Here is a 72089-nt window from a genome sequence, read left to right on the forward strand (position 1 = left end):
TCTGCCTACCGCAAGCATGTTTCTGGCAAATAAGGCATAGTTTGCACGCAAGCCGGACCAAATTGAGTTGCAGTTGGACCGGTCCTAACTTCCTTACCCAGAGAACTTGGGCCTAGTGCAGCAGGAAGCAGCCCAACACTATTAACAAAACCCACCACCTTACAAACAACAACAATCAAATCCATCGCCCCCACGACCCATGACCTCATCAAAGCACCAAAATCAGAGCATTAGATCCACAACCATTGACCCATAACCCCATCAGACCCACGACCAACTACCTAACCACCCAAATTGGACCAACAAACCACCACATCGTGACCCAAGAACCAATCAGTCCACAAGAGAGAGGGAGAGTGAGAAAGAGGACATGGAATGAGAGGAAGAGTTTGAGAAAGAGAAAAATCAAAGAGAATGAGAGTGAGAGTGAGTTTGAGGAGAGAGAATTAAAAATATTAAAACATGATAACATGTTGCTACAATGAGCTCTCATTTTTTTAGAGCTCACTATAGCAAGATGTCAAATTCTTTAGCATATAGCATCTTTGATGGAGTAGATTTTTGTGGTTTCAATTAATAAAAATAGCATTTTAGCATTTATACCACCCTTAATGTGAATGCCCTAACACCAAAAACACTAAAAAAACTCACTACATCAAAGTTGCTACATCTTAAAGCATCTAGCTATAGTAAACTTTCATCTTTGGCAGCTTACTGTAGCAACAAAGTTATAGATAAAATATTTTTTTAATTGGTTCTCTCTTCTTCTTCTATTATTTTATAATTTATCTATCTCTCTTTTCTCTTTCTTCATAAACATATACATATACATATACATACATATATATATATATATATCCCTTTTTTGCTTTGGCTGAACCACCCTGCTCCTCCCTTCTCTTCAACTATTTTTTTTTTCTTTTGGCAAGGCTATTCAAGCTTCTACTGCAATTGAAGAAATCGACTATCATAGATCTAACCGCACTGTTCAAGCTTCCTCATCTTTGCCTTTCTTTGATGTTGGGTGTCTTTAAAAATGAGTTATTAAAATAGATAAAGTGGATTTTTAAGTTATTAAAAGCTATATTTTTTGACATCTTTGCTGTGAATGCTCTTATAATTTTAATAATTCAATAGTAAGGGGTTTATTGGTAATTTAACACCTATTAAAAATGGATAATGCTTTTGTGGGGGCCGGTTAATTAATAAATTATTAAAATCGTGTTAACTGGGCCTGTGACCCATCCGAGGACGTAAAACTGTCCGAGGAGGCCCATATCAAGTTATAAGGGTAACCAAATGAAAAGGAGAGTAGATATCACGTGAGGTGAGTTCAGTATTCGTCTGAGGACAAAATCCTTCTCGACAGTATGAGTCCGAGGACGACCTGAACGCCACATTGTTGCAAACACACCTCAGAGCTACATTACCACTGAAGGTGGGACATGGGACCAAGGATAAGAAAGAAAAGGTAAACAAATATCTTTGACAACAGTTACCTCCGTATTAATTGCCTCTCAACCAACTTTCTGGCCACATTAATGTGGAGGTGATGCCTGAACAGTGATGAGGCAGCCTTACAACTGCTGGTTGGAGGTTCCAGGAGCTGTTGGATGGGACAGGAAGGGATCTCCCGAATCCAACCTACACGTGTGTGGTGAAGATGACACCAAGAGGGCAGTATATAACATGGAAGAATGCATTGAGAAAAGGAGATCGGAACTTCTAAACAAGGAGTACTTAGAAGAAAACCTTATGAAATAAAGAACTAAACTTGTTTCAAGGAGAAATTGATCGTTATATTAGTGTTAATTCATCTATAAACGTTAAGTTTAATCGTTTTTCTTTTGGAGTTAACCTAGTTCTTTGACATCTACGCTCTACAAATTTATTGTTTGGGCCTTTAACGTTCGAACCCAATACGAATTTGGGATCGTTACAAATTGAGTCCTTACAGCTTTAAATAGAAGTACATGACCTAAATACTAAAATAGGTAGATAGGAATATCTATACTACTATTTAAGGGGTTTCCCCTGTTTGGATTCCTCATTTTTTTAATTCAAAAATGTCCCTACACTTCTATATTTAAGTATAGACAAAACTAAAGGACAATCAAGTAAAAATACAACTCTAACTCCCACTAAAACATTACCTAAAAAATAGGGCCACTCTTTTGTTGATTTTCAAATTGCTTGATCCACTTATAAATTAGATTCTCAAAATAAAAATTATATATCATATCTTATTATATATAATAAAAGTTGGGCTTAGAAGTCGTAGTTGCGCCAATTGGATTCACCAAATTGCAAAAACATTTTAAAATTTTAAAATTCAAAATTTTTTTTTTCTTCTCCTATAATTTCTAAGTTAATAAAAATCTTAATTTGATTACAATCCAAATTCTTAATCAAATCCTTTTATTAAATAATTTAGAAGTTGATAAAAAATCTTAATTGATAAAAAAACTGGATACTTATCAATTTGCCATACGTACTACTTTAATTCTTCTTTTCAATTAATTCATTTCTTTTTCCATCCACCAAGGCACCAACACTACGTTTAGTAAGTTTATATATATTATTATATACACAGTTTTTCATTTATTTATTATCAATAAGTTTATATATTACTCCTATTATATACACAGCTTTTCATTTATTTATTATCAATAATTTTTTTATTTTGTTTTCTAATTAGTACACTATACACACTTATGTTTTTACTCCATTAGTATTTTTCTAGCCTTAGGTTTCTCTTCACTTCCAAAATCTTAATTTACATACATTCTCTTTATCTTATTATTTTTAAATTAATTAAAAATCTTAATCTCATTATAATTTAAAATCCTACATTAGTTAGACCTCTCTTAAGTTGATATATCATCTATGGAGTATTTTTTATTTTTTTGGAGAAGAGAAACTCACACCAATATATAAATCCATGAATCCCCTGGACATGGTTGATTGAAGTTTGATTTTTTTTTTGGGCTTACCATTATGTTTTGTTTTGGACGATTTGCACAATTACATCCTATCTTTGTGGTTTGTTTAAAAGCTTTTTGTTGCTTGCTTTTGTAAATATTGTATTATGATCAAAGTTTTTGCTAAATATGCAGTTGCAGGTTAGATGAAATATTGTATTAATGCTACAGGTATGTCTTATAAATAGAAATAGATTAATTTATTAATAAAGTATATTCCTAAAAATGAATTTCTTGATTATTTCTAAATACTTTGTTAAATTATTGTTGCAACATCGCATGATTATCTTGATACTTTGTTAAATGATTGTTGTTGTTGACCTCACATGAATAACTATAGAATTATTTAGATTAAACTCTTCACGATTTACATATTTATTGCTAATATATCCGTACATCTCACGTTTAATTAAAAATTATATGTTCTATGCTTCTACTTCTATTATATGAGAACATTTTACTTTTTAAAAATTTTGGTATGCATCAAGTGATTAGGTCTTCCCTTTTTTTTTTTTTTTTTTTTTTTTTTTTTTTTTTTCGTATATTATTTTTTGCCAATATCATGAAAACATGCAAGTCTATAAGGACTTTCCCATTATATTTTGAATCTTAAATTTTAATGTCTTGCAAATTTAGAGCCCATTTGGATAGACTGTTCTAAAACTCTCAACGCACATTTTTATCAAAAACGCAAATATGTGTGTGTTTGGTACTGTGATTTTACTAGAAACTGCGTTCTTTCAAATGCCATATATCACGTTTTGAAACTGAAGTATCAACCAACTTTTTGAAAAACACCACTTAAAACGCAGATTTGTAATACTTTTTAAGGTTTGAATACCTAAAACACCCTCAAGCATTTGCTAAATGACAAAATCATCAGCCAACAAATAAACTCACCTCCCTAACTTTCCAGCGATAGCACTGCTCAAGGCTTCAGGTGGAATTTGTAGTAGCGGTGGAGAATGTTGTCAGAACAAGAACGAGTTCAACTGTATCACTATCGTAAATGGAAACAAGAAGGCACTACTTGTAGGAACAACTTGCATGTCCACTTGCTCTCCGTCCATGTTTACAAGAAGAAGTTTGCATGTCCATGTGAATGAAATCTCTGTCTCTCTCTCTCTCTCTCTCTTATCACTGCTATCTCTTTTTCACTTTCTTTATTTGAGGTTGATATTAGCATTGGGAAGGAAAAGTAATTGGGGGTTATTTTAATTTAGTTTTTGCTTTTAATAATATTTACCTTTTTTTTAAAGAAAGGCTAGTGGGGATTGGTGAATATTGTTATTATTATTATTATCATTATTGTTTTCATGAGCTACTTAAAAAATGATAGAATAACATCAATATCAAAATTAAGTCTTTTTTGGTAATTTGCACTGAATCGCAATTTTAAACTAATATTATACATAAGTTTTACCAAAAATTTTATTGTGGTTTTCAAAATTGTGTTTTCCAAACGCACATTTTAAAAACGCTATTTTTCAAACAGCTTACCCAAGCAAACCCTTAGTATATGTTAGTTATGATTTAAGTTGATTCATATTGGTGGGTATGGATGCCCTAATATATATATATATATATATATATATATATTTGGGCATGCATAACCTTACCTAAAAGTATCACATCTTAATTTTCATCATATCTGATAGGGATGAGAAATAAGTATAGCTCGTCCTTGAGTTGTTGTCCAGATCATATGAGAAATTACAAAAATTGGGCCATCTACAGTTCGTCCATAGTGTCGTCCAAGTCCAGAAAGGTTGTCCTAATATAAAAAGGTCGTCCAACATGAGGAGGTTGTCCAAACTAAAGAAGGTCGTCTAGCATGGAAACATCTGGACAACCCCTCAACACTTGGAAAATCTTCATGATGAATTTATGCACAAAAACTTATAATTTGAACCACGTTTTACTATTTTGAAGTATGAGCAAAATCCTTGTTCATCGCTTTAACTTCCCACTAAGCTCTTAACTTCTAATGGCAGTTGTAGAAGATAAGATTAAATCTTCTAACTTCTATAGCAGTTGTGAAAGTTAAGTCTGAACTTTCTAACTTCCATACATGTTGAGGAAGTTGCCAAACAAGTAACCACTCTAAAACTCACTGTATAAAGACTTATCCATATCAAATGAAAGTAAGTTTTCCACCACTTCTAAAGTTGGAATTCTTGAGTTCTAAAGAGAAAAACTAACTTAAGCAGCGGAGGATTCTTGACCGGTTCACCCTGGTCACATTTGATTTTGTGTTTCTTTCTTTTCAGGCCTTTCAAACAACCTCTAACTTATTGAAGTCCAGAGCATTCAGCCTACTGATTTTATATATATCATCAATATCTAAAGGACAAAATTTAGCTACAAAATTGATGGTAGCTTAAGGCTACAAACTCACTCAATAAAATATATATTACAACATATTTTAAAAATCTAACCATTGAATTGCATGTTCTTTATGCTCTTAATACACATGTCAAATTTATGTCAATAAGATATTATTTACTATATGATCTATAAGCTTATATTTTGTACACAATTTTAAATTACAAAAACAAGCAATTTAAAAATTTTATTGAACATAGCTATTGATTTTTAATTCTTTTGAAATTTTGCAAACATGAAAAATATAAGAAGAATATGTAATCTAATGGTGGATTTGTCAAAATTTATCTTCAATAAAAAGATATTGAGTGAGTTTGATATTTTCTTTTATATTAGTTATATAATTATCTACCATCTTCTATTCAATTAATTTTGAACTTATATATGATTTTTTTAATAGAAAAACTTTACTTTAGTTTTACTATCTATTTTAATTTAATTTTTATTAAATTAATAAAATATTTCCTTTAATATACGTATGATTCTTGACTTTTCTTGATTAAGTCGTGAATCAGGCATAATATTAGTATAAAATAAAAACACAAATTTGTGTTTTGCTACAAAATAGGACACTAAAATAATTTTTTATTTTTTATTTTTTAAAGTGCGTGCGTGTACAGTGCTTAAGCCACGCAGTTCAAAAAAATCCCTCTAATCTCTGTCTCTTACCACACAATTTATTATCACACAATTTTGGTAGCAAAATTTGAGAGCAAACTTTGTCTGGTTTTTGAAGGGGGGAAAAAATGCAATCTTTATTAAACATTAAGGTTTTCACTGATTTTAATACTGGTACGAGGCGGTTGGTTGTTGGCCGAGGAAGCTGTGGAGGAGGGTTGTTCGGAGAATCCGAGGTCGGAGTAATAAGGAGACAACACCACCAATGGTTCAATTCCAGATATTCATCCAAGAATTCTAGAATTTTAGCTTGTGCTAATAATGGTAATGGTAATGGGCCGGGTCAGACTCCGAGTTCAACTCCGAGTCCGATTCCGAGTTCCAGTTCCAGTTCCAGTTCTAGTTCGTTCTTTTCTCGTAGCCAAACCTATGCTTTGTTAAAGCAGCGATTGGAGGTTGCCGCCAAATCCGAGGTACACAACACAGTTTAGAACGTTCTTGGCAATTTTTGTTTTTGTTTTTAATTATGGAATTTCAGTTGGGTATGTTTGAAACTTGTTCAATTATTGAGATGAAGTAAAAGTAAAGCAAAGTTGCAACTCAAAATACTTGTTTTTTTTTGGTTGTGTTCAATTGTTGATGAGTGATTGTAGTTGAAAATGTTTTGTTTTTTATTTAACAGGATTATGAAGAAGCTGCAAGGATACGTGATTCGTTGAAATCATTCGAGGAAGAAGAGCCGGTTTTACGTCTAAGGAGATTGATGAAGGAGGCAATTGCTGAGGAGAGGTTTGAGGTATTCAGTTTTTGCATTTCTCCGAATGTGGATTGCGAATTTCTTGGTCTTATTTTAGACTTCAAATTTGGTAAACTTGAATTTTAGGATTGTTACTATTGTCTCCACAAGTTTAAAATCAAGTTGGTGTTGGTTTGGTTTACAATAAGCAACAATTATAGTGAGTTTAGAACCTATGGAATTCGCCCCATGATCATTCCTCTTTAACATCAAGCAAAGACGCCAATGAGTGCCTCTTTGGTGAGGTCAGGATTCAATCCCAAGTCCCTTATTCCACGATACGAGGCTTTTCAAGTTGAGCTATCTAAAATCCACTGTAGGTGTCAATGGCTACTAAGCAGTGTTAGTTTTGTTATAAACCTTATCTAGCAGCAAATTGTTGTGCTGTTGGCTTTCATCTTCTTCTTCGTCAATTTATTTTGAAGTAGTATCTTGCCATAGCTTTATGATATAAGAATCCAAAATTTTTTCCTACCCATTGTCCTCTTGGACAAGAGAAGCAAACTGAAAAACTTATCCTAAGTAGGCATGTTGTCATGCTGTAGTTATGTTCTAACATTCCAGTGAATATTCTTTTAGTCTCAAGCCTAAAAGTAACATTAGGGCAAATTGCATGACTTTCCAAATTGTAACTAGTATCTCCTAAAGCCTTTCCTGAAGTTAGGGCAACTTTCACCTTTCCCCCTTTAACTAGGACATTGCAAAGTCCCCCACGTAGTTTAAAATATAGCAATGTCCCCCCTTATCTTTTTGTAATTAGCACTTTACTTACTCCCTTAGTTTTTTTACATCAAATTAACAGTAATTTCACACTTTTTTTGTAAAAATGTGTCCAGACTCATATATTAATGACCTTAATACCTTCCAATAACAAACACATCATATTCACGACTTGAAGGTTCATCATTGTGTATGTGATGTGTTTCTTGTTGGAGGGTATTAAAGTCATCATTGTGCATGTGATGTGTTTCTTATTAGAGAGTATTAAGGTCATTCACATGTAGGTCTGGACATATTTCCATACACACACACACACCAAAAAAAAAAAAAAAAACCATTAATTTGACAGAAAATACTAACGGAATGGGTAAAGGGCTCAATCTCATTATGGAAAGATAATGAGGGACATTGCTATGTTTTAAACTAAAAGGGGGACATTGCAACTGCCCTATTTTTAAGGGTGGGAAAGTCCACTCTTCCCTTACAATTATGTGAATCTGTCTCTTATATTATAAAGGTTGGTGAAATAGTGTACTACATGCAATTCTTGAATTATCAATTAGAAAGGAATTAGAAGGATATGGAAGCTTATTATAATATAGACACGTCTTGTTTCTGCCCTATGTTTAGTTTGGCCCTTCATTGAATATGGACAATTCTACAGTCTACACTATTGATCTTTGGTTTCAAGCTTAGATTTTTAGCCTTTATTTCTGAAGTATGACACAGATCCATCTTAAGCTCTCCCATCTATGAATTTCGCAATGATTTTTTTTCTTTCTTTTTTGAGAACTTCTTTATTGCAGGATGCAGCTAAATTTCGTGATGAGCTAAAGGAAATTGCACCACACGCTCTTTTAAAATGTTCAAGTGATGCAACAACCTTGGTATGTTAAGAGCTTGATTTATTTTATTTTATTTTAATTTCTTTTTGCTCAAAGTTTAGTTAGTCAATTTCAATTTTGCCTATATATATATATATATATATATTTTTTTTTTTTTCAGTTTTCATATGGTTTCTCTTTGGTCTTTTCTTTATGTCCATTTAATATTCTGTAAGAAAGTTAATTTTGTAACTACATATTTATATTTTTCAAGCCCTCCTCCATTTTGGTGTTTTGATAGATATGTGCCCCTGAATGCTGGCAGAAAAAGAAAAGGAATGGACTTTGGTGTTTGGACATTCAAGTGTTCCTAGATTTTCTTTCTGATTGGTATAGAATAGACTAATATAACAAAGTCTTTTTAAAAACTGTACAATTATTGGTAGATCTAAAATTAAATCTCTCTTTTTCAGGGGATCAGGGTTCAAGTCAGGAGTGTTTACATAGAGGGCCGTAGTCAACCTTCAAGGGGCCAATACTTCTTTGCATATAGAATAAGAATTACCAATAATTCAGACCGCCCCGTTCAACTTCTCAGAAGACATTGGATTATTACTGATGCCAATGAAAAAATTGAGAATGTCTGGTGAGTAAATTATTCTAATCTTTACTGTCCATCTCTAAAGTCTTCCTAGATAATTTTTTATTTTATTTTTCAACTGGTCCTATTACTTCATATGGGTTGCATTCCTTAGAGAGAAAAAAAGTACTAAATTTTGATCCTTCTCCCTTTATTTCAGGGGGATAGGAGTTATTGGAGAACAGCCTGTTATACTTCCTCATACTGGTTTTGAATACTCATCTGCATGCCCATTAAGCACTCCCAATGGCAGAATGGTAAGATAGTATTGTTTTGCTTTCTCTTTTATTACTTACATGGAAATTTATGAAGTTAGATTCATGGGTATTGTATCAATTGAAAAAAATCAGGGAAAGAAGCATTTTCAGTTTCTTACCTTAGGTTTGTACCATTATGATCAGTAATCAATTGAATGTCAAAATGATACATGGCTTGAGAATTTTGCTTGTAAGCTGCACTATTACATGACAAGAACTTCCAGAAATGAATCGCTAAAATATTTCATATTCATCATCTTGAATACTTAATTTATTTTTCCCAACATTAGGGTCCAAAAGGACAAACTAGAGTTTAAAACCTTCCATCAACACTATATTTCACATCATTGAAAATTGTGTAAATTAATCATCTTTCCTTGGGCATCATGACATGGAGTTTGCATTTAATGCCTTTCATTCACCTAGTATTTGCCCCATCAAAAATAAGTTGCATGTCTTGCAGACAAGCATACTCCATTCTAGTGGGGCATGTGGTTTTCCCTTGCCTTGCCTTGCCTTTTTTCTCCCCTGATATGGTATTCATTTCATTGTTCGGTAATAGAGCTCTGGTGCCAAAATACTGTATGCAAGGTCTATGAGAGATGTTTGCAGCTTGGAGAAAGGCTCATTGAGTTAAAATATGTGTAGTACTGTTACATGTACTGATGTACTTTCATGCTAATTATCTGTTACAAGATCTGTTTACGTTTATGATGATGCTGTCTTATGTTTAACGTACCTAGAAAATCAAAGTTTCTTTGGTTTTGCTCAAATGCAGGAAGGTGACTTTGAGATGAAACACATTGATAGAGTAGGCTCTCAGTCTTTTAATGTGGCCATTGCCCCATTTTCTCTCTCAATACTAGGAGATGACACTGATAGTTTATGAGACATCATAAGCAGCTTCACTTTGGAGAGGTGGAATTGCGTCAATAAGATGCATAAGCGGTTATCAAATTGAGGGTTCGGAAAACAGTTTTACCCGTATCATGCAATGTAAGTTTGACGTGCATTCTGCATTGTAAGCTTTGAAAGGCCTCTCCATTCTGGGTGAATAAAAGTTCATATTCTCATCATTGTTTGTCTTGATGGATATGAGTAATTGAAATTATGTATAGCAAACTTATAAAGAAATCAATTTGTAGAGATGAATATATAGGACAGTGTGCTGACAGTTTTTGGTCCAACAGCATGGAATTCAGGGTGGATTCGGTACTGTCTTCAAATTTGGACAAGCCATATAAATTATGGTTATTTATAGATGTAATGGTACTAAATCAATGTCAATTATATTTTATGATCCTGATTCTTAAGGCAGTGATTAAATATTATTGATCAATGGCCTTTGATCTCATCGTTAAAGGTATGGCCTTTTGATCTAGTGATATAATTATGGTCAAGGAGTTTTTAAAAATGCAGAATCAATTCTTTAAATGGAGTCTTTTGCAAGTAACATTTTTCTTATTGATGCTCTCTCTCTAATGAATAGGAAATTAAAAATTCTTACTTTACAAATCATGGCCTAATTTTATTAGGAAAGTACTGCGAGGTTGAATTATTGAATAAATAATGCCTTTTGCAAATAACATTTTGTTATTCATTGAAAAGAAAAAAGGTTATTTTAATTTTGTTATTTATTATTTTTAAAGAAAACTGGCTTTAGGACAAGCTTTTGGTTTTTGTTTTCCCATAAATTCTATTTTTTACTTGATAATGGAATTTATTGAACCGAAACAGGAGAAGAGGAACATTCTCCATTTTTCGTCTATTCTCAGGATAGAGCAAGGAATATCTATCAAAATGAAACAAAAACATAGAATTAGCTTTCCAAAAAGAGAACTATTTCTATGACCACTCCATTGCGTGTTAGGCAAAGAGGAACATTCTCCATCTTTCATCTATTCTCAGAATAGAGGAGATGGAAAGCCATCTTTCTTTGGTTACAACAAGAGGCCCAACGGGCAATGAAGTGGTCATAGAATTAGCTCTCCAAAGAGAGATTTTTTCTTTTCTTTTTTTCTTTTTTTGAGTTACAAAAAGAGAACTTTAAACAACCAAAATATGCACAATAATAGATTAGAGAGGCCAGTGAGCTGCAGTAGAGGAAGAACGAATAAGATCTATAACATTAAAGTGCATCCCCCTCCAACATGATTTCAGAGATACCATTCTCTTTTAACGCTAATATTCCTGGTTCTGTTTTTAACCCTGCTGATGGAGAGGGTGCTTCTTCTAGCTCTGCAATCTCTTTAAACAAACAAACAAAAAAAAATGAAACGCCAACAGTGTTGCCAAAGCTTCTGCCCATTGAGGGTCACCAGGATCAGGGGTGTTTGACCGAATTTGGAGGATCTCTGCTATTTATTCTCTCGTTATCACATTAAATTTAACCTTCACCATGTGCGGTAAGAAAAAGTATCTTATGTATTAGTTATACGCAACATCTTTCTCACGTTGTGTGTGGACTCTACTCACTTAATGGACCATACAATATGAAAGAAATGTTATGTGTAGCTAATACATGAGATATTACCTTGTCTAGTAAAGGAGTTCCAAAATCAAAATATCCTTAATAACTTTGTTGAGAACTTTATAAAGTTTCCTAGGCTTGTTTATTGTAGTTGTTGACTTCTAGTTCTTTTTTATTTTTTTATGTACAAGCTTGTTTATCGTTTATGTATGTTTTGTTCACTTTGATATACCTTGCAATTTTTAAAGGACCTATAGCCCCTGGATTTTATTTTTTTTGGGGCTTATTTCTACACATCCAAAATTAAATCACTACACACAATAGCAAAAGGCAAGAAATTCTCAGCCTCCTCCAAAGGAATATTATGATTTATGATAGTGGCTTGGATTTAGCAAAATCTTCACCCATTCACTATTATTTTAACTATTAACAAAAGATGAACAAGTGATAAAATGATTCAGATGCATTATGGCAAAATGGACTGCTAATATCTTCAATAGCAAACCTAGACCTCATCATATCTCTAGGTATGCCAAATAAACAGTTTAAATTGCTCGTGAATCCTTGACCTCCATAACTTATTCCACTCCAATTTCAGTAATGGGCCTTGTTGTGGAGAATTGTGATCTTGATAAGCTTTTTATGGTGATTTTGTAAAAAAACTCTCCACTTATACTTGGGGTCCAATGTAACCATCTTTTTCTGCAACTTGAGGAAGATGGATTCTAAGGACATGCTTAGTCGTTTCATTATCGAAAGCTTGGATTACTGTTTTTTTTTTTTTTTGTTCCATTGCACTAAACTCTAATTGATAAGTCCTAAAGTCAAAACCCAACTTACATGAATCAAAACATAAGTGATTTCAATTTAAAGACAATTTATACATGTAACTTTTTTACCACAGTTTTTATTGTTTTACCACAATCTTTACGTGACTGATTATGAGTAATGGAAAAAAAAGTACGAGAATGAAATCAAGAAAGGAGTGGATCCAAAGTATAAACCTCATCCCAAATGCTACTCCAAAGTCCAAATTCCCTTATTGATTCCCTTTTTGTAGTGGGTCTCTTCCATTCAAAATTGATTTCCATTACAACGAAGGCATGAACCATCTTTAGGAGTCTTTGCCGTAGGAAATTTTTTCTCTCAACTACTACTTTACCTTGAGGAGATTAGTCTCGCTTTATTTATTTTGGCAATAATGTTTTCTACAAACTGAGTCATTTTTTCAAAAAGTATTTTTTATAAAACTATCTTATTTTTCTTTGTTTAGTAGCAACATTAAATAAGTTAAAAAACAGTCCCCTAACTTCTCTTATTTAGCTTGCTATGATGTAGAATTGTTTTTCAAAAAAAAATTTAGTGGAAAAAAATTTCTAAAAATAAGTCATACTTTTTCTATTGACCAAAGATAGTTTTTCTTTGACTTATTTTTTATGATACTATCAAACACTGGAAAATATGAAAAACTATATTTACATAAGATTTTCCATCGAAACAAACAGAGCGTCCATATGTTTTATTGAGAAGTTTCTAGTAAATAAATAAAAAAAACTTCTAAGATCATCTTTATCCTAACACTTGTGTCCATTTAGCTTGAGTTTATTTGCTTAGCTTTTAACTATTAGTTTTTACATATAACTTTTTAAAATTTCACTTTTTCTTATTTTATTGATGTACAAATATAGTTTAGAACATTTTCAACAACAACAACAAAAAAAAAAATGATAAATTATTCCCAAACAAACCGTGGTCTCTTTTTAGCGAGAAATTTCTGGTTGAGTTTAGCCTTCAAGGCTTTGTTCATATCTTCCATTCTTCTCTATCCCAACCCTCTAAAATACTTTGTTTTTCATTGTGCTCCCATGTCAACTTCTTATCTTTCTCTATGTTTTTAACCAATGGAACTTCATTTTGCATGTAAACAATTAGATCTTGGAGCTCTTTCAACTTACTCTGAACTATTATTCCAAAGGTTTGCTAATTCCACCATTCAACGATGAAGAAAAAGGCCTCCCTGCCCCTTTTTTCACGTTAGCAAATTGAAGTCCCCAAAATAGAGCTAGTGAGTAGAGAAGGAGCTTCCAATAAGGTTAAGAGATTAGAGGGTGTTTGGTACATACACTTAAAAACTGAAAACATGTGTGGAATATGTGTGGGTCTATAAACAAAATATTCTTTGTATCTGCAAAGGGCATGGCTAACTAGTTTTTTTTTTTTTTTTAATAGATAATATAGATAGAAGACACAGAGGATGGGAAAGAGGGAGTTGAAAGACAAGACTTGTAACACTAGCACTTACAAAAGGGCCTGAAATGCTAGTTAAAACAGTCTGAAATATAGAAGTAATAAATTCTAACTTTATGTTAACCTTGTCTATAAATTAATCATACCCTCTTGCATTCACACATGCACATTTCATAATAATTCAATTAGATACATATAAAATTTATGTACCCCTAAGTTAAGTATTATCATTGTTTAGTTTTTTAATTTTTGTTGGCTCTTGAAAAAATCTTGTAATAAGGATATCATTTGTTAAGGATGCAAATTATTAGTATTTTTTTATTACTCAATTTAATTAAAACTAAAAATATATGTACTTTGTTGTCCTATTGATATATTTATTTATTTTTATTTCTTGAAGTAGTTATTGTTATTGTAATGCACTGAGTTTAGGCAATGTTTATGTTTTCAACTAATTTTTAAAAATTGAGTTATTATGAAAGATATTAAAAAGGAACAGTCAATTTTTTTATAATAACATGGTAAATTTTTTTTATTAATTTTATTTTTAAATTAATAATAATTTTTGGTTAGAAAGTGTGGATAATTTCCAATGGATTGTAAAGTTTTAAATGGGATTTAAGTAGAATGATTTAGAAATAATTTTAAAGCAATTTAAATGAAAAATGTTAAAAGTGATACAAATTTTACTACATAAAACTTACAAATTGATGTGACAATGAATGTGATTGGTGTGATTCAACCACCTTATAAATGAATATTTGAATTATCTCTCTATGATTTGTGACACATTAGTTTGTAAGCATATTATAATAAAACTTGTAGTACCTATAATAGTTATCATTAAATTTATAAATCTAATTACAATGATGATTGACACAACATTATTATTTAAAATCTAATTTGAATATTTTTTTTGAGAGTCAATTTAAATGTTTAATTGATCTTGCAATATAGTATATAGATACATATACATAAAGATTGAGATCATGTGGGTTCAAAAGTCCTTTTTTTGGTTCAAAAGTCTGAATGTGCAATTTACGAAATAAAAGAAAGATGATGGTTTTTGGGTTAAATGAATTTTGAGCCTGCCATTTGTAATTTACTAATAAAAGGAAGATATTGATATTTGGGTTAAATGAATTTTGTCTTGAGTGATGTCTCATGTTTGGGATGTACTGGTTTGGTGTATTTAGGCAAGGCAGTGTTAAGTGTACTTTGGCAAGGGCAACTTATCCCAATTGTTAAAGATGCATGACTAGGTGAAAATGTGAGGTCCAATTATCAGAATTATAACCGTATGATCTAATGACTAATGAGAAACCATTTACGATGATTTGATAGGTCATGTTAACGAGCGCTCTTTGGACAATTATTAATAAACTATTTTAGGAAAGTTTTAATACCACTTTGATGAAAAATTTTAAAAACAATCAAAAAAATTTATTGATTTTTCATTTCTCTATAAAATAAAAATAATTTTTAAATCAATATTCTTGGAATATCCATTAATTTTTCCCTACTAAAATTATTACAAAACCAAGTTAATGGAAAAACTAAATTTGAAATTAACTGGATCATGTGCCCATATACCAACAATGACCATAAATATGATCTTTATTGGCCAAATGGGTTAGGCACAAGGCCGACCCTTCCACTAGGCCAATTAGGCAATTGCCTAAGGCCCCCAAGTGGAAGGGGGCTCCAAAATTTTAGAAAAGTAGAGGTAGTAGGGAAAAAAAAAATTAGATTCAGATGAATCTAAAATATCCGGCACATCCTTTTGACCAAACGACAAAAAATTTGGTATATCCGGTTAAACATTGGTAGCACAAAAAAAAATCTTTGCTCTAAACAAAATCAATTGTCTCAAAAATAACATCATTATCCTCCAGACAAACCAAAATTCAACAAGATAAACTTCAAATCCGGTCTAAGAAATTAACCACAAAACAATCGCAACTCAAAACAAATAAAAAAGCTCAAATTCCTAAAATTTTTACCATTTCTCTTTCTCATTCTTGCTCTACTTCTTTCTCTCAGCTCTTACTCTCCGCCTCTCTCATTCTTTCTCTCCACTGTTGCTGGCTACCTGGCTTAAACTTCCTCCGATCTGAATCATCTGATCACATCTAATTTGAAAACTCTTAACTAAGGACTGAGGGCTGCTAACTGCCTCTTTATTTTTTCTTTTTCTTTTTTTTCTTTTTTTCTTGCAAATGTGTTTTGATTCTACAGGTTTTGACTTTTAAGGTATAAAGGCTTGGCTTTCTCTACTTTTTATTTGTTAAGACTGGGCCTGTTTATACTGAGTTATGGCTGGACATTGGGGCCTTCAAGTTTGTTTTATTATTATTATTATTATTATTATTATTTTTATTTTATTTTTAAGGTTATATGTGTAATATGATTTGTTTTGTGTTTTTTGTGGGTGGGTCTTATTAATAAGCCTTGTGTGGCCATCTTGGCATCTTCTTTGCTAGGCTTGTACTTTTGTTATGGTTGTGTTTAATTTATTTTTTTAATTTTAATCTTGTGTGTGTGTATATATATTTTTTAGTTATTGGTAATATAATGAATAAGTCTTTATTTATACAGGTTGAAATTGCTAAAGACTTGTTATTGTTCGGTGAAATTACAACAATACTTTTTATATAAATCAGGTTCTATTTTCATTTACTCTACAATTGATTTTTTTTTTTTAATTTTATTTTAGTCTTTATAAATATATTGTTGATTAGAAATGTCTACTAAAAAAATATGCATCTGGATATGAAAAAATTTTAAAAAAATAATAATAATAATTGAGTCTCAAAAAGGATCAATGGATAAATTTGTTATTAGTAATAAATAAAATATAACACAAAATTTAGATGAAAATATCACAAATGAGGAAGAAATTCACCAAAAAGAGTTAGAAGATAATGAAATGATACAATTACAAGATAACAATGATGTTCAATTTTGCAATACAACAAATCTTGATAATGAACTTCAAAAGAATTTAGAAGAAAATGAAAATACTGATGAAAATGTCACAAATGAACAAGTTCACCATAATGATGTTCAACTAGAAGAAAATGAAAATAATAATGTCATGTTGAATTATATTCCTTCAAATATTAATGATCCAGGTAATTGGAAAAATATTGACACAAAATTAAGAGATTTATTAGTGGAAAGAGGTCCAATTAGAGACAATGATATAATTTTTCCTAGAGGTGATGACACTAGACATTTTTCTACTATTCATATTACACTCGAATATTATCAAAAAATGACTAGTGTATTCAAAAGATACAGACCAAGTATTTTGTTTTTGTTGCAAGTTGTTCAAAAAATACATGCATTGCTTATAGGATTTTACTAATAATACTTGTTACAGTAGCTTCTGTAGAAAGAAGTTTTTCAAAATTAAATTAATAAAATCATATCTAAGATCAACAATGTCCCAAGAAAAATTAAGTGGATTAGATATATTATCGATTAAAAATGAGATGTTAGAAGAACTTGAATACAAAAATTTAATTAGTCAATTTGCATCTCAAAAGGCCAGAAAAGTAGATTTTAAATGAAATATATTATAATATATAAATATTAAATAAACATTAATTTAATTAATATATAAGTATAAAAAAGGCTCATTTTAGTTTTCGGCTTAGGCCCTAAAATGTCTAGTGCCGGCTCTAGTTAGGCATTATTTATATCTAACTCACACATAGACAAGCAATTTTTGTGCCTGTCTTTTCAATGTCGTATAGGCAACTATCAATCTTCAAACTCAATTAGTTTAGCATGCTCTTTTTATTTCTTTATATTCTAATGTGAATGTGTCATAATAAATTAAATTTTGACATTATTTTAATTATAAAATACCGGCCATAACAGGTTACATGATTTGTTATGAAATAGTTTATGCATGTAAATATGTCATTGAACTTATTGTTATAATTCTAGGCTAAGTAAAGGCTTATTCATCATTTAATTTAGTTTTTTTTTTTTTTTATCCCCTATATATGAATTTCTTCCTTGCTTCTAAATAAAAGTCTCATTTTCTTGCGTATTCCTTACTTCCACTGCTTTAAAACGTGGAAGCTAATTGCGGCATGTTTTGCTAACTCTTTGTTATAGCTTTAGACCTCTCTCTCTCTCTCCCTCCTTGCTTATAAACTCAAACTTCAGGAGCTAAAATGTGGTTCCTCTCCATTAGTCACTTATTTAACTTGCAATCTTCAGGAGCTAACTTGGGGGTTTTCCTTGCACATAGGCATAGGCATAGCCACTAAATTTGAAAGGTATATCTCTTCCTTCGTTTCTTTCTTGGGAAAATATAAATGAATGCCTATGTATATATATATATGTGATATTTCTTTATTTTTTGTCTTACACTTTGATGATGTCAAGTAATAAAATTGATAAAGTATGGTTTGTTCCAAAAACTTAAGTTTTATACATTATATAGAGAAAGGGTTTGTCAAATTCAGTTTTCCTTACTTTGATATCATGGTAAAATTATTAATTATCCTTGAATCTTAAACTATTAAAAAAAAACAATGAATTAAAAATCGAGTAAGTCTAGTGTCATAAACTTTTCCACAACTTTGCTACATGACGACTCGTGAATGGTGAAATCATGAACCCACATGGACCTTACTGTTTTATTTTCACCACTCACAAGTGACCATGTGGTAAAGTTGTGGAAAAATTTGTAGTAGTAGACTTACTCTTAAAAATCTAACAAAAATGGAGGTTTTTAATTTGCATTCACTTTGGACTAGTTTGGACCAGAAAACTCACTTGGACACCTTGGCATATTTCCACGTAAAGGAGCAACTAATATATAAGTCTTCTAAGAACTATTCGGGTGGGGTTTCTTCTTAGAGAAAGAAATCATTGGATTTTAGAACGTCATATTCTTTGAACTTTTTTTTTTTTAATAATTTTTTTGAACTAATATAATCCTATTATCAAAAGGCAAGGAATTATTAGTAGGGAAAATGGAAGCCTGAGAAACATGTGCCTATTGATTTATATCTTTTCTCCCAACTTTTTAATGATCAGAACCTAAAAAACTAAAAAAGGTTGCATTGAAGGATGCTATAATAAAGGGTTATATTTATATTTCTATTAATGATAGGCTCGTGTAGACAAACCAGCTAGCAAAAAATCTGACATAAATTAATTCCTTAACAGGCACATGGTGCCGGTTAACACAATTTACACAACCCTAAAAATATAAGCTATACATTTTGCCTAAAAAAAAAACTATATATATATATATATTTAAAATAAAAATAAATGCATCCAAACAAAATTATATTGTAGGTAGTAAATTTTAGCTAGGATTTCACGCAACAGTCTTTTTTTTCCCCGCAATTACGTGCCATACTTTCGTCACACAAACTCGGTTTGTTGGTAGAAAGATCATATCATATTGGTTGGCTGATCATGCTTTGTAACACATAACTAATTGAGGATTTTTTAATATATTTTTTCCGTATAAAACAAAGGCATCTTTAAAGTAATGGGAAATTTATTCTCGTCTTAAAAAAAATAAAAAATAAAAATTGTAATGATTTTTGTTTTTCTTTATTTTCAATATTTTCTCTATAAACCAAATATGCCGTGTGTGTGTATATATATATATATATATATATACACCGTTGTATACTTTGTATTATGCTTAAACTGTTACAGACTAATTTTATAGGGGCACGTATAACATTTCCAATTGATGGAGGAACATAAAATTTTCATGATTTTACAGTACATAAAATGCTAACCAGTAACCACCTATACCAATTAAGAATTTGATGTTGTGTATGTTCAGAAATGTTTCATAATCTGTCTACTTTTATGAGCTATAAAGTAAAGACACCATAGTTTCACCAAAAAAAGTAAATACCATTAAATATAGATTAATAGTGCCTCTTGCTTTTTAGTTTGTATTTTCCACCTGCTTTCTTCTTAAATAGTCTCTTTAAAAATCGCCAATTTTTTAAAGCCATGTCTTAGTCTTGATGGGTTCATTTTTTTTTTTTTTGATACATTGATGGGTTCATTTTTAAATAGGTTTCAATGGCTAAAAATGTGCCATCAAATCTTATATTTGAATTTAATTAAAGAATTTAATGTATCGTATCTAAGAAACTATACTTAATACTGCGAGATGCAATTGAATTAAAAACCTATTGGAGTTAATTATTCCAATCCTAAAAGTTTGATCTGGTAATTTTCAAGTTTTATATGATCGATTCATGAGACCTTGTGTTTAAGTGTTTTAATTAAAAATTTTATTCTTTCTTGTAATCATTTACTCATATATATATATATATATATATATGTGTGTGTGTGTGTGTGGGGTGAGAAAGTTTACCAACCCAAAAAATTTGACACCAAAAAATATAACATATTGTTAATAGTAGATAAAAAAGTTATGTCCATAATAAACTTAGATGAGAACTAATAAAAATTTTGACAATTTGTGTATATATCCACTATTCTGTGTGGGGGAACGAGGGTTATATTCATCCCAAACATTGGTCGAACCTTCTCAAAAACCTCAACAATCACAATAAAAAAGTAATAAATAACCCTTATTTCAAAATTTTGGATCTTTCCGGGTCGGTTTGTTTGTTTTTGTGTGTCTTATGCGTGTTACCTTTTAGGAAAGAGGCCAAGAGTTTCGAGGACCTGAGTCTGTACTATCGTTCCTTTGCTTGGCGACCACGCTTGTCATGTATATCCACATTGAAATGAGAATAGGACACCCATTTCAAGCATGAAATGCGGCTAACTTCTTCTTCATTGATTACTTTAGATTTCTTTGTAAAATTCATCAAATAAGTCTAAAGACACCATTTATGTTACAACTTATTTTATAATTTAAGTAATGAAAATAAATATATTGATAAGTTTATATAAAAGTATTGTCCACAACTTATGCACAATTAACCACTTCAATAAATTATATAAGGTAAATGTTGTGACAAAAATTAGCTTTACTACATTCCTTTTATCCTTTCTTCCTATGAAAGCTTCTTCTCCATTTATTTTTTGCCAAATTTTGGAAGGAAAATGTTGTGACTTGTGACAAAAATTATATCCCTAAAGTCAATATGAATGGAAGAAATTAGCTTTACAACAAGCTATTTATCTTTTCTTCCTATGAAAGCTTCTTCTGCATTTATTATTTGCCAGGTAGCTTCTACTCCTATATTGACAACACAAACCTCTCTCTACTATAAGTACAGAAGCTAAGTTGTGATAATTCCTGCACTATTATTCAATTATTCAACAAACAGTTTCAGGAGCTAAGTCGGTGTTTCGTTTACAAAATAGCCACTCAAAATGAAAGGTAAGTCTCATTCTTTCATCTCTTTCTAGTTCAAATATAAAAATGAATGCCTATATTTGATTTTTCTCAAAGTCTTTTTTTTCTTCCACTTGATGATTATGCACAAATTTGATAATCATAACATGTCATTTTTATTTGCTGGTTCATGCATCAAGAAAAATGTATTTTAAGGATTTCTTTTTGTTTTTCTTCATGTTCAATAATTCTCTGCTAAAAGCCATGCAATAAGTTTCTGTTGGGGTATCATAACATTGTGTTATGCTTAAATTATTACAATATAATTGTGTAGAGGCACGCATGAATAATATATTTCCAATTGATGAAGAAATCTGACCACATTTATGATACAAAAATAAGAATATGATGTTGTGTCGGAAAGGTTCAGCAATTTCCCATCATGTATCTACTTTAATAATGGGCTCCATAAAGAACATTACTTACGTATAACTGCCTCCTGCTTTTTAGATTTTATTTTTCACCTAAAACATCACAAATTTTATGACATTTCATAGTCTTGATGGACTCAATTACTCAATAGGCACTTACTATTCCAATCCTAGATGGTTAGTCTATTGGCTCCAGGTCTTAAACGATTAATACCCTATGTGTATAGGACATATGGAGCCAAAGACTAGGGAACTCGAAGCCTATACCTATTCTAGGATACAGTTATGGACATTGTAAAATAACCACCGAAAGGTGGTCTGTTGATGGGACTAGGAACTAGAAACTAGAAAGTTATTGTAACCTGTCACGTCTGCGAGTTTGAAAATTGTAGGTTCGAGTTATTGTAATACCGCAATGTAAAGATATACGTAATATCAGAATAATGAACACACCTACTAACCTTTTTAATTTATCTTTTTTCATCAATTAACAATTGAAAAACTCCAATAAAAAAAAAACAATTGAAAAATATATATATATATAATTCCAAATTTTTCCTATGCTCTTAAGTAACTTGTGGAGTTTGGCTATTATTCTACTTGCTTGGCTTCCACGCTTAACCAAAAAAAATGGGACTATTGGACACTTTTGTCAAACATTGGTCCCAAAGTATATGACATGCTGACACCTTCGTCTCCATTGATTATTTAACACGTTGATTTCCTATACAAAAATTAATGCGAAAGACCCAAAAGAAATTAGCTCTAGCTACGACAATCTTTTTATTCTTTGTCTTTTTCTTATGTTGGTTTATGATTCAAGTAATGAAAGTTTTGAAAAGCCATTGAAGTCGGTGATCTCTTTGTTTAGCTTTAAAAGGGACCCAAAATTGAGTCAAGGCCTAAAAAAGGGTTATTGTATATTAATTTTTTCATACAAAACTCACCTAGAGCTGTTGATGTGATTGAGAATTCATGACCCTCGTGACCATGCAAGCACCCTGTGCTTTCACGTTTTATTCTCTCTTAGCTTCTCCCTAATTTCCTAAACCCAATGATGATTTACTTAAGTGGGACCAATTTGTTTATAGATAATAAATCCACAATCCAACCAATGAATGAAAGACACGTGTGAGGCAATGGGAGAGCGTCCTTGGTCCAAAAGGCTAAAAGGCCCAAAGGCCAAAGGCCGAAGACCAAAGCAATGGGCCATGTTGTGTGTGACTTATATGGGTCCCACGGCTCTCTCTACCCCAAGCAACAACAAGTTCATGCTTTAACTAAAAGCTATCAGGACCCATAATGCCTCCAATCAACGCAATGTCCCCACAAAATTTGTGGGTCCCAATTATAACCAAAAAAGACTTGATTGATGAATCATGATCAATGGCCCCAAATAATTTTTGGGTCAAATTTGGGACCCACTTTTCCAATACAGCACATCATTTTTTTCATTGCTGTTTATTTTATTGCTTTTATTAGAAAAACTCAGAACAGAACCAAAAGCTACTCTTGTACCTCAAAAAAGCATCTTCAACTTCAAGGAGTCTAAACACAAAATACAAGTATAAACTAATATTATGCCTGGTTGGTCTTTCTCTTTCTTCTAAGTTTTTTTGCAATACCAACAACTTTAAAAAAACTAAATAAAATATAAATAAAAGACTGGTAATCCTAGAAAAGGTGACAAAAGCATGCATGTCTTTGTGAATTTTATATTTGCATGAAAATATGGAGATTTTGAACTCTGGTCTGTTTTACAAGATCTTGTTTTAGATAATTTAGACTCAAAAGAAAGAAGCTTATGCTCAAAGCCTACCGCCCTTTTCCTCTCTCTCTCTCTCTCTCTCTCTATTTCTTTTGCTAGTTTTGTAATTTAAAGCAAAGAAGCAAAGCATCTCTTCCTCTCTTTTTCTTACACACACACACACACCACAAACATTTTCTTGCTTTCCCTTGTAAGTATAAGCCTTTCCTTTGCTTGGAATTCAGCTTCTTCTGCCACTGCTTTTTCATTTCATGTATTAGTTCATAATAACAAATGTCGGCTTATCTTTATGTGCAAAATCCAACTAAAGTTTGGAATCTATGCCTTGTGCTAGAGATTAATGTGGGGCAATGGGTTATGCATATTTTGTTTTGAACTTTGTGCTGGACAAAATCTTAAGCAGTGGTTTTGATGTTGATTCATATGAGAAACCCATGATCAATGGGGACTTTGCATTAACATCTTTGAAATTTGTCCTCATTGCATTATTGGGTTTTTGTGATTACATAATCTATTTAGCTTTTCTGGAATTGGGTATTCATGAAAGTGTGAGGGTTGGTTTGAGCATTGTACTTTACTTTCCTCAAACCATTTATTCTTTTACTTTATTCTTAGAATTTTTGCACTCAGATAGTGCAATAGGGATATATTTTCCTGAAGCTGCAATCTCTGGAAATACTCTGCTGCCTTCTGTGTTTCTGGATTTCATTTTCCAACAGTTTCACTAGCAATCTGATTATTGTTTCATTGGGACTCTTGTAGGTTCATGTTGTTTTACTTCATTTTGTCAATAGTATTGTTTTCTCAAAGAGTCCCCCTTCATTTCATATAATAGTGAGTGAACAATTAGAGAAGGAAAAGTAAAGCCATGAGTTTTTTAACAGGGTCCTCAAAAGATTCTTGGCATCCAATCATGACTGGTGATACAACAACCTCAAGTTACTGGATGAATTGGAGGGTCTTGCTGTGTGCCATATGGGTTTCAATTACGATCACTTTCGCATTCACTCTAATATGGAAACATGAAGGTTTCCGCAAACGCCATAGCCCAGAAACCCAGCAAGAAAGTGAAGGAGGTTTGTATGATGATGAAACTTGGAAGCCATGTTTGAAAGGAATCCACCCAGCTTGGTTGTTGAGTTTCAGAGTTCTTGCTTTCTTGGTGCTTTTAGCACTGCTCATTGCCACTGCTTTAACAGATGGAGGCAGCATATTTTACTATTACACTCAGTAAGCAATTTTAATTTCTTCTTAAGATTATTTATAGTATGGAAAAACTTGCACAATAAGATAATTGCAGGATTTTGTTTGTATATAATTTCCTGCCTTCAAAAAAAAATTTCCTGTTTTCAACTTATGTCACACCTTTCTGTACACCCAACATTTATCTTGTATGATATGAAAAAAATAGAAGACTAAGAGTATAATTGAAAGATTTTCCAAAATAAGTATATGCAAATATTTTAGAAACTTTTTCCTTTACCTAGAGTTAGAATTTAAAAAATATTAACTTTTTAAGTGTGAAGTTGGTCAAGAATTAACTTTGTGTGATGCCATTTTTGGTTAATCATTTGATGTAGAGACCATATAATTTACCTATTCGTTTTTTTTTTGGTGGGCAGGTGGACTTTTACATCAATCACCATTTATTTTGGGGTATGTGTTGCATCTTCAGTGAACCTTCTCTAATAATGAATCATCTCTCTCTGTCTCTCTCTTTCTTATCTGCATTAGTAATTTTTTTTTTTTTTTTTTGCTTATGATCTCAATTTCAATGTGTAGCTTGGATCATTGCTCTCCATGCGTGGCTGTTACCAATATCATAAGAAAGCTGGAGGTGACAGAGTTGATAATGTAGAGGTGGATACAGAGCTAGGTTCTTGTGTATCTACTTCAGATAGCCAAGATTCCAAAATGTCAAACCCATCCAAAATCTCAGGCCCCAATACACAATGTCATGTACGTGAACCTGCAGGCTTCTGGGGTTATGTCTTTCAAATAATTTTTCAGGTAATTTGTTCAAGAATGAGTTGCTGAAGTAGGAAATATATAGTGCTTATGCATTGCATGGACATGCAACTTTTTCCTATAATCTGTTTCTCTGCCTCTCATTATATGCTAGCACTTGGTAACTCCTTTTAAATTTTAGACTTAAGGCAAAATTTTATTATTGTGCATGAATATGATTATATTACCAATGTAATCCTTGACCTTTTCACCACCAGTTCAATTACAGAATGAGTAATGACAAGCAGGGCTTTTTCATCAACTAACTAATTTTACTTCTCAATTGAAATTGTACTATGCTCCCACCTAGATTATGTTGCAAATTGAATAGGTTGTTGAATGAATCAGGGAGGCACCAAACAGATAGGAGCTGAATGCTTCTAAATATTGCACTCTATTTTTCTTGATTTTTATGTTAAAAAAATAGAAAATTTAATAGCTTTGTTTTCTTCCATGCACTTGTTATGACATTTTCTTTTTCTTGTTAACAGATGAATGCAGGTGCTGTTTTGCTCACAGATTGTGTCTTTTGGTTTATAATTGTTCCATTTCTTCTGATCAAAGATTACAACCTAAATTTTGTAAGTATCATAGAGCCTCAATATTATTCTTTGCAAAATTTTATTTGATTGTATCCAAATAATACCCTTTCTCAAGTTATTTTGAAAAGCTGACTAGAAGCAGGACATAAGTGGAATGTTTCTTTTTTCTTTTTCCTTTTTATTACATATGAATGACTTACTTTCCTTGGATAAAGTCTAGAATCTAATACAAGCTTGCTATTGCAAAAAGCCAAAAGATCAAACATTTAAGTAAAACTAAAAACTACTTGACCTGATCTTGCACTTTGCAAGCTAAATTGTTTAGAACTCTGGCAGATGATTATTCTTTCCATGCATTGCGTCTTCCTAAAACAAGACCAATATCCATTTTAAGTTACAGAAAGGAAATTTATCTCTTTTTCTTCTCACCAAAAAAATATGCAGTGTAAATGTTGATTAAACGATTTTTTCCCCCCATTACTGCAGCTGGTTATAAATATGCACTCAATCAATGCTGTTTTCCTGCTTGGTGAGACGGCTTTGAATTGCTTGGTAAGTTGTTGTAATTATCTCAAATTTTTTCTCTTTGTCCAGCTCTTTTCATGAACATTCATCTTATTATGATTTTTTTTTTCAGAGGTTTTCTTGGTTTCGAATTGGATATTTCTGCCTATGGACAGTCGTTTATGTGATTTTTCAGTGGATACTACATGCTTGTGTCAAACTTTGGTAAGACCATTATCAGAAGTCTTTATCATTAAAAAAACTATCATATTTTAAATATATTTTAGGTAACTTTTTTTTTGTTTTTTGAAAAACAGGTGGCCATATCCCTTTCTTGACTTGTCATCTCCGTATGCTCCACTATGGTATGTAGTCTTAATCATTCACCTTCTATTGTTCAGAAAGAAATTCTGCTTTATGTTTCCTTTAACCAGAAAGTTTGTATAAAACATTTTGTACACACACATAATTGTTGCTTTTTGAATCCATACAATCTTTACAATTTTCCATGTCTCAAGCCAATCTGTCAGAAGTTGTAAATGTTAGGTCAAACAGGTGGCTCTTCAGCATTGTGATCCAAATTCTTTTAGTAGCCCTGATCTATAGTTATAAACTTATAATGCCTTTTTCCTCTATTACATGATGCAATCATTATTTGCAATTTGCAAATTACAAATCCAAATTTCTCTATCAGAAAAATTTCTTCTCTACCACAGTACATGTTTCTTTCCTATTTCAATCCATGCACTTGTCCAAACTCCACAATTAACTAGTACTTGGATAATTTTATCTAAGTAGTAAAATTATTTTGTCAATATATTATTGTACATACTTGAGCAAATTGGCTAACCCCTTTTTTTTATAATTTGAAGGTACTTATCGGTGGCACTAATGCATATCCCATGCTATGGCATCTTTGTTCTGATTATGAAGCTGAAACACTTGGTACTATCAGCGAAGTTCCCCCAGTCCTATCAGTGCTTGAGATAACTTGCTCGGAAAGACAGCCTGAAGCAAAACCAGATTTAAATTACCTATAGAATTTTTAAATTTATTCAATGAAGGACAACAAAAAAGAGAAAAATACCAAAGATAACACTTGAGAATTTATTCATTCATGTATGAAACAAATTCATAACAAAATTCTTCAATATAGTTATAGTAAGTTTTGAAAGATGCACAAATGGTCAAAAGAGGCAGTAGTCTATATATATTGAAACCAATATGTTCTCCTCCACCTCTCCTTTTATTCACTTGTAACATGGATTCTTTGTTGCCAGGCACTACCAGCAAGTCTGAAAGTAAACACAATCTATTTGCATCTCAAAAGAATTCGAACCACTAAAAATCATATCGAAATTTGTTGTGGTAGTGATATTTCTAGGCCTTATGGTGTGAAAAAAGAAGGAGAAATGGTAACTTAAGCCTCAAAATTGAATGGTTGGTGTCACTGTTCACAAAAGGGATGCATGTTGTAATATGCTTTATGTGCTTTTTTGGCATGCTCAAAAATACTCCATTGCTTCACATTTGCGGTTTCAGATTCCCCACTACATCAACGTTTCCCTCACATTGCCACATTTAGATTCTCCCCCTTGTGAGTGTTTAATGTTGACTTTGAAACAGTGACATCTTGATAACCATTTTGGTTCCTCCCTCAAAATGTACATGGAGCCAACAAAAAGTACAAATGACCACCAAAATGAATACACAAAGAACAAAATTATGATTAGTTAATGCTAAGTCAATAGGCCTACCTAGTGTTGTTACTAATAAGGGAAGTTAACTTTATCACACTCTTCATTAAACCAGTTTCAAGAATAAACAAATACATCTAATGTTTCAAATACATGTAACATCACACTTATAACATGTGAGTCTTGCTCACCTATGAGACTCGACTCATAATATGATGTTACATACATCTAAAATATTAGATACTACTTCTTTTGCGAGAGCATGTATAGATATGGCCCACCAATAAGGACGGAATTAGGATAATTCAAATCTAAACACTTGTTAGTTTGCGTATAATAGTTCTGTTCCTAGACCCAATGAATGAGTCCATTTGAATTCGTGGATGGTTACAACTTCAACTTACAAGTATAGAAAACCTGTAGATATTCTCCTCATCCTCATGTCCCTACATGTTCGAATGCCTAAGAGTTCATGACTTGTATAATCAAATCAGCAACGACATGGTTTGGATGTCATGTATTTATTTTATAATTTGATTACTAGTTTGAACACATATGTGGATGTGATTAAACAATATGGACCATATGGTAAACACTAAAACATGCATATCGTTTTAGTAAGAAAAACTGTGCAAGAAGCAAAATCGAAAGCATATTGTTTGATGGCTTAAATTCTTAGAATTTAAGCTTTGACCATTTTTTAAAATGAAAAATATAAATGTAATTATGGGGGATTACAGCTATACCTAACATAGCTTAATTCCATGACCCTATAAAACCTTGTTAAATTGTCTTGTTCAGTAAAAGGATTTCAAAATCTATTTTATTTATAATTTGATAGTTGCAACAATAAGAGAGTGGGTTCAAAATCATAATCTATGAAAAAAGTAAAACATTTTTTTGCTCCATCAGTCTACTGTTTCTTTATGTATTAATAGTGGCGGAGAAAAAAAATAAAAACTAAAAAAAAAAAATTCAGGGGAACAAAAATAAATCTATAATAAAAAAAATTAACCCAAGTAATAGACTTTGATATATATATATATATATATATATAAATTTTCACTAAAAAAAACTTAATAATTAGTTAATCACTTGAAACTCTTAAGGACAAAAATTAGTTTTGGATTAATCAGGATTATGGCATATGTCCACTTTTATTTACATGTCATGATCTTGATAGGTTTAGTATACAAGAACATTGGAGCAAAGTCAAGTCAAATAATAACTTTAATAGAGTTTCATCTAGGAAAACATATTTTGTATTAAATGATACCTATAAAATTAGTTATCTTTTGCTGACATATCTCTCATTTATTAGATTTTGATACCGTTGACATGATATCATTTGATACCAAATAGTTTCTCTTCATCTAGAGTAAATTACTTGAAACTTTTAATCATGAAATTTTAGTTGAAAAATAATTTTTAAATTTCTTGAAAATTAAGTAATAGAGTTTTATGTATAGTAAACTATCTTAGAAATAGAGTTAAATTTTTTGGAAAAATTACACTATACCCCCGTTCTACACTTGGCCCCTTAAACTATGAGAATGTATACTTTACCCCTAAACTATAATCCATTTTACACTTACCCTCCTACTCCTAAATTATGAGAATGTACACTTCATCCTCTTAAACGATACCCTCTTTGCACTTATCCCTAAACTATAAAAATACATATTTACTTCCTAAATTATTACCCATAAAATAAGGTACAAAGTGTTACACCGGTATTATCGTAATCGTTTAGGTGTGGTAAGTATGCACGGTAAAGTAAAATTTTTCCAATTCATTCCCCTTAAAGGCTTAAATAATTATAAAAGGAGTTTTTTTTTTTTTTTTTTTTGAAAGTAAAAGGAGTTTAATTTATAAGTTAATCCTATCTTAATATTAATTGGCCGCCTTTACAAAAACCAATTCCGACTAGGAAACTCATCCCCATATATATAAATACGGTACCACAGTCCATAAATTTTTTCATCCTTTCTGCGTTTTGTTCTCTCGTTCTGTTCTTTGCTACGCCGCCTACGGTATATTTGATCATGGTTGTTTCTGCTCGTGATGCTCCTCCTCCTCCTCCTCCGTCTCCGGCGGCAGTGGTTGTACGTGAAGTATGGCAACACAACCTGGAGGATGAGTTCGACCTCATCAAGATTGCTCTAATGACTCACACAATCGTATCCATGGACACTGAATTCCCTGGAGTTATCTTCAAACCTGTTAACGTGGAAAAGCGCGACCTCGGAAGACTGCCACCCTTTTGGAACTATCAACTCATGCGACGCAACGTTAACGCCACCAATATTATCCAACTGGGTCTCGGTCTTTGCGACCACAGAGGTTGTTTGCCGAATCTCGGTACGGATTCTCAGTACGTGTGGCAGTTTAACTTCAAGGATTTTGACGTCCACAATGATCTCCAAAACCCTGAATCCATTGAGTTACTTGAGCGACAAGGAATTGATTTTGAGAAGAATTTGGAAGAGGGTATTGACTCTGCTGACTTTGCTGCACTGATGGTTGAGTCTGGGTTGGTTATGAATGGCTCTGATTTCACTTGGGTTACTTTCCATGGTGGCTATGATTTTGCCCATCTGATCAAGATCGTGACTGGCCAAGAACTCCCTTGCAATCTCGTGGAGTTTATGGATTTGGTGCAACTCAACTTTGGGCGCAGAGTTTTTGATGTGAAGCATATGATTAGGTTTTGTGATGGGCTTTATGGAGGTTTAGAGAGAGTGGCTAACACACTTGGGGTGCAACGTGTGGCTGGGAGGAGTCACCAAGCTGGGTCTGATACCTTGTTGACTCTGCAAACTTTCATGAAGTTCATGGAGGTGTATTTCAAAGAGAAGAAGGATAGTGCAATTAGACATAATGGGCATTTGTTGAGAAAGGTTTCGTTTGTTCTTCATGGCTTGGAGTTGATTGAGTTTGATCCATCCAATGAAGGATTGAAGCTAAATCCGCTTGGTGATGAGTAGCCAAGCAATCACATTGTATTTGGATTCCCAAAAAAAAAAAAAATTTATATTGCATTACATCTGATATTGACTCTTTTATTTGGATAATAAGGTTAGCATTTATTTATTTTTTGGCTTATATCAATTGGCCTCTTATCCTTGAATAGGAAATCTGTGACTCGATTCTTGCTTACATAAAAAATCAATTCATTATAAATGGACATTATAGATTGAAACTCTCTTAAAAAAATAAAAAATAAAAATTTTATATCACAAATAACTAGTTAAAACATTGCATTAAGAAAACAAGACATGCACCAAGAACCCTCCTTACAATCTGTAACCAATGTAAATTCCTTTATTTTTTATTTTTTTAAGTTTCTCTTTATATCGTAATTGATACATTGGAAAAGTTTTGCAAAAAGAAAGAAAGAAATAAAATAAACCATGGGCTTCTCCTTCTTGTGGGTTAATGCACAACCCAAACTTTCAAATCTTGAGTAGCACGTTGATCTACAATGGGCCATTCAAGCCCACTTGAAGAAAGGGGAAAAAATTTTGGGAGAGGGACAACCACCTTATAGATATTGCATGTTACACCTTATAGAAAGGGAAAGAAGACAAAAAAAAGTCACATTGGCTACAAGCCCACAACAATATAATGGCTTGGCCGATTCTCATTATTGGTGACCATAGGTACAAAGTACAACAAATGAAATTCAATATTTTCAGATCAAGAACGAACAAAAATGATACAAATGCATGTATAGGTATCATAGAGAAGTGCTTGGCAAGGAACCCATTAATATAACATTGTCCCCATCTTTCGGCTCTGTCTTTTCCGGCTTTGCCCTTGTAAACAGTCCAGAGAGCAGTCCTACAGACAGCCCAGAACCAGATCTCCTCCCCAAAGTTCTATTAACCTCACCACCAGCCCCATTATCTACCCTCTCTTCTGGCCTAAGCTGTGCCCCACAAGGGCAGTTTATGATCTTTCTGAAGCAAGCTTTATGGAATAAGGCTTCACAAGATCTACACTTTTCAACCTCACCTTCCTGTTAATTATTTTGCAGGTCAGGTTGACGTATGTTATTTAATATTCAACAAAATGACTCCCAAGTTTTATCATGCAATATAGAATTGGGAAAACTCATGCACACAAACAAATACACACATACATAAATACATGGAGACACCAATGGTGACCAGTGACCACTAACTATATTAACTGGTGCAACATAACCCAGAGCATGAGTTGGTATATAACAGAGTTACCTAGGATTATAAGAAAAATGATATAGTAAATATTTCCTTTCAGCACATAACTAATCAAACCATATGGAGAAAGCATAATTAATTTATGGCATGGAACCATGGCCATTGTACAGAACAGAAGCCCACCTGAAAAGGGAAAATGAGAGCAGAAGGGTCATTACAAGCTTGTCGAGCACTGCAGGGGACTCCCACATCACAGCATATGAGGCATTGCTCTGTAATATGCTCCAGTATTTTCCTAGATACGGTTTCCACCATCACAGGTAGTGCTGCCAAAGTGTTGATATACATTAGAAATGTACAGTGTATTTAGAAAAGAAAAAATGCTGGGTCAGACATTTGCAGGTAGATTATAAGATGCATGACATTTACTATAATAGCAGGAAGATGTAAACTCACATATTCACTCTGCGAACAACTATATATTCAACATAAATGCATAAAACTAAAATAAGGAGATGGAGTCTTGGCATAAAATCCTAAGAAGGCCTTTCCTTTCTATATTTTCCATGTACTAGGTTTGCGGCCCTTTAATGCCTTTTCTTTTAATGGAATTTATTACTAGTCAAAACAAAAGATTAAATCCTAAAATGGCAATGACCTCTGGGCCCAATGGCACCATCATCACCCATAAATATGGGGTGATGGGTGAGAACAAGAATTCTTATGCAGTTGGATGCATTTAATTACCATGGAAACAAAAAGATTGAATCCCAACTGCATATTCAAAACATACTAGCAGAGGCTTGAACGTAATATTAATATTGTCTGAAATGAGAAGATCGTCAGCATATAAAACATTTCAGACCTTGAATTCCAAAGATGTAGCAGCTTTGATCCACAGGAGAAGATTCAAATGAAAAGGCTCTGTGACAACAAGCAGTTATCATCTTCCAAAGATACGAATCATTCTGCTCTTACTAAAGGCAGATTGGTGCTGAGATGCTGACCTCTATGGTAAAAGGTAAACCAAATCACTAGAAAAGACAATTGATAACACCTCCAATGCTCCATGGGCATGGAATTATTTAATTTTGTATCCATATCATTGAAAGGGGAAAAAGAACACTTTTTTTATTAAGTTATGCAACCACCGAGTGGGTTTGAACTTTGAACCCATAAGCTCACCCTCCACCTTGCACTTGAAAGAGGAGGAAGTGGCATTTAAAGACAAAAACTCTTCTTCTTTTTTATTAGTAAGTTACACATGCACGCAGTTGGTTTTGAACCTACAACCTCACCCCCTGCCTATGGGAGAAGGAACTGCCATTTGCACTAGAGCACATTAGCTTAAAGACAACAACTATATGATGATAAAAAAGAATCAAAACTAATATTAAATAAATAAATAAAAGATAAGAAGGTATCAAAACTGTTGCAAATCCTAAAATCAGTTTATATTAATATAATGTATGGAAAGATTGGAAATTCCATACACAAACATTTCATGGAGATGGAATTCTTCAGTTAACATTTCCATACCATTTATAGGCAAAAAGAATCTATAATAATGGGGCTCCTGAAGAAAAGGAACATCATCCTATGATGATGAACTGAATCAAAAACTGTGGCAGAACATCAAATCAATGAGTTTATATCAATATATCATATGGACATATTGCAAATATCATAAAAAAAAATGCACTTGTATATTTATATCATACAAAAATGCAATCAAAGTAGCAAATGTCAATATGATGTACAAGTGAATGCTAATCCTGTCTGCTGTTTGTATGCATATGAGTATCACTGTATGCGTGTGTGTCCTGTCTGCCGTTTGTATGCATATGAGTATCACTGTATGCGTGTGTGTCTCTGGATATATACAAGAATATCTCATATTAATACTACTTTATAGATTCACAATTTGGATCGTGTAGCAATACAAGTAATATGAATTAGCAATAATCTAGTTGTTTTTTCGAGTAATTAGCAATAATCTACTTATTTGAAGCTAACCTGCAAAAGGCCCTTTGGAAAGATCAATGAGGTCTCTAAGTGCAAAAAAATCATTGCTTTCAAGAAGATATCTTCGAGACCCAAGTCCTTTGTTGATGGTCCTACGAAATGGGCAGTGAACATATGGAAGCATGGTCCCTATTTTTTTCCTGATACCCATGACATGAAGCAGGGCTGGGACCTTTGAAAATAGGAAAGGATTAACTGCACTAACACAAAGCATGGGCTGCAAGACAATTCATTATAAACAACTATCAAGACCTCCGATAAAGTTAAGTTGAACCAAGTATTCTAGCTTGAATTTTAAATTTTGTGCAGTGAAAACTAATTAAAAGAAAAAAAAAATGCAAATGCTGTACACCTGTTTACTTTCCTGCTTTCTTATTTAAAATATCAAAACACACATAAATTTATATATATATATATATATATATATAATCCATGCGCCAGTTCAAACAAACAATAAAATGCATAACAAGTCCTAGTTGAGCAAAATTGGACCATGATGCAAAATTCAAGCCAAAGTCAAAAGCTGAAACGCTTTATTATGTATACTACTCAATAAATCTCAAATCATTTATTCCCATTAAGAAGCTATACTGCAATGCATAACAACACAGTGAACCATTAAAAGTGAGGGTGAGTATCCAAAGTACCTGGTCATGTATAGAATCCAGATATGATTTAGCCATCTGAGAAACTAAATATTGAGTAAAATCCCATTGATGCAAAACTCTTGCTGGCAAGACTGCAGTTTCATTTGTATGGCATGAAGAACAATATAATTGACCAGTGTATTCACAAAGTCGAGGCTTACCCCAACCAAATGTCTGTACAAAGTCTTGCATCATAGTCTTTCCATCATCAAAATGTTTGTGGCATCCAGCACAAGTATAATGCTGTGCTTCTAGCATCTGTTTCATAGATTTGTAAGGGTGAAGTTCAACAACAAGTGATATAGTCTTCCCTAAATTGGAAACATTTTCTGTATCTGCCACTCTAGCAAAAGAGGTTGGCTGAGACACCGGTGTCTTTGACATAGGAGAACTAGGAAATGAATCTTGAGGGGACAAAAACCAAATCAATGGAGTTGGGATACTGGAAAAGAATCTGGAATGGAGAATTGAACGTAAACACTCTTGAATCAAAACACTTCTCTCTGCAATAACATCAGGAGATACATTTCCAAATATCTTTCTGGATTCCTTTTCAACAGAGAACCAGGGGGTAGGTAGAATCCAGCCTTGGTCGGCAAATATAGTTTTCAACCGACGATATAGAGTGTAAAAATCACGATATCGTCGTTCAACCTCCCATTGATCCTTGCCGCCCCACACTCTCATTTTATACACAGTGTATTCCTTCACTCCAACCAGTCTTTCACTAAAGGAGACATTCCCCTTCTTCTGTCTCGCACCAACTACTTCAATCCCATCAATTCTAAGCGGGTGTTGAATGAGAGGAAAAGCGTCATCTGTACCAGAAGTAGAAGCAGTTGACCCACCATCTCTTACAGGTAGAGACAGCTGCGACTGAAACATTCTATTATCCTGAGAGAACCTAGTCCTGGGAGTCTCACAAGATTCAAGCAAAATTTCTTCCATGTCATGAACAACCTCATCGTAGAATTCATTTATATCAAGATTCTCCGTCTGCAAAATTGGAATGAAAAATAAGAATACAACCAACTTAACTTAACCTGTAACTTTGAAGAACCTACACAAATAATTCCTACTGGAAAAATTCAGACTGCCATAGCACAAAACCATGGAGGACAGGGGAGGGGAATGGTTACCCCTTCCCCTTCTTTCGATTTTTAAAAAAATTAAGGGGAAAGGTAATAAATATTCCTCCCTTTTGTTTGGATGTTATAAAAATTAAGTATGGAGAGGAGAGGGAGGGAAGGGAGGGGAAGTCATATAAATTGACAATTATGACCTTCTTTTGCTAATTTAAAGAAATAGATATAAATTGACATGATAAGGACAATATTGACAATTTTATTTTATTTTAATATAAGCCAAACCCCTCCCCCACCAGATCCCTCCAAATTCACCCTCCAATTTAAGTAAGATACCCCTCAAAAACCCTTCCCCCTCCCCCTTTAAACAAAAATTAAAAATTAAAAATTAAAAACAACAAAACAAAACATCCAATCATGGTTCATTAAGATAGATATTAGCTACATTGTGTAGATAGGAGAATTGTGTTGTGGGTTCGTAAACCCTCCATCTCCTCATCTCTCTCCTCCCCCTCCATCATAACCCAAAATGATTATTTTCTAACACATGTAGATATTATTTACAAATTTTCAGGCACACTATAAAGGATTTACAAATTTTCCATCATCACCCAAAGTGATTATCTTCTAACACATGTACATATTATTTTAAGATTTATATCATTGTATTTGTCAGAGTATGAAGAATAAAATGACATCCCAATGAGCTGTAGCTAAAATGGAATTTCCTCCCACAAGAATAAGCGGAATTTGGGGTTTTGGGTTCATATCTCATTGAAAGCATTTGTAAGCTACCAATCAAAAAATCAAGAATAAAATGACATGAGAATCTAGAGAAATTTAACGTACAACATTACAGCCTAGCTATTCACTTGTGCTGAAAACTGCCAAAACAGATGAGTACTAAGTAAAAATTGAAACTAATAAAAACACACCTGAAGTGATACAGCGTCTTCAGAGAGAACTGCTGAAACAGAAGAATTGTTTGAAACTATCCTCATCTTATTTTCAAAAACAGATGGAGATGACATTGTTTCACGATCATCAAATAATTTGAGATTTGTGGTTTCTGGAGAAACAGTTGAAGGGGAGGAAGATTGATTAACTGTAACATCAAGGAGGTCAAATTTTATTTTTGATTTCCCCACATCTTGATTTGATAAATCTCTACTTTTAGCAGTGCCAATAACTTCTTCAGTATTTACACGCTGATGCTCCCTTTCCATGCCACTATCCACAGTGTTCAAATCCATGTCCAGAGGTAGTCCTTCAGCAAGCTCTTCCAGCTCCATTTGAAAGAGATTGCTAACAGAACTTTCTGGTTTTTCAGAATCTCGAACTTGATTGTCGGTAACGGTAGTGTCTCTCACATGTTGCTGCCCTGATTCATTGACATTCAAAAACCCAATTGGAATTATGGAAGCACTTTCAGTATGTTCTGCCAATTCATCACCACCTAGAACTTGATAACTGGCTTCAGGAATGCTTCTCACAACTTCCATCCGCTTTGGTTCTGCCAAACTTGAAATACCAGTTGGGGTCACAGAACACCCATCAATATCATCACCCAATTCATAATCCCCTTCAATTAGTTTTCCCACCAAAGACATTTCTGTCACAACTTGTCCTTGGTCAATCTGACCAGCAGAAGGAATCCCATGTGTAATCTCAGAATTTGAATTCAGAAGGTTTCCCTCAGTTTCACTATCCTTTTCTTTCTGTTCCTGGAACGGATCCAATGTCAGAGAAGCCAGCATACCACTTCCCTCCGTTTCTTGCTCAAAATCATCCCAATCATCCGAACCAAACGCCACAGACGAGTTAATAAGCAACGGATTTTCGTTCTCCACTTTTTTTTCCCGGCCATAACTCACATTTCTCTGAACATGAAATTGATCCCTACACTCACCATCCGAACCATAATTATACATCGAATCTTCACCTTCTGAATGCTCATACCTCGACGAGTCCCCATCCTCTTCTCCTTCCCCTCTCTCCCTCTCCTTTCCACCACCCTCGAAACCAAATTCCACCTTCATCCCATCAAATAAACCACCACCCTCTTCGCCAACTACCCTATTCGAAGAACCTTCCCCAACTCCACTCTCTCCCACTTCCACATCCACATCCACATCCTGACCCCTCATTACTCCAAACTCCCCATCCTCTCTCGACCCCATAGACCCTTCTTCCTTACCCGAATCATCATCAAGTCCAAGTCCCTTATTATCATACAATTCCAACCTACTAACCCCATCATCCCCAATCATTTCTCGTCGAAAATCAACGTTTCTATTTTGATTCGAATCGAATTTCCCTCCCAAACTAAAACCCTCCAATCCACCACCACCACCATCATCCCCGGAAAACCCTAAATTTCTCGTGAACAATTCAGAGTCTGTAAAATCATAAAAATTGGTGATCGTGCTACTGGAAATACTAGGCGTGCCCATGGCCGAGTTCGCGCTGCAATAGCGGTCGAACTCGGACTCACCGCCGCACGACGAGTACTGCGACGACGGCGACGCCGATGCGGGCGAGATAGCAAGAGCTAACTCACCCGCATCGACGCCACCGTCGCCACCACCGCCACCGCCGTCCGATTTGGGACGATCGGACGGCGGTTGCGGCGGTGGTGGAGGAGGAGGAGAGGGGACTAGAGATTGGGTCCCCCGAGTTTCCTCCCCATTGATCATCGGGAAACACTCAGCGAATCATGAGAGAAAATCAGAAACCAAACCTGAGGATTTTCGATGGACGGCTGTGATTGAGGAATCCGATGGATCGCGCCGCAGTTTATGGTTTTGGGTTTTTGGTGATTGGATTAAGGAAATGAAGTTATGGGATTGGAAATGGAAGCAGAAATGGGTTTGAGAGAGAGAGAGAGAGAGAGAGTTTGGTTTTCGGAGCTGACCAGATAGATAGAGACAATTTTGGATTTTCGGAGGTTGCGGTGCCAACTGATAATTTTCAGGCTTCTTTTATTTTGAGTATTATATGATATTTTTGGATTTTGATGTGCACTGTGTTTGATTATTATTATTTGCATGGGATAAGTTTTCAAGTTATTGACTATTTCTATTCAAAAAAAAAAAAAAGTTATTGACTATTTAGTTGAGTTTTGAGTCCATGTTAAAGCTTCATTGACCGTTAGGTATATAGGATAATTATCAAGCATATGAAGTTTACTATGATTCCAATAAAAATTATTTAAAAGAGAAATAATACGTCTACAATAAATTATAAGTAACCGATTACTACCAGGTTGATATTGATGGACAAAAAAATAATTTTAGATATAGATTTTTTAATTTTGAACCAATAACAATAACTTATTATCATTTATAATTTGTTATAAAAGTATTGTAAAAATGTTGTGGATGTATCTCTTCTCTTATTTAAATCATGTAACGTTAAACATTGTTAGGTTACACTTGGTGTAGTTTGGATAGAGTTATGTTTTCTCTTGCTAGATGCATGAATATATAAACTATGGGTCAACTTCAAGTTGCATCTATTATAACTTTATTAGTTTCAGTTTTTAAGATACAATAAAGTTTTAATTTATGGTGTCTACTTCATGATAATTGTTTTTTATCAATTATAACTGTTTTTTATCAATTATCATTAGGCTAAGATACCAATTAGAATATTCCCTAATCTAACATGTTTGTTTGTTTATTTTAAAGTACTTTATAGTAGATAGTTTGTGTCACATCCCAAACCCGATATCCAGATTTGTGACCATGACTGACATGCTAATATCGGGCTTAAATATGATATTAACAAGAACTAACTAAACTTTTTACAAAAGCTTCCCTATTTCTTTTCATTCTTGTTTCTTTACCTCTTGATGTAACTTTCCACCTGATATTTAGAACATCTACATTCTACTTCAAGAGATAACACAATCCACCAGTTACTCAAATTCTAAATTTTACATAATACATCTCTTAATACTTTAAGGCACACAATTTTCATTGGATCCTAAAATACACAATACTACAAAGCTAAATATCAAATTGCTAATTTAGGATCTATACATTTAAAACTAAAATCAACTCCTTTCAAAACTCGACTAAGACTCCCTTTGCTCCAGAATAAAACTTGCTGACTGAAAGAGTGGAAGGAGTGAGTTATACAGCTTAGTAAGGGTAAGTTACACAAGTACTTAATAAGAATGCATGTAAATCAAATCATTTCATTTTATAAATATTCAGATAGGAGAACATCTTTTCATGCTTAGTATTTTATACTATTCATAATAATAACTGTAAGGACACGATTCGTAACGACCCGTAACAGTGTTGGGTTCGCACGTAAAAAGGCCCAAACAATATCATTTATAGAGCGTGGGTTTGAAAGGCTAAGCCTTGGTTACAAGACAGTAGGTTTTTTGTGGCGAGCATACGTAATTAAAATCGTATTCGCCCTAGGAGTCTTTCTCCTGGAGGCGGGCTGGGAGGCTCTGGTTTTTTGCCATTTTTCCCAGCCCCTGCTCTGGATTGCTTACTTTTCCTTTTATACTAGTCTGTATCCCTCATCCAGCGTCCACGTGTAGGTTCGACTTTCCAGGACAGATATTTGTCCCATCAGCCCATACCCAGAGTGGTTGGGGGTGGTTGTAAAAGCTGAGGAGTATGGCTCTGTCAGGTGCAGAGTATTAAATGGCAGTAAGGGCAGCTTTCCCTTTGTCCTTGGTTGTTTAAACTATCCAGCGTATCCTTCCCTATTGACATAGATATTTTTAGATTTTTTCCAAACTGTTCCTATATCGTTTTTGTCCTTCCTTCCAGGGGGACCTCGGACATGTCGAGGACTGAATCGTCCTCGGCTGTGTCCCAAAACTATTTTGTACTTGTATTACCGATCCTGGGCTATAACCTTCCTCGGCTCGGGCCTTGGGCACCAATGAATAAATGGGCCAGGGCCACAAATTATTGGGCCCCACAATAACTTATATGTTTTTCATAGGAAAATAATTATTCTCATTTTTCTTATCAAAATAATATTAATAAAACCTTTCAGACTAAATTTCTTTCATTTCTTACAAAGTCACCAGATATAATATTGATTGTTTAAAATCATATATATATATATATATATATTTACAAAATAATCATTTTGACTTAAATCAAATAATTGGTAACTTTGTCTTAAATTAGAAACATCTTAAAGAATAACAAAAATTTTCTTCATAAACTTCTTCACATAAAATATTATAACTTTCATAGTCACAAAACTTAACATTTTAATATTAACATAAACTTGTGCTTTCGTCAATTTTATCTTTAAAGAACAACAAAAACTTCATAAACATTTATCTTTAAAGAACAGCTTTTCTTTTCATCAAAAACTTATTCTGTTCATCTTTTCATGAGAGCTTTTAACTTTTCACAATACATTTAAATAAAATCATTCTATCATGATTAATAAAATAATATAGTTGTTCATAAATAACATATTGGTTAGTCTATATCTGATAAGTCTGTACATAATTGGGAGACTTCTAGCACCACTGTGCTAGGCATCCAACATTCCTCACAATGCCAGAGATTCCCGAGATCATATCATAATACATATCTTCAACCATGGGGGTTAGTTGACATCCTCCAAAAGTTGGTCATTCCCAACAAGGGCGGGTACAACAGAGTCCTCATCACTTTTAATGGCCAATCAAATAACATTTTCCATGGAAAGCCAGTAATTTAACTCTTACTGGCCAAGTTCAGATCACTAGAGGACATAACCCGAAAACATTTCATACTTATACATTATATTGAAATTCATAATTTACATAACATTTCATAGTAATAGTATTTCCATTATTTTCTTTAAGTATCATGTTCATGGAATTAGTAATAGCATCAATATGCTTAAATCATTTACATAAGGTTTTGAAAGCTCACGAACATATATTTCTCGGAAACATGATTATATGCCATATCTCTAATAAAATGCATAATACACTTTAAAATAACCTCATGACTTACCAAATACCCATATAACTTATCCATTACCTGAAAACAAAGGAAACAAGAGTCTAAAATTGAAGGAACTCAGACCTGGGTGCTGGTAATACTTAAATCAAATATCAAAACTTATCACTATCAATTATACCTTAGAATAAACTTACATAATCATCCCAAAGCCTATCTCTTAAATTCAATGAAATCATAATCTCACTTCAACAAGGTTTCCCAAACACAAGATACATTCATCAAACAACATGATGTACCAAATTATAGAGAAACCATTATTTTAAAGTTCATATTCAAATCATGTCAAACAGTTTTAAAATCAATTCAGAATGTGTTTGGGATTGGAAGCAATGGTGCATGCATAAACTTAAACAAGGCAACATACAGCATGTTGAACAAAACAGCTTTATAAAAACAACCGTTAAATGGTTTAGAACCCCTCCTTTGGGTACTAAACCTTGAACCAAGTTATACAAAAATTATCTATAATCCAGACATGCCAAATGATGAGCATATTAATTTATAACTCCAATAATTCACCCTAATTTTAGAATTAAATCCTCAAAGTTATGTATGTCACTTACTGTTCATTGGTTATTTCAGTAGCATATACTTCACTTATAAAATATAAATGGGCTATCAATTCACATCCAATCTTCATGCCAATTTATAGAGCCAATCCTATGGATGTCTGGTAGATATCATGTCATTTTCAGAGCCAAATCATAAAACCATGATTTACTAAAAATCATACAAGACAATATACTCAAATCTGTCATAACAGAATTTCAATTGACTTACAAATTGCACTATTATTTTTGTATTGATCCAACTGCTGGGAGACCAATTCAATAACAACCACAAGTGTCTTAGCTTTCATAGGAAATAACCCTAGCATCCAAATTCACTCTATACAATTTAATACATAATTTATCATGTATAAACACACAATCTGTCACAATGGCAGTTTTGCAACATTTTCTTGTAAAATCATAAAATGATTGCAAATAGTCTTATTATCATATGAGGATTTTTATATACTCATTAGACATGTTAGAAAACACTTATATACAGTCATTTAACCATTTATAGTAAAATTAAATACAACAAAAATCCCAGCAGTAACATCAAATGTACTTACCCTAACTTTGTCTTACTTCCTTAATCATATAGCATCATTAATTAGTAAAAACCATAATTTATCTTCAACAAATAACCAACACAATTTCAAAGCTTCCTAAAACACTATATATATATATATATATATATACACACTTACAAGTTTATGATTTCCTAATTTTACAAACCACAAATATCATTACTAAAAATTCCATGAAGAAATCATGGATTCTAAAGTGAGAGTAGCTAGAACCCTTACCAAGTTTTTAGTTTGAGGGAAATAGAAATAAAATCACTCTTGTATGAAAGGATTTTTCTTTTCTAGTTGCTGGACCCGAAAGTATGAGAGGTAGAGAGCTTGAGAGAGTATTTGAGTCTTCTAGTTTCTTTGAGAGAGTATGAAGAAGAAATGAGATGGAGCTTTATTTTTCTTTTGATGTGTGTGGACCCGTGGGTTTGAGAAAAGGGACTCAAGAGAACTTCTAGCTTTTTCCTTAAGAGAAATGAGAGTAAAGTGATGTGAGAATTCTGATTTGTTTGGACCCATGGGAATAGAGAGGGAGAGAGCTTCTTGGTTATTCTGGTTGCTTTAAGATAGTAGAAAGAAGAATGAGGTGATGAGAATTGAGGTTTGCATGGCCGGCTAGAGGGTTATGTGGAGATTAGTGGCCTTGCCACTTGTCTCACATGCATGGCAAGTTAAGCAATTGTCTACACATGGTTGGCCCAAGTATCTTGATTCAATTAGTCATGTGTGTAAGAAGTTACTAAAATGCCCTTACCTTAAACACTTAATTAAACACCAACAACTATATATCTAATAACTTAAATCACTTACTCAAACACATAGTTTAACTATAAAATTGGGTCGGGATGTTCCAGTTTGATTTGTAGATGTGGAAATGTGATATTCAAGTATCACATTTTGGCCTCCATTGAAAAATAATGTTCTTGTTTATTTTTGGCCTCTATTGAAAACCATGTTTATACATAAGAATTTTGGAATAAAGTTCTTCAAGATGCATATTGTTGGTTCTTTGAATGACATTATTTGAAAATGTTGAGTTATTTGCAATTCTCTCTCCCACTCAACTAAAGGGAGGGTATTTTAGCAATGTCATTACAGAATATTTGTGTTGGGTCTTAAAATGAATGGAATGAGGTTATTTGCTTAATTTCAATATATGATAATTATTAGTCTATACACCTTGTTGCACACACCATACACGCAATTTTATTTTTGTGAACTACATTCATGACTTGAAGTCACGATTTTAGTTCAAAATTTGAAATGTTTTTATATTGTGTGTTGAAATGTTTTTACATTGTGTGTAACAGATAGTAATAAAACATTGCCCTTTTAATAACTAGGGGATTAATTGGTCAATTTTGTAGTTTTGGGGGCATTGTGAATGGTCTAAAAGTTAAGGAATAAAAAGTGTAATTAATCCAAAAGAGTTTCATCATTTGTTTTAAATTACTTTATGATCTTGTATAATTATTTTATTACCCCCCCCCCCCCCCAAAAAAAAAGTGCCCTTACATGGTGTGCACTCATTGTGCAGCTTAAAAGTCATTTTTTGTTTTTTCATATTTACTATCTATTTTGTTATTAAAATTTAATTATACTATTAAAGTACTTGATTTAGTTTACATATGATTAGACACAAGTGTTACACATGACACAATATTATTTCGTCATATAGCACATCATTTTTTTTTTTCTAAATAATTTGATAGTCAAGGGTAGGAGGATTTGAACCCTACATATCTACAATCTAAATTAGAAATATTAGTTTCTCAAAAACTAAAATTAGAAATATTAAGAGGTGTCAACTAAATAAGTTACAAAATTTTTGGCCATATAACACATCATAAGTATATTGAAGAAACTAACATAGTTTGATTGAAAATGACAATATTTCTTAGAGTTCTCATGAGTTTATAAAAAATGTCAAGATTTACCAAAAGTCTCTTAAAATTCAAGAGAGTTGTAAGGACCAAAGGATCTTGCGGCCTAAGCCCACTTAGAATAGTGGCTGGATCAGCTCAACCGTGGCCCAAAAACAAAGAATTTGTAAGAGAGGGAACTAGACAACCAAAGGGGGGCTTCAGCCGAGGACAAAAACAAAGAAGAAAAGGCTGATCGTATTAGATAGGTGAACCAATTTTTCCTTTCAAGCTTGTCCAAGGAGGCCACAGTTACATAAGAATTATTACTGTTCACTCTTTTTTTTCTAAGTGTTCTTCTTGTTTCCTTTTTTTCTCTTGATACTTGTGTCTAGATCCCTCTCTTTATCAACCTTCATTTTCTTATATACTCCTCCCTTTATCATATCTCAACCATCCATCCTCACTTAACATCCTTCCTCTCATGACACTTGTCGCTTTTTACATCTGAAGAAGGTAGTGGAAGGAGTCTGCTTAACTGTAATTTACACTGTCCAGGTCACTTCCTCATCAATGCAGTTGATAAAGCTGTTGCCCACCATTTAATGTGGAGGCAACAAGCTACTCCAAATTAGAAATTTCCCCTATGACCACTAATTCTCTCTCTTTAGATTCTTGTTCCCACTTGGAATGCCTCAGAGTACTTTGACTCATCTCTTTCTCTCCTCGGGCGGCTTTCCTCCTCGGGTTCGTGGACCACGACATCCCACAGTTATATTGCAACTCTTTAGATCCATCCTTGGTCCTCAGGCACCCACAAGAATATTATATGCTTTATTTAATCATCTATCACAATTTTTTTTTTTTTTTTTCCGTTTTAACAATAAAAGATGAATTTTATACTTTATATTATATAACTCAACTCGTTTTTACCATTTGGTGTTCTATATATATATATATATATATATATATATGTATATATTTGAGAATCATGTTAAAATTACTTAATATAATATAGTTTGTTATAAAGTAAACATCCTTCCGAAGATTTCAAAAACTTTATTATACCGTTTTGATTAGTGGATTCCGTTAACTTAATTGCCAAAATATCTTGTAAAAAAGTTCTATAATTTTCAAAAAATTTAAAAGAATTGTAGTATGGACAAAGTTTAGATACAAATTTGGTTGTAGTTTAAGGCTACAACTTTACTAAATATCTCTTTTATTAGATGTGAATTTTGACCAATCCATCATTAGCTTGTATTTTTTATACTTACAAAATTTTCAGAAAATTAAAAATTAATAGCTATGACATCAATCAATTATTTAAATTGCAAATTTTTGTAATGTAAAACTATGCATAAAAATAAGTTTATGGATCATATATTAAATAACATTTGATTGGCACAAAATTTGATATCTGTATTAAGAGCAAAACGTACATGCAATCCAATGGTTAGATTTTTAAAATAAGTATCTACTAGTATTATGCCCGTGCGATGCACGGCTTAATAAAAAAATTTTGATAATATAATTAAATTTAATAACAAATAAAATGAAAAAAATAATTAATTCAAAATTTAAGATTAAAAATAAATTGTACTTGTATACTTAAAAGAAATTTAATTTTTATTTCTTATTTTGATATTTAAATAATTTGTTTTAGTGTTTATTTCATTCAAATGGTTATGAGTTATATCAACTCTGCTTTTCCTTCTATTCTCATTTTATTATATTATTTTTAGTTTAACAAATCCCTAGCTAGATCTAATTTTTTTCCTTTTACGTTTTTTAAAGAAACGTTTTTTACATTTTTTTTATCTCTCTTTTTTATTTAAATTTTATTTTTAGGTAATTCTATTCTATTGATTTTAGGGTTTATTGATAACATTTTAGATAGACACAACTGTTATTGATTTCTCATATTTATCCAAAAAATATGTATATATATATATATATATCTATTCTTAAAATCTAAAAATTTATTAAAATTTCTGCAATTTGGTGAAGTCACTTGGCGCAACCACGGCGTCTAAACCCAACTTTTATTATATATAATTTTTATCTCTTTTTTATTTGAATTCTATCCTTAGGTAATTATATTCTATTGATTTTAGGGTTTATTGATAACATTTTAGATAGACACAACTGTTATTGATTTGTCATATTTATCCAAAAAATATGTATATATCTATTCTTAAAATCTAAAAATTTATTAAAATTTTTGCAACTTGGTGAAGCCACGTGGCGCAACTACGGCGTCTAAGCCCAACTTTTATTATATATAATATGATATAATATGATGTTTATATTTTTTTTTCAATGGAAATAGTAGTTTTAGGCTACAAACTTTGTCCTTGAGTATTGTTTATTTTTATTATAATAAGTGATATCTATACTACTAATAACATGACTCTCTCTCTCTCTCTCTCATGTTCAAAATGTTACCACTTCTCATGGGATACTTGCCCTTGTTGTCCATATTATTTCCAATGCACAAATGCATTGGATACAAGTTAATCCATTTTGGAAACACAATTTTTTAGCTAACTATTTTTTTTAAAAAAGCATCTCTTTTTCTCTCCTAGAGAAAATAAAAAAAGTATTTTCCTACAAAGTAATTCTCTTAGTATTGTTTTTTTATTTTTATTTTTATTATTGTTATATTGCTCATATATATTTTTTTGTTGTATATGATTTTGATTTGTTTGTTATGGAAATTGTAAGATTTTGTTTTGAAATAATAAACATTTTATTATAACTATTTTTAGGATTATTTGAGCAATTGCATTTGTTGTATATATGGTCTTATTGGGGCAAAACTAAGGAACTAAAGATCAAATGAGGTTGAAACCAGATAATGAAAAAGTTCAAGGGATGATATGTTATTTATTACCTCTCTCTCTCTCTCTCTCTCTCTCTCTCTTCTTTTTCCCTTTCAATTCTCATTAAAAGTTATTACTTTGTTGTACATGAGTGAGTTACATATGTGAATAGATTATTTTTTGTTGGCATTTTTTTTTTTGTAATTTTGTAATCGTGAACTATAGAATTTCAGGTAAAAAAAAATGTAATTATTTATTTTATTTTATTGTAATTGGTTTGTCCATGATGATAGGTTTTAGAATGGATGGACATGAAAATATGAGAGATAAAGTAAGATGAAATTCTCTTGAAAAACAAGATCATGAATCAATGCCTAATATTAATAGAAAAACATGTAAATCCCAAATTGTGATGAATGAAAAATTATGAAAAAAAAAAAAAAGTTTCATTGCACATGCAAAACCCTTGTGATGAAACTAGTATTCAATAATTATATTAAAATTAATTAATATAGTTTTTTTGTAGGAGGGGGAAAATTAATATAGTTTATTATAAGTAAAGCTCCATTCCTAAGATTTCAAAAACTTTAGTATACTATTTTGTTTAGTAAGATCGGTGAATTCAATTGGTAAAATATATTGTAAAAGAGTTTAATAATTTTCAATTTTTTTTTTAAGAGTTTTAACTTATGACTTTCGCTTCTGATGATAGATTTTTATTATCAGATTAAGACACCAATCAGTTTTTGGTATAGGCGAGGATTAAACCCCATATCTCTTATACAACTATTAGAGACTTTACCAATTGCGCGAAATGGAACCCACATTTTCAAAATTATTTTAAGAGAATCGTAGTATTTATATATATATATATATATATATTTTTTTTTTTTTTAATAATAGTGATACAATATAACATTTAATTTTGACACGTGCTCATCTAAAACCCTAACCCTCTAAAACCCAACCTCTTCTTCTTCTTCTTCACATAGACAAAGAAGAAACCTATCTCATCATCAATGGTGATGGCGACCTCAACCAAAGAACCCGGACTCGAAGCTCTGAAACGCCTGAAATCTACGGAGGCGCCAGAATGGCTAACACCGAACCCGTCTCTCTCTCAAACGGCTCGCGCCGCGTCAGAGCACCTCTTCGCTTCTCTGAAGCCCTTCACTCCGAAATCCCCATTCGAAAAGCTCTTGACCCAAGGGTTCGACGCCGAGCAGATATGGCAGCAAATCGATCTCCAATCCCATCCCCTCATGTCGACTCTGCGCCGCGAGGTGAAGCGGTTCGAGAAGAACCCGGACGAGATATCGAAGCTAAAGAAGGTTCAGAAAGTTGAGCACAAGCGTTCTGAGGGTGTAAAGGGTGTTGTAGAAGAGGAAAGTGATGGTCTTGATGAGGGATTAAATGGGTTTGATGAGGAATTGGATGAGGATGAAGAAGAGGAAGAGGAGGAGGAGAAGGAGGAGGAAGAGAGAGAGAGTGAGGGTGAAGAGGAGGGAGAGGAAGGTAGAGAAGGTGGGATTGAAGATGGGTTTTTGAAGATAAAGGAATTGGAGGGGTTTTTGGAGGATGGTGAAGCTATGGAATATGGATTAAAGAAGAAAGGTGATGGGTTGGGTAAGAAAAGTAAGAAGAGTAAGGGAAGTGAAGAAGAAGAAGAAGAAGATGATGATGATGAAGAGGATGATGAGGTGAGTGTTTTTTTTTTTTTTTTGGTGGAGATAACATTTTGAATAATTTGGTTGGTTTCTTTTGGTTTTTAGAATTTTTGATTGATTGGGTTTAATTATGGAATTGTGGTTTTAGCCGCTTTAGAAGAATTTGATGGGTTTGAATTTGGTATGGAAAGTGCATATTTGTTAGTGTAATTTAAGTTGATTTTGATGATGTTTGTTGGGGGTTTCTAACTCATTGGCATTTTGTTCTTTTAGCTTGGAGCTTTTGGGCTTGGTGATGATGAAGACGATGATCAAAATGCGGACAAGATGGCAAGGTGCTGTTATGTTGTTTCTTTTTCGTTTCATTGTTGTCGGCTCTAACGAACTGCTCCAATTTGTTATATTCATATTGCCATTGGTATTCTTTAGAAAAAAAAAAAAAAAAAAATAGAATTGCTAATGGGCTCTAGGTCAAATGACACTTCCTGCTTTGATAATAATTGGATGGATGGTGAGGTTGTGTTTCAAGACCCATTGATTGCTTGAGTAACTTACCAATCAATAATTAAAAATTGCATTTTCGCTATATGGTAATATAGTTGGAATGCACAAATTCTTTGGAATAGTTCTACTTTTAAGATGATGGATGCATGAACTAATCTTTGCTTTTGAGCTATATATCTTGTATCAATGTTGTGCATGGGAGTGTATATTTATAACTCCGATAGATTTGTTTGACATTTCCTTTTTCTGGGCTTAATCTGTGCATATGTGTATTTCAGTTATGAAGACTTTTTTGGTTCTAATAAGAAAAAGGCTTCAAAACGAAAATCAGAAGCGAATGTTCGGTCAGAAGATTTAGACATAGGTGACGAACAAGAAGATTCAGACATGGGTGATGGACAAGAAGATTCAGACATGGGTGATGAACAAGAAGATTCAGACATGGGTGATGAGCAAGAAGATGATGGGGCTTTTGAAAATAAGGTATTTTTTTTTGTTTCAAAATATATGTGCACATTGTTTAGTAGTAGTAAAATTTCATTCATTGCTAGCAGGAATTTTAGTTGAAACACATCTGATCTTGATTTTCTTATTTATAGAAGCAAGAGACTCTTTCTACCCATGAAAAAGAACTTCAGAAGCTTCGATCTCAAATAGAGCTGATGGAAAAGGAAGACCTTGAGCAACAAGATTGGACCATGCAGGGAGAGGTAATATTATGTCTAAAATTATAGTGTTAAATCAAATTTGCTTGGATCATAATTGAAGCAGATGTTGATTTGATTCAAGTGAATGTATCTAAATGTGGATTAAATATCTTGGCAACAGGTAACTGCTGAAAAAAGGCCAGTGAACAGTGCATTAGAAGTTGATCTGGAATTTGATCACAATGTGAGGCCTGCCCCTGTGATCACTGAGGAGGTTACAGTAGCACTTGAAGAAATCATAAAGGAACGGATCCTTAAGGTAGACTCCATTTGTTTAGCAGATATTAGTTGGAATGCTATCAGGTCATTGATTATAGTTGGACTTCACTATGATGTCATCAAATTATTCTTCTATTTGTGCACTAGATAAGAATGGTTATACGCTTACCAAGAAAAAAAAAGAAAAGTATTGCCTTCTGTTTTATTTGACATTACACATGCTGCATTAGTCATTGTGACTTTGATGTCTCTCCATTACTAATCAGCAACAATATTGCTATGATGTTTGTAGGGACAGTATGATGATGTGCAAAAGGCTCCTAGGTTGCCGTCTGTGGCTCCGAGAGAAATCAAAGAGTTGGTAAACATTTTATACTGAAATACTGAAATAAATTCATTCTAAGTGTTATGATGATAGAAATTTACTTATTCAGCACTTTCCTTGTTAAATATGCAGGATGAGAATAAAAGCAAGAAGGGTCTTGCTGAAGTTTATGAGGTTTGTATTTCTGACATGATTCATTATGGGATTTACTCTTCATGTCCTGCTCTCCCCTTATTTTTCCCGGAATTTATGGTTTTGTACACTGGATCTGTATTTTTTGGGGGACCTTTAGTAATGAAGTTTATAATACAGTTTATTCTTCCTCTGTTACTTAAATTAGCAATATTTAACGACATTTTATTTATTTCAATTATTTGCAGGAAGAATATGTTCAGCAGACAAATCTGAATTCTGCCCCTTTGTCATTCAAGGATGAACAGAAGAAAGAGGTGCAAGTTTTCGTTGTTACTTAAATATTCATTGCATTCCTGATTATTTCTTCTTTGTAATCTTCATATCTTTAGTGTCCTTATGGTGCTGTATAGGACTTCAGAACTTCCCATTTGACAGTCTGTTGTTTGCTCCTTCCACCTAGACTTTTGAAGATATTGTATATGCTCAACCTTTTTGGCATTATCTTTGAGCAGGCTAGCATGTTGTTCAAGAAACTTTGCTTAAAGCTGGATGCTCTTTCTCATTTCCACTTTGCTCCAAAACCTGTATGCTTTTCAATCTCAATCATCTTGGTGAACATCTAATTTTAGGCAATATGTGGTGAACGTTTTGTGTCCTTGTCTTTATTGGTTGTGTGTTGATTTGGACAGGTTATAGAGGACATGTCTATACAAGCGAATGTCCCAGCTCTAGCAATGGAAGAGGTAAAGAGTTTGTATATATTCATTTCAAAATTTTATCTGCTCCATATTTAGCAAGCGAGTAAATTATGTGGTCTGCCTTCCATGGACAAATTTCCCTTTTTTTTTTAATGAATTGATTATAAATGAAAATGTCTTCCATGTGCAGATTGCACCTGTGGCTGTCTCAGATGCAGCTATGCTGGCTCCTGAGGAAGTTTTTACTGGCAAAGGTGACATTAAGGAAGAAACTGAGCTTACACAGGCAGAAAGGAAGAGGAGGAGAGCTAATAAGAAGAGGAAATTCAAAGGTAAGCTTGGGTACCTAGGTTCTTTCATTGTATTTGAAATGCTAATTTTCATTCTTTTTCAAATCGCAATTCTAATTTTAATTTTCCAAATTTTAATATTCTTTAAACCACCAAATTCAAGGAATAAATCTTTGGTATAAAGGCTGAGATTCCTCTGTAGGATAAGCTAATTGAAGGGATATCGATGACAAGGAGTGACAGAATTGAACAAAGTCAACACTTTACCTCTCAATGGTCTTTGTACGCCTCAAGCATCAAGCTGGCCTGGTCCCTAATCAACTTGGTCAGAGTCACAAACATTTCCAACTCCACCATCTTCCACCTCTCCTCCAATTGCACCCTCTTCTCTTTATCAATCAATTCAAGTCCTCTCTTTATCAAACTCTCCTCCAACATCACATTCTTATCAAACCTTAACATCCCATTCAAACATCTCCCCGAAACCCCAGCAGCAGAAGCATCAGCATCAGCATCAGCAGAGCCCCAAATTTTCTTCGACAATTCGTATGTCTTTCTATCATGGGGTTTCGAAAAGGTTGGGTCTTTACCAAACTCATGGAACCCAAACTGACTCTGGTAAAAGCCAAGATCCTCTGCCACCAAGAAGCGTCCAAACAGTGAAGCGGAAACGACGCCGTCGAAGCGGGTCAAGAAGAAAGACCCGGAACTGAAATCCCAAGGCGGCAGCGGTGGTGGTAGGGAAGAGAAGAAGCTTTTTCCAGAGGCTGTGGAGCGATGATAATGAAATAGAATTACTGGAAGGGATGGTGAATTACAGAGCTATAAACGACGCTAATCCTGCCGAAGATGTTGCCGCGTATGTTAAGAAGAGTCTCCACGTGGAAGTTATGAAGGCCCAACTGGTGGATAAGATGAAAAGGTTAAGGAAGAAGTACTGCAATATGGCTGGGTGAGGAAAGAAAGGTAAAGACCCAACCTTTTCGAAACCCCATGATAGAAAGACATGTGAATTGTCGAAGAAAATTTGGGGCTCTGCTGATGCTGATGCCTCTGCCGCTGGGGTTTCGGGGAGATGTTTGAATGGGATGTTAAGGTTTGATAAGAATGTGACGTTGGAGTAGAGTTTGATAAAGAGAGGACTTGAATTTATTGATAAAGAGAAGAGGGTGCAATTGGAGGAGAGGTGGAAGATGGTGGAGTTGGAAATGTTTGTGATTCTGACCAAGTTGATTAGGGACCAGGCCAGCTTGATGCTTGAGGCGTACAAAGACCATTGAGAGGTAAAGTGCTGACTTTGTTCAATTATGTCACTCCTTGTCATCAATATCCCTTCAATTAGCTTATTCTACAGAGGAATCTCAGCCTTTATACCAAAGATTTATTCCTTGATTTTGGTGGTTTAAAGAGTATTAAAATTTGGAATATTAGAATTAGAAATGCGATTTGAGCTAGAGCTCATTGACAATAATTTACTTAGAAATGGGCATATAAATTATGAAACATAAAGGCAAAGACTTGATAAGATTAACAGAACAGTTTGGCTAGCGAAAATTGCCAGTATAAAGGCTAGTGAGAGAGTCCAAGACAGCTTTTTTTAAAAAAAATTATACTTGGGGAGGGTGAGTTTGTGATTCATGAGGTCAAGATCTACTTTATGCATTTAAAACTTAAAAAGAGGAGTAAATTATTGATTTTGAGATACATGGTTGCAGCTGAGGCAGCTAAACGGACTGCAAAGAAGCCACGAGACAGCACATCCCTAAACCATGATCATGGTAATGTTTGTTTTTTCTTTGACTTGATTACACCTATCATTAAGGGAATTAATCGAATACTGTTCCTCATGGTAAGACTTTCTTAAAATGGCAGGCAAAGAAGAATGATGAGATTTTGCATATGATTAAGATATGCAATGGTCTCCTTACAAGCCTTCCTCCGTAAATTATGGTTTCAACTCAAGGACAAGTAAGAGGAGTGAGAGGCAGAGAAAAGAGGAAGGGTGGTGCCTTTACCCCAAAGATCTCGTTTGTTCAGCCTTATGCTTCTGACTTCTGGTGAGTGTGTAAAGAAACCCGTACGGAAGAGGATGAAAAGGATTGAAGCATCATATCCATCAATGGAATGTCAGTTCATTGTTATTTATTAGAATTCTGGTTTGATGGAAAGTTTTTGTTATGTAATTAGTCTCTAGTGATTTTGTTACCCTGGGTTTCACAGATCCTATTGAACAGTATACTAGTTTGTGTCGGTTATATTCTTTTGTTCAGCTTATATGTTTTCCGTAAGGGATTCCATTTTGCTCTAGGGATTCCATTTGTTTTTAGCATCAGTTGGGCACGACTGGATGAATAGAGATTGCTTTGATGCTTACTACATACTCTTATAATTAGTTTCAAATTTGTCAAATCCAACAAAAAGCTGTTTCAATTTGAGAATTAGCTGCTCATAATGTTTCTTAGTAACATGCAAGTCATGGCAATTTAAGAGTTGGGACTGCAAGTATATATGCCCCTCCTAAAGAACCCTTGCAATATTAACTGTAATTTTTATATTGAAAAATGGAACCGATGGATGATAAATCAAGTTGGGTTTGAATTCATCAAGTTAAATCTGACTTTTCTCTCTAAAAATACAGTTAATAGTCTTAAGTTGTTCAAGGAGAACCTGAGAAAAATGTTTACCTATATCCCAATTATGACCAATTGACTAGATTTTATGTTGACAGCAAAGTTTCTGGATCAGATAGAAAATAATCAAATATTGATAGACCCATTCGATTAGAAATTTATTACAATACATCCAGATTGAAGAAATAGAGCATGTCTTCCAAAATCAGCATAAGAAACGATTTGAAAACTCCACCAATAGAATGTGTTGTCAATGTGCGTCCTTTAAAGCTGAGCCATAACCAATGAAAGTGGCTTCATTCTAATACATCATCGCATGGAAAATTGGAGTCTCAGTTTCAGTCATCAATGTTTCATTAGCCATCTATGTTTTTTAACTGCGTATGAATCTTTGTGTTTTAGTTGGCATGGACTGGAATTGTCCTCTCCATTTGGATTTTACAAGCGCAGCATATACAATATACCAATCTCATAACCAGCTAATGAAATAAGAGAGGAGTATTATATATATACATAATCAGCTTCCAAAAGAATAACATACACAAGAATTAACCATGTCATTCGTGTCTTCATTTCAAAATTATGAAGAGGAAGTGCCTATGATCCTTCATGCAGGTTCTCAGGTATTAGTTTCTCAGCAGATATGGATTACCATAATCGCGTCAAAGAGGATCTTTACAACTGACCACCCTACCCTGTTTTCTCATAAAGAAAATCGAAAAAAATGGTGATAAGCTTACCATCAACTCTGCCCAACAAATCCCACCATTTTGGGCACCTTCATGCATTGATGGGAGCTATTAGTACTGGTTCTTACTTCTCTTAAATATGTGTAGGCGGCCCTCGTAGGTTACTTAAAGGTTAAGCCCCCAGCAAACCACTTCATTGAAGATTTCCTTTCATATATTGCTAATTTACACTCAGAAAATCTAGACAAAAATGAAAAAAGTATTTAAAAAGACACATTAGAAGAAGGGCTTGTTATTGCCACCCAAGAAGCATTTAAACCATGTCTTTGCCTAACCCAAACACCTTTTTGGTCTCCCACAAGTTACATTTCTTGCAAGCATTAAGATATATAAATGAATAGCTAATAAGAAAACAGAGAAACCAAAATGTTGATTTGCCTATTGATTGGGTATATGACATAGAGAACATCATCACCAACAAAAATGGCATATGATCTCAAAGATCAACCTAAAGGAAATTCTATTCAGCCAAAAAAATGCTCTCAAGCAACCAAGCTTTTGAGTGTTATTCTCAGTCTCACTATTGAAGGGAAGCACTGAAAATGAAAATTAGATACAAGAGATCAACATTAGATCTCTTTTGGGGGCTAGCCCACATGTCTTACTTTTGATCCCTCCACCTTCCATGGAAAATTCTAGATTGGGCCCTCCAAATTATTTTGTTTTATTCATTCAAATTTCCCTCGAGCCTCTCTATAGCTGCACCAACACCACTCCTTGATTCTGAACTAGGATTAGCTGCCATATTTCCTTCATTTGCTTTCTCTATAAGCTTCAGCTGAAGCCAACCTGTCACAAAACACTTTTTTTTTTTACTTGCAAGTTCTATACTTTCTGTTGAACTCATGCTATCAATTTTTCATCATTGTAATTTAGAGCTTCAAGTTATTCTGTCCAACTTAAATAATGTAATTTTAACACTGGCACTCACATGACTGGGCATATAGCTAAAGTGAGGTTAGGCAACTAAGATCCCTTTTAAGAGATAACAATTATTGTTATTAAAATGACTCCAATGTACTTTAACTGTTATATATATATATATATAGCCACCAGCATTTCTCTAAATAACTTTAAGGTTGTCTTGGTCATTGTGAATGAAGACTGGGGCTATAGGCTACTCTAGCAGCTTGAGTTCAAAAATTATGTGAAAGACAGTATAGTGATTGTACTGATTTGATATCCATCAGATAGCCAAATAGCCACAACATTTTCATTTATCGTTATATTAGTAGTTTTAATTGAAGGATCTGTAATTACATATAAGGATCGAATATATTACCAAGAGGGAAACATATTGCCGCTCCCAAAATGGAACCCAGCGCAACATTCCTTGCACGCCATTGGAGTGATCCTGGCACTAATATGTGAAATAGATGGAGAAGTTAATTACAGAGTATACAACAATTCATCAACCTCTTTAAGATATTTAAGGAATTAAACTTCAAAATAACGAAATAATAGACAGCAAAACTTGGAGAATATTTGAGGAACTATAAAGTGACTACATATAAATTTTCTAAACCAAAATGACAGGATCAGTTGGTGAGAACATCAGATGCAAGAGTTTATGAATCTTACTAATTAGACCAAATGTTGCAGCAGTGGCTGAACCAGCAGCAGCAACATTGAAAACATCATGCACACCTCGTTTCTCTGCAAGCAGATTCTGTAAACTGTAAAATGCGGCAGTGAACATTCCAAGGCGTACTCCACCAATTATGGAGCCACGAGCAACTCGTACAAATCTTTTTTCCATTGCATCTCTCACTAGTCGATGCTGCTCACGTTTATCTGCAGTGCTCCCTAGCTTCAACATTACCTCTGCATCCTTGCTCTGCCAAAACGATGCAAAGTCCTCACAAGTCTCATCAAATATGATTGAAATATGTCTTAGAAAAAATGAAAACCATTTGGATGAAAAGTAAAGTTCATTGTCTCAAAACATACAATATCCGAAAAGTAGTAGCAAATTATAGGGAAGATTAAACTGTTAAACCCAGAAACCAGTACCATTTTCCATGGATTTGCGTATTTCTTTTCTTTCTCTCATCTTTTGGTTGGACTTCTCCTTCTTTCTTCTTTTTTTTTATTTTTTTTTTTTTTATTTATTTGTGGGGGATGGGGGGGTGTTGAAGAGGGGCGGAGTTTAAGGAAGTAATTCATAAGTGAATGACTTCCAACAAAAGATGGTGCAAAGTAGAAAATGCATACGGAGTACTAATTGCAAAATAAAGACCCCCCCCCCCCCTCCCAATGCTATAAATAAACCACATATATACTATTTATTAGGAAAAATTGGTCCAGCCTCTTGCATTTTTAAGCTTATACATAAATGAAAGCCATTACTTTCCACCTTGCCTACAACTGATCCACCATAAAACCAAGCATGTTTTTCCAATTCCAATTATGAGAGTATAATCCACAGGCATAACACGCACCATTGGCTAGTATGGTTGTAGCAGAGGGTACAAAGATGCCAAACACATCTGTACCAATTTATATTTTGCAATAAGGTACAAATTGTTAATCTCTCATAACTTTTAGCAGTTTACATAGTTATCTCGATAAGGAAATATGAAAATCTGTTCCCTTTTCCTACCAACTCTTGTCTTCATACTTGGCAAATTAATCATGTATGAGCAGGATAGAGAAAGACTTTTAGATGGTTCAGTTGATCAAACATGCTCAGTTATTACAAAAATGCACTCTTAGCAGTTTTTTTAGTACAAACTTACAACAGAAGCAGATGCCTCCCTACTGCCTCCATATAACAAGCCTGCAAACACTCCAACAACAGTTGCTGTGCCCCAATTGACAGTTCCAGCCATCCTTGGAGTATACTGATCAGGGAGAAGATGAGATTAGCCTTTCGATATTTGAAAGATTCAATGATTCCATAAATAGCGTTGTTTATGTATCGTCGAGGCATACATATAAAATCAAAGAACACAGAAAGATAGAGAATCCCCACAGTTTTTACTCCCCTAGATATGACTGATGTAGAACAATCAATTCTAACCAAACAAATTAACAAGTTTTTATATATATATATATCAGAAAAAGGAAACACCCAAGTATACAGGAAACATATTTTGGGGTGAAACAATCAGTTAGAAAAGTTGCATAAATCTAATAAATCAACAATAGAAAATGAAGAAAGATTCCTCAAGGCAGTTAGCCAGTCCAATAAAATTCGGAAAAAGAATAACTTGAGATCAGGCATAGAATGCTTGGTATCTTCAAACCAAACAAATTAACAAGTAAAACAGTATGCTAGCGAATTTACATTTAAAGAGACTTTGAAAACCTCTATTATTGGAATGGTATGAAACTCAACAAATTCAGTTGAAAAATAACCTCAACAACAAATATCGAACGATCAAATCTCCTGACCCCCTTAGGCTATATGAAAAGGACAGCATCTTAATTCAAGTCTTGTTCAATAACAAAAATGTGATCTTTATAGAATTTAAATTTCTTTTCTGCCTTCAACTAATTCCTGGGCATTTTGTTAAAGCACAATTTTCCCCCATTCAATTCTAGTCCAAAATTACATGCAGACACCAGCTAATGGAGGATAGTGAATGACCCAGATCACAAATCGATACAGAAAGCTTTCCAAAACTATAAAGTTGCAAAATTTATGAGATATCCGAAACAAAAGTAACCAAAGTTGAGCTAAAGAGACTAGCACAAATTATCAAACTTAATCTACAAATTGAACACCAAGAAGAAAAACAACAGCAACAGTATCGAAAAAAAGCAAATTTGCAAACAAAGCAACAGAGAGCTGAGGTATTTAAGTTCAAAACTTGAGTTAGAAATCAAGATTTTCACAGATAGCAGGGTTTAATCGAGGGTTTAAGCACTGACCATTCAGAATTTCAAGTTTAGCAGAAAAATGAGATTCTTACATTTGAGACAGTTTCTTCAGATTTTTCAGGAGCTTCCATGATCAAAAAGATGCTTTCCACACAAATTCTACAAGTGGGGTTCTTATTTAAGGACCCAACAAAACTGTTTGGTAGCCGAGAAACAAGAGGAAAATAAAATAGACCCAACAATGGAAAGATGGAAATGATCAAAGTTTTGAGTTTTCCCTCATTTTCTTTGTAACCAAACAGGAAGCTATTGATGGACGATGACCGTGAGAGAGGGTGTTACACGGTGTTCAATACTGTACCGCCACTGCGGTTCTCTCGGTGAGGTGGCACGGTGGGGTTCTTATTTTTATATATATATATATATATATATATTTTTTTTTTTAAATTTGGCAAAAATACCTTTTTAATGCTTATTTTTGTCATGTTTTCTATTGGGGGAAAGGCTTGTCACCGGTGAAAATTTTCGTTGGACATAACAGGATTTGGACACATGTCCAAGAGTGGATATGTGTCCGCAATCTAATATGTCCAATGAAAACTTTCACCGGACACAAGTCAGACCAATTGGTCCTAAATTTAGGTTTTCATTTGGCTCTTTATATTTTTAAGCTTTTTGCCATTTTGGTTTATGTGGTCATCTGATTTATGGATTTATGAAAAACTCCTACGTAACTGGCAAACTCATATGTAATCTACGATAAAATTTTAAAGAATATACGTTTTTTTTTGTAAGTGAGATGACGATGTAGACCAATATGACAGCAAATATAAGAATGTAACAACCAAATTATACCATACTAAGGAAGACTGTCATTGTGGGTGATGAGAGAGATCGTTTTCAATTCAGAATTGAGAATCAAATTAGAAATGTTTGTGGGTGATGACAAACAAAAAAAAAATATTTTTCATTGATGTTGGCCACTTTCCTTGATGGTGCATTGTTGGTGCATTGTTGCGCAAGTTTTTGTTGAATAGGTGGATCATTATGCCATTGTGAAATTAAGGAGGGTGATCACTCATTTAGACCTCAAATAATTGCATCACTTTGGTATTGGGGTTTTTAGTGTGGAAAAAAATATTATTTATTTATAATTATTAAAAATAGCTCTTCTGGAATATTATTTAAGAGAATAGCCTCTTATTTAAGCATTAAAATTTCAAATTTTACCATGAAATCATGTTTCCAAAAACACAATTTCAATGTAAAATGTGTTTATATTAAAGCTATGTTTTTAAAATATAATTTGAGTGCAAAATGTGTTGTAACTAAAATAATGTTTTGGAAACATGATTACCATGCAAAAATTGAAATTTTAATCCTTAAAATCATGTTTTCAACACAAATTCTCAAAGAAGTGATTTTCCCAAAATTTTTTACCACAAAGTTATTTTCAATAATTATAATAAAATATTATTATTTTGTTAAAAACCCCTTGTTACTTTTTTCTTTTCTCTTTTCATAGACAGTATATGAAAAGGACATAAAGTAGAAGTTTGGTGCATCTAGTCCACTTCGGTCCAATTCATACCATTTTGTTTAACTCAGTCTATTTGGTCTAGTTCTGTCCATTTGGTCAACTTGGTCCACTGTTCCCAAATAGACACTTAGCTGTTTTGAGCATGCCTGAGCTAAGTTGAGTCTAGAATGATTTGTTGAATTGAGTAAATGATAAGAATTTTGTGTTGTTTGATCCTTATAAAAAAAATAAATAAATAAGGTGCATAACATATCCAATTTCATCTGTTTTCATCTGTAACTTTTGAAGCAAACTGCTAGTAAAAGACATGTTAAAACTATTACTAAAATTATAAAAATTAAATTAATACAAATGATAACTCAACAAATTTAAAATAAAATAGTCATTTGACAAAAACACATGATGTGGGACTCATGTGCTTGATAATTTGGCAAATATATTATTATTTTTTTATCTCTAAAGTTTATATGAAATTCGTATGACATGCATGTTAGGTTCTTCATTAACTGTTAAAAATAAGTTTGACACTTCAGGTAAAAATTAACTAGAAATAAATAAAAAGTTACAAAGTGTAATTTTTTCAATAAACTTCTTAAAAATTAAGGATGAAAAACTAAATTAATGTAAATTTTAGGTACGTACCATGAAGTAAGAACGTTTCACAAATGGTCAGGCCCATGAGGAATATAGTAGAAAAGATCAATTATATATGGTGGTTTGGGATATTGCAAGATCCTAGGAACTGATGTAGCACTTCTCTGTGTGTATTTGAGTTGAGTTCAGTAGTTGTTACCGAGTCCTTAGCCTTAGGAATTCTAATTTCACAGCTCATGAATAGAAACTAAGTTTAGGATGATAAGTTTATGTTGCTGTAAAAGGTGCCTATAAATTGTGTTACAAGGCTCTTGTCAATTATGTTTACATGCTTGATAAGTTTATGTTGTCCAGGAGAATCCTCTGGATCTCATGGTTAGGTAGGTAATCTTCCCTTACCATTGCTCACAGTGATCTTCCTCTTATATCCACTGATCTTATCTCCTCCGTGGAAACATTTAAGAAACCATTGATATCAAAAACAAATCTTGACATCAATTGTATCTTGAATGTTTCAACACAGGAGAAGATCATTGGAGTTAAGAGGAAGATCAGTATTATCCATAATAAGGGGTGACTAGCCAATGAAGAGATTGAGAGGATTGTCCAGGACGCAAAGAGATACAAGACTGAAGATGATGATCACATGAAGAAGGTTAAGGCTAAGGTGGCCTTTTTAAACTGTGAATTAATTGTTTGTTAATGCTTGTAATGCAGATATCTGATACCAAAAAGATTGGAGAGGAGTACTCAGTTGATATTACTATCACTGGTGGAATAATCGGAAGAGATGCTCTTATTAATAAATTTAAAGAGGTTTATATCTGTTTTTGTTGGTTACTTTTTGTTGGTAAATTGTCATTTTCTTGTAGAAGTTGTTACAGAAAAATATGGTTTTTACTTTTACTGTTTTTTTTTTTTTACTCAATGTTAATGCAGGTCAAGTGCAGAGATAATGGCATTGTTTTGACTGTTGGTTATGTACCAGGATTGAAAGTTCATGCTATCTCACTTCAACAATCAGTAATAAGGGTGACAACTTTGGCAGTGAAACAAGAATGCTGATTTTATCTTATAGAGATTAGGGGCTTTATTGAGGAAATTTTGTTATTATGTTAAAATAATGAATGTATCTCAAAATTGAATAGGCAGATCATTACTCAGCCTTGTATTAGACTTTCTTTTTGAGAGAATGAAATTAATCTTTCTTTGGCATTAGTGGTAAAGGATGGCTTCCTTTGTGATTGATGAGAGAGGCTGCTTTCTATTCAGAAGTGGGAACAAACTAGAAATGCCTGTGGGATAGAGATAATTCTAGTGGTTATTATTTTTGTGCTACTCTTTGTTCTCCTGTGTTTCCTATATGAATGAATTAGTATAATAACATTTGCTATCATGCTCAACTTTTTTTTAGATCTCTATTGCTCTTAATTATTATGTTGCCTGATATAAGAGTATGGACTACTAATATTTTATTAACAAAGCAGTCAGTTTTTATATAATATTGCTTGGAAATTTTTCTTCACCTGTTGCTATAGAGTAGTAGAGATTGGAGTCGATATGTCTTTGAGCAATTCATTTTCAATGTTTATGTAAACTCAAACTTCAGTCATTAAGTCCAGAAGCATTCAATTTCCTTCGCTTGCCAAGATATTTAAGTTTGGTCTTTAACCGTTCAGTTTGAAACATCTCTTCATAAAAAAATGTTGGGAAAATCTGAGGTGCCAAACAAGTGATTTGGTCTTAAATAATACTGTAAGCAGGCCAAACTCAGGATTAAAACTCCAGGTTTATTCATTTTATTTTATTTCGAATAGGAGTTCATCAATTGAAGCTTATAATCAAATAAGATTACATATTCAAGATTGGTTCATTTTCTTGTGGAGTAAGCTTGAGCTTATTTACGAGCTACTTGATCCACTTATTCTTTTTCTATATATAATAAGATCATTACTAAAAATTTTTATCCTTTCATAATTTGATGAATTTTTATCACGAATAAACTGTTTATATTATCAAGAAATCACAAATAATAATTTGATATCATATGAACCTATTTACAAATTTATACAATCCAATTTCAACGTACTAGTTGAGTTTAATAAGTATGTAAATGAGTTCAAGTTACTTTAACCGATAAATTTGTCTGAATAATGGATGAGGTGATGAAATTCCACCTACATAAAATATAAATCAATTGATATCTTAACATGATGATAATAAATAATTATAATAAATTGGATTCATATATTTCAAATTCTAATTAATTTTCTTCTTGAAAAAAAAAATCTAATTAATTTGGAATAGTTTTTTTTTGGGGATACATGCACTCCAATGAACCTCACGCCTTTTTAATGAATACATGCACGAGTATTAAACATCACTCCAATTTTCTTTCTTACCTTATAAGCATAATTACTTGTCTCTTGCGTAAGCTTAAGAAAGGAAAATTGGTGTGCAATTTTAAAAATATTCCATGCAAGGTTATGAGTTTTAGCTAATTTAGGCAGGTGATCTTACAATATCTTGGCAAATATGGAGAATTAAAAGGAACAATAATATTATTTAGTTGTTGGCTTTGAATTTTTTAGCATATTATGTTTTAATGAATAACATTTTACAACTTAGATGCTGCATAGGAAGCATATATGAAAACATACCTTCATGCCTATATAAATTTAAGTGCATCACCTATTTTAAACATTGCACTAGTGAGTTCTAGAAAACGAGTTAAGCTAGAAAGTGAAAATTATGGAATACCCTTCTTTTTTGAAATTTTTTTTCTTCATGATGAATGCTCAAATTATTAGAAACATTTTTGGTTATAAGGAGTTTTGTATCAAAGCTGATGAAAAGCCTAAAAGAAGGTCGTTGTTTATGTTAGAATACCAAGAGAGCTTTTTCTAACGTGGATCTCTCCTAATCAACAGGTAACCAATCATGTTTTCAATGTTTATTGTTATTAAAAATAATTTTGAATTCTTCTAGTAAAAATGTTAGTTCTTTTGCTTTAATTTGGTTTAATATTGTTTCTTTCGTCTACTAAATATTGTCCTTTCTTGAATGTGGCAGGAAATACCATGTACTTTGAGTGCAAGCAACATGAAATAGGCTATGAATTTCTGGAGTCATCCGAGTTATATTGACTTATTAATAAGATTTTGAGACTTTCTTGTAGTCACTTGCTTCTCTATTTTGGGAATAATTACTCGTTTTATTATTATTATGGTGAAATATAATTAAGTAGCATATTTCATTTGGTTTAAATTGTGATCGCATGATGGCAATTGACAAAAGATATGATCTATAATCAAGGTCCATTTCTTCTTTTAAAAATAAATAAATAAATAAGGGCCCCTTTATTTTAGAACACCCTAAGAAAAACCATGACCATATATTATGAAATAATTTCTCGGTTCTCACCTAATATGTTGAGTATGAACCAAGTTTCATATAACATAAGGTTCCCTCAAAATGAATAGCTAAGCCAATCTTACTTTTTAGATTTGTAGCTGTTTCAAGCCAATATGAGCAAAATGTCACTCTTCTTAAAAAATTTCTTTCCATCTTGTCAATAGGACTTAAATTGCTCGAAGATTGATAATTAGAGGCTCCTTCAAGATTCAACATGAAAAACTAAACTCAATTTAATTTCAAAGCACGTTAATTTTCAAACTGAGATTGAGCATTCTATGTCTTAATTTGGCTCCAGTCATATATAGGGTTTAAATTTGGACTTTAAGTCCCATAAAAAAAAAAAAAAAAAAAAAAAAAAAAAAAAAAAAAAAAGGACTTAAGTGCCAAGATTGGCATTTACAGATTTCGTGATAGAGGCCCAGTTCAGTTCTCAACAATCAACCATGGGTGTACGATATTCTTAAGAGACCAAATTCTCAAATACATAACTAATAGAGTAGTTCTACGGCCACACATGATTTTATTAGTAAATAAAAAAGTGATGTTAGTTTTTTTTTTTTTTTTTGAGTACAAAAAAAAGTGATGTTAGTGATATATAGGTTTAGAAGATAACTGATAAAAATTTACTACATCAACAATTTGTAAAAAGATATTATAAAATAGTTTGTAGTTGTAACATTACTCTATCAATTTTAGCTTGATGCGAGATTTTTCTAAAACTGGGTTTTTAATTTCTATGTGACCAAATGATGGAAGTGAAAATTGATGATATGTTTATGCGCTCTAAAGAATTGTATTGTATTCTAGCTGAAGATCAAAATAACAAGCTAGAATGCATTTTCAGCACTTTGATATGGGGCAAGACTATGAATACTCAGGTTTTTTTTTGGGAGAAAAAAAGTCTAATTTGAAAATAAAGCATAACATCCAAGGCACTAAAAAGTCTCAAAGAACCCGTATCAAAACTCAATAGAATTTTTTATCCTAGGACTTGAGCCTCTTCCTTCCTATAAGAAAAATATAAGATTGCATTAAATTATATGTGTTTGATTGTGTGTTCTTATGAGCATAAATGCATAATAGAATATATGTAGGCTTAAGTTAAGAATGCTTAATAAAGAATGCCAATTTTGCAAATAAGATGAAGGGTATATATATTGGTGAATTCTCAAAGTCGAATAGGGAATAGCTTTATCATCTTTAACCTTAAAATGCTACATTCTCAACTTTAATTTTTGTTTGAGATGAATGCAAAACTTGCATGTTGCAGCTTCTGGGAAAAGAGAAAAGCTGATAATGTTCAATGCAAAACCTGCAGCCTTCTGCCTGTATAGTTGTGTAGTATAAAAATTTCTTTAAAAAAGATTCCAAAACGAGTCTCCTTTATTCCAGAAAATTGAAGGAAAGAAGGGGAAAAGAAATGAAGAGCCCACAGATGTCTGTCCACATTAAATTATCATAGAAATTTATTTTGTTTGAAGATCAAATGAAAGAGGCAATAATAATAATAATAATAATAATAATAATAATAATAATAATAATAAGAGGTGTAGCAAGGTAGACAACAATTTAATTGGAAACATTATCATCTAATAGTAGGCTTATTTTACCTAAATATTCAGTATTTACAAAAAAATTACTAAAAGGGCTTTGCTCTTAGTTATTTTGTTACGTAGCCCCTTTTGGAACTCTAGTTTGCTAAACTCGAGTTCCAAACAGATAGTCACTCATGTAGATCTTATCATTGAAAATTCTACATCAAATAATATGATTTGCATGGAACTCGAGTTTACTAAGTTCCAAAAGGGGCTACATACTTAAATAACTTCGAGCATAGACTTTTCAGTAATAAATTTTTTAGAAAAACTCAATATTTGGCACCAACAAAGCCCTAAAACTAGGTTCATGATTCAACTGTCACCAAATTTCAATATAGAGAGAGTGATCCATTCATATGTTAACTTCCTGTATACCATTCATCTAACAAGACAAAAAGATGTGTATGTGCCTTACTTACATACTTAGCCATGGACCCCCAATGGCCAAATCATTATAAATCTAACTGTGTCTTTAGACGATCGATGTAAGAAGCTATTTGCTTCGAATTCGAGTTTGTTAAACTTGATTTCTACTTGGAACTCAAAAATCGAGTTTGGAAAACTAGAGTTCCAATAAGGGCTACATAACAAAATAACTTCAAGTAGAGACTTTTAAATAATATTTTTTTTTTGTAAAAACTGAATATTTGGCACAAAAAAAAAATGCCTAAAGATCTTGTATAAAAAATATAAAGAAAAAAAAAAATTAATAATTACAAGTGATCCATTTGCAATGTTGCAAGAATTCAAATGTGGTGGCCTTATCCAACCATGTCAACGAATCTCATGATATTTAAGCGACAAGCTGGCCATACTTTGCAACGTTTCTTACATGCAAATCAAATCCATCTCTACATTTCACTTGTAATGTTTCAATGACATCTACTATTGCGCGCAGTCCTAGAGAAGCAGGAAATTTTGCACTTTATGATAGAACAAACAAGTGACATTATTTCCTTTCCTTTTTTTTCCCCTCTCTCTCTCTCTCTCTCTCTCTCTCTTTAATTTGGTGGGGGCTGCAATGCCAAAAAGAAAACTATAGCCCGCTGATGAACTAGATTATTTTCTTAAGTGTTTCTCAAAAAAAAAAAAAAAACAAGAAGAAGATTATTTTCTTAAGTTTTTGTCTTGAATGATCAGCTTGCAAAGAGGAAGGAAGTTAGGTTACATTATCATTGGTGAATGGCTGACACGTATCATTCGGCAAAAAATTAAGTACTACATTTCACCACAAGATTGGCCGATCCGATCACATTTATTTAATAATGGTTTCATTGATATGTTATATATCTGTATAATATCTAAAATTTGAAGCATAATATTTATTTTTACTACGCTTCTATATATTAATGGTCATGTCATTATTTTCTTTTCATCATTTTTAATATATGTGTATATATATATATATATATATAGAATTATATAATTACCAATCATAATAGGATCATCACTTTTTAATTATTACCAAGACTTTATATATTCTTAAACCTAAATGTAACTTATAATAGAAAATACAATTAATACAAACATTTTGAGCGGAGGCACTGTTTATTTATTTTTAGTTTATACTCACTTAAAAAAAAAATCTTATTTTTCACCATTGTGTTAATATCCATATGCTAATGTAGTATTTAAGGCCAGGTTGAAGGTTCTAGTTCCATTCCTACTTAGAGAACTATATGTCATTTTCATCAATTTAAAGAGAAAGAGATACTTAAAAAAATTTAAAAAAAAAAGAAAAAAAAAAAGAAAAAAGAGAAAGAGATAATAAACACCCACTTCAGTCCATTTCGGTCCAATTAGGTCCACTTTGGTGCAATTAAGTGCACTTTGGTCCTTTTCGGTCCCTTCAGTTCACTTTGGTTCAATTCAGTCCATTTGATCTGGTTCGGTCCATTTCGTTTCAATTATGACCACTTCGGTCCATTCAGTCCAATTTGGCCATTCGGTCTCTTTGGTCTACTTCGGTCCCTTAGGGCCATTTTAGTCTATTCGGTCCTTTTGGTCCATTAGGTCCACATTAGTCCATTCTGTCCGATTAGGTCCTTTTGACCCATTTCGGTCCATTAGGTCCACTTTTGTGCATCCAGTCCACTTCTGTCCAATTCATACCATTTGGTTCAGCTCAGTCTATTTGGTCCAGTTCGGTCTATTTGGTCCAATTCGGTCTGTTGTTCCCAAACAGACACTTAGCTGTTCTAGCATGTCTGAGTTAAGTCGAGTCTAACAGATTTATAGAATTGAGTTGATAAGAATTTTGTGTTGTTTGATCCTTATTAATAATAATAATAAAATAAGGTGCATAACATATCCAATTTCATTAGTAAATTTTGAAGCTAAGTGCTAGTAAAAGTCATGTTAAAACTGTTACTAAAATCTCAAAAATAAAATTAAAACAAATGATAACTCAACAAAATAAAAATAAAATAGCCATTTAACATAATCACATGATGTGGGACTCGCGTCGTTGATAATTTGGCTAATATATTATTTTTTATTTTTAAAGGTTATATGAAATTCATATAACATACATGTTAGATTTTTTATTAATTGCTAAAAATAAGTTTTACACTTCGAATAAAATTTAACTAGAAATAAATTTTTAGTTAGAAAGCGTTTTCAATAAAACTTTCTTTATTTATTTAATATAAGTTCAAACTTTTATTTTGCTAAAAAAAAAAAATAAAGTTCAATCTTTTAATTATCTCAAAAAAAAAAAAAAAAAAAAAAAAAAACGAACTTCTTAGAAATTAAGTATGAAGCTAAATCAATGTAAATTTTAGGTAATGTATATGAAGTAAGAACGATCCACAAATGGTCAGGCCCACGAGGAATACAATAGAAAAGATCAACCCTATATGGTGGTTTGGGATATTGCAAGATCCTAGGAGCTGATGTAGCACTTCTCTGTATGTATTTGAGTTGAGTTCAGTAGTTGTTACTGAGTCCTTAGCCTTAGGAAATTCTAACGTGTCAGCTCATGAATAGAATAAGTATATGTTCTTGTTTAGGATAAGTATATGTTGTTGTTAAAGGTGCCTATAAATTGAGTTACAAGGCTCTTGACAATCATCTTTAGCCTTGTATCTCTATGCGTCCTTGACCATCCTCTCAATGTCTTGATTGGCTTGTGATCTTCCTTTTCATACCACAGGTCTTCTCTTCAGTGGAAACATTAAGTATTCCATTACATCAATGGCAGCCTTAATGTTTCTATTGAGGAGAAGACCACTGGTGTATATGAATGAATTACTCACCCTTGTATTAGACTCTCTTTTTGAGAGAAAAAGGAAATTAATCTTTGTTAGAGGCAATGGATGGATTCCTTTTGTCCATGAAAGATTTTTACTATTACTAGTGACTTGGGGTAGAGTATGAGAAGTGGGTGTTGGAGTTGATGACAACTCGTGTATTGCAAATTATGCCATGCCATACTTATCAGATGCTATAGCTCTAATATTAGCAAGGGATAGAGACAAGTCTAGTGGTATTTATTTTTTATTTATTTATTTATGTGCTACTCTTTGTTTTCTTGTGCTTTCTATTTTATGTTTATCTAACTGATAAATTCCCGTAGACTGGATACACAAAATAATATATGGTTCTACCTATATGGTTGCTCTGCATTATACAGATCAAACTCTTTTGGTTGATTAGGATGTAATCTGGGAACACTTGACTTGCTGCAATATTGCCATGTTAGATTTGGCAAGCTATTGAATTAACTGAACTTTTATTTTCTCCACTGTTTAGCCTGTTACATTTACTCTTCTAGTTTCTAGAATGTAGAATTGTAGATGCTTCCTCCTCTTCCCCAGTTTGTAAATGTCAAAACATTGCAGTAATGGCTTGTGTGAGTAGCAATAGCTTGGTAACTTTTTATTACTTTTCATGGTGTTTGTTGATGGCATCAGAATAATTTTGTAGTTTAGTATTGTTTTATTTGGGAAAGTTGAAGGGGTCCCAAAAGTTAGATAAAATTGTGCAGTAAGTAGTCATTGTACTTTGTAGTGGACTAGATTTCTTGCAAAGAGAACAAGATCGAATAATAACAGTGCATAATCAACAATATCAAAATTACACATACTAATTAAAGTTGGTGACGTATGTCAATCACACCCTAATTATCTCATAGAGTTGTGTTGTGCTGAGATCTGCCACTAGAACAATTGTGGAGGTGGCTCTTGCAACAAAACATTAGATTTCACTTGCAGTTTTGAATGTGGAAAGGGTTACTATAATATACTCAATGTTACTTCCTTGCCATTTTTTCAAGATTGTAAGTGCACATACCTACAAGTTGCCAAAGAAAATTGTTATGGGTAAAATGATACATTTAGGTGTGGGCAGTTAAAACTTAATATTAACATATCTAATGTTTTATGTACAAGTGGTATGTCAAAAAGGAATCCCCAACTTTGAGTTTTAGTATTTGTGTTTTAGGTGCAATTAGAACGGATTGTTAACCCTAGGGATATCATTTTCAAACACATCTACTTCTGCAACACCAGTATTGTCTGATGATGGTAAGAACCAAGGTGAGGCTCACAATTTAGACTTGCATATAAATCATCTTCTTGCTTTGTTTCATTGCTAAGGCAAATAGAGAGAAATTAATATGGTAATGTATTGATTTAAATTTATATTATTGATCAATCCTTGAGCAAAGAAGTTTCTTTTTTCACTTATCTTTTTTCCTAGGAGCTAAACAAACATAGCAACTCCTCTGAATTTTGTTGTTATCTTGACTACTAGAGTAGTCTTCTTCTTTAGGATGCAAAGGAGAGTGTAATAAATAAATAAAAAACTCTAGAAGAAATATATCATCTAAAAATAATGATTACTTGTCATAAAAGCAACCAATAGGATTGTTCTCTTATTTGACTAAATAAACCCTTCGAGCCCTCAATAGCTTTTATTGATCTGAGTATGTTTTTCCGGTTATAGAACTCCAATATCTTTTTACAAATTCACAATTTAAAACGTCGTATTCAAATTGAGTTGTCTGAGTTCTTGAGGTTAATCTTCCTTGGCTTGATTCATTTGTTTGACCTGTTTTCTTTTTTATAGCTACTTCAATTCTATAAGGAAATTCTCTTTGGTTGATTACCCCTGATGACATTCATGGTTATGGTTTAGTGGAATTAGAAGGATTTAATTCCATTTAGATTCCATAGATTTCATCGCTACGAAGCCTAAGTGATACTATAGTTGAGCTACGAGGCTCTTAACTAGT

General features: G+C 32.8%; 6 protein-coding genes across 12 annotated transcripts; 4 read left to right on the top strand and 2 right to left on the bottom strand.

Moving 5' to 3' along the window:
• Positions 1 to 6012: 6012 nt before the first annotated feature.
• Positions 6013 to 10521, top strand: LOC126702322 (uncharacterized). The gene is made up of 6 exons (XM_050400988.1): positions 6013 to 6457; positions 6667 to 6780; positions 8307 to 8387; positions 8798 to 8970; positions 9125 to 9221; positions 10000 to 10521. Exons 1-6 carry the CDS (start codon positions 6113 to 6115, stop codon positions 10108 to 10110), a joined length of 921 nt encoding a protein of 306 aa, XP_050256945.1. The 5' UTR covers positions 6013 to 6112; the 3' UTR covers positions 10111 to 10521.
• Positions 10522 to 21152: 10631 nt separating this feature from the next.
• Positions 21153 to 27676, top strand: LOC126702660 (uncharacterized). Of its 5 annotated transcripts, none has more exons than XM_050401465.1 (9): positions 21153 to 21295; positions 24334 to 24679; positions 25072 to 25105; positions 25232 to 25459; positions 25948 to 26037; positions 26485 to 26550; positions 26636 to 26727; positions 26820 to 26867; positions 27375 to 27676. In XM_050401465.1, exons 1-9 carry the CDS (start codon positions 21289 to 21291, stop codon positions 27490 to 27492), a joined length of 1029 nt encoding a protein of 342 aa, XP_050257422.1. In that variant the 5' UTR covers positions 21153 to 21288; the 3' UTR covers positions 27493 to 27676. The 5 variants fall into 5 exon arrangements, with proteins under 5 accessions (XP_050257422.1, XP_050257423.1, XP_050257424.1 ...); XM_050401466.1 differs by lacking the exon at positions 21153 to 21295 and adding an exon at positions 23169 to 23268; XM_050401467.1 differs by lacking the exon at positions 21153 to 21295 and adding an exon at positions 23365 to 23639.
• A 2568-nt stretch (positions 27677 to 30244) lies between these two features.
• Positions 30245 to 31186, top strand: LOC126704245 (probable CCR4-associated factor 1 homolog 11). The gene has a single exon (XM_050403261.1). The coding sequence runs from the start codon at positions 30245 to 30247 to the stop codon at positions 31184 to 31186; it is 942 nt and encodes a 313-aa protein (XP_050259218.1).
• A 615-nt stretch (positions 31187 to 31801) lies between these two features.
• LOC126703301 (uncharacterized) lies at positions 31802 to 39136 on the bottom strand. The gene is made up of 5 exons (XM_050402263.1): positions 37076 to 39136; positions 35056 to 36051; positions 34400 to 34625; positions 32567 to 32709; positions 31802 to 32220 (listed from the first exon to the last, which is right to left on the bottom strand). The coding sequence occupies exons 1-5, from the start codon at positions 38834 to 38836 to the stop codon at positions 31939 to 31941; spliced, it is 3408 nt and encodes a 1135-aa protein (XP_050258220.1). The 5' UTR covers positions 38837 to 39136; the 3' UTR covers positions 31802 to 31938.
• A 9761-nt stretch (positions 39137 to 48897) lies between these two features.
• Positions 48898 to 54873, top strand: LOC126702006 (M phase phosphoprotein 10). 3 transcript variants are annotated; one of them, XM_050400547.1, is made up of 13 exons: positions 48898 to 49655; positions 49896 to 49957; positions 50405 to 50609; positions 50729 to 50836; positions 50955 to 51092; positions 51345 to 51413; positions 51510 to 51551; positions 51758 to 51826; positions 52025 to 52096; positions 52202 to 52255; positions 52401 to 52542; positions 54216 to 54278; positions 54373 to 54873. In XM_050400547.1, exons 1-13 carry the CDS (start codon positions 48975 to 48977, stop codon positions 54384 to 54386), a joined length of 1719 nt encoding a protein of 572 aa, XP_050256504.1. In that variant the 5' UTR covers positions 48898 to 48974; the 3' UTR covers positions 54387 to 54873. The 3 variants fall into 3 exon arrangements, with proteins under 3 accessions (XP_050256504.1, XP_050256505.1, XP_050256503.1); XM_050400546.1 differs by having other exon boundaries at positions 48899 to 49655; positions 50726 to 50836; XM_050400548.1 differs by lacking the exon at positions 54373 to 54873 and having other exon boundaries at positions 50726 to 50836; positions 52703 to 54282.
• A 1363-nt stretch (positions 54874 to 56236) lies between these two features.
• On the bottom strand, positions 56237 to 60102 carry LOC126702754 (uncharacterized). The gene is made up of 5 exons (XM_050401574.1): positions 59797 to 60102; positions 58618 to 58722; positions 57461 to 57716; positions 57162 to 57239; positions 56237 to 56668 (listed from the first exon to the last, which is right to left on the bottom strand). The coding sequence occupies exons 1-5, from the start codon at positions 59833 to 59835 to the stop codon at positions 56544 to 56546; spliced, it is 603 nt and encodes a 200-aa protein (XP_050257531.1). The 5' UTR covers positions 59836 to 60102; the 3' UTR covers positions 56237 to 56543.
• Positions 60103 to 72089: the final 11987 nt, after the last annotated feature.

Source organism: Quercus robur, chromosome 10 (assembly GCF_932294415.1).
Source record: "Quercus robur chromosome 10, dhQueRobu3.1, whole genome shotgun sequence".
Lineage (NCBI taxonomy): Eukaryota > Viridiplantae > Streptophyta > Magnoliopsida > Fagales > Fagaceae > Quercus > Quercus robur.

Coding starts and splice junctions, on each gene's coding strand:
- LOC126704245 (XM_050403261.1), top strand. CDS start 30,245: ATGGTTGTTTCTGCTCGTGATGCTCCTCCTCCTCCTCCTCCGTCTCCG.
- LOC126702322 (XM_050400988.1), top strand. CDS start 6,113: ATGCAATCTTTATTAAACATTAAGGTTTTCACTGATTTTAATACTGGT. Junction 8,388..8,797: donor CAAGTGATGCAACAACCTTG/GTATGTTAAGAG, acceptor TCTCTTTTTCAG/GGGATCAGGGTTCAAGTCAG. Junction 9,222..9,999: donor GCACTCCCAATGGCAGAATG/GTAAGATAGTAT, acceptor GCTCAAATGCAG/GAAGGTGACTTTGAGATGAA.
- LOC126702006 (XM_050400546.1), top strand. CDS start 48,975: ATGGTGATGGCGACCTCAACCAAAGAACCCGGACTCGAAGCTCTGAAA. Junction 51,093..51,344: donor TAAAGGAACGGATCCTTAAG/GTAGACTCCATT, acceptor TGATGTTTGTAG/GGACAGTATGATGATGTGCA. Junction 52,543..54,215: donor TAAGAAGAGGAAATTCAAAG/GTAAGCTTGGGT, acceptor ACATGGTTGCAG/CTGAGGCAGCTAAACGGACT.
- LOC126703301 (XM_050402263.1), bottom strand. CDS start 38,836: ATGATCAATGGGGAGGAAACTCGGGGGACCCAATCTCTAGTCCCCTCT. Junction 36,052..37,075: donor AAGACGCTGTATCACTTCAG/GTGTGTTTTTAT, acceptor CCAATTTTGCAG/ACGGAGAATCTTGATATAAA. Junction 32,221..32,566: donor CTCTCATTTTCCCTTTTCAG/GTGGGCTTCTGT, acceptor AATAATTAACAG/GAAGGTGAGGTTGAAAAGTG.
- LOC126702660 (XM_050401464.1), top strand. CDS start 24,318: ATGAGTTTTTTAACAGGGTCCTCAAAAGATTCTTGGCATCCAATCATG. Junction 26,551..26,635: donor AGACGGCTTTGAATTGCTTG/GTAAGTTGTTGT, acceptor TTTTTTTTTCAG/AGGTTTTCTTGGTTTCGAAT. Junction 26,728..26,819: donor CATGCTTGTGTCAAACTTTG/GTAAGACCATTA, acceptor TTTGAAAAACAG/GTGGCCATATCCCTTTCTTG.
- LOC126702754 (XM_050401574.1), bottom strand. CDS start 59,835: ATGGAAGCTCCTGAAAAATCTGAAGAAACTGTCTCAAAT. Junction 58,723..59,796: donor CTGAAGAAACTGTCTCAAAT/GTAAGAATCTCA, acceptor CTCCCTGATCAG/TATACTCCAAGGATGGCTGG. Junction 57,240..57,460: donor TGCAACATTTGGTCTAATTA/GTAAGATTCATA, acceptor TTCACATATTAG/TGCCAGGATCACTCCAATGG.